The sequence below is a fragment of the Ammodytes marinus genome, assembly GCF_949987685.1.
Source record: "Ammodytes marinus genome assembly, chromosome: 1".
Classification (NCBI taxonomy): domain Eukaryota; kingdom Metazoa; phylum Chordata; class Actinopteri; order Uranoscopiformes; family Ammodytidae; genus Ammodytes; species Ammodytes marinus.
In genome coordinates, this window is record NC_137230.1 from 26,205,458 (window position 1) to 26,277,546 (window position 72,089).

General features: G+C 39.6%; 5 protein-coding genes across 5 annotated transcripts; 1 reads left to right on the forward strand and 4 right to left on the reverse strand.

Moving 5' to 3' along the window:
• Nucleotides 1-1,026: 1,026 nt before the first annotated feature.
• Nucleotides 1,027-4,279, forward strand: gtf2a2 (general transcription factor IIA, 2). Its single transcript, XM_080033351.1, has 4 exons — nt 1,027-1,181; nt 2,909-3,013; nt 3,511-3,672; nt 4,023-4,279. The coding sequence occupies exons 1-3, from the start codon at nt 1,110-1,112 to the stop codon at nt 3,667-3,669; spliced, it is 336 nt and encodes a 111-aa protein (XP_079889477.1). The 5' UTR covers nt 1,027-1,109; the 3' UTR covers nt 3,670-3,672; nt 4,023-4,279.
• Nucleotides 4,280-4,795: 516 nt separating this feature from the next.
• znf395a (zinc finger protein 395a) lies at nt 4,796-22,515 on the reverse strand. Its single transcript, XM_080034560.1, has 10 exons — nt 22,430-22,515; nt 15,341-15,554; nt 14,870-15,033; nt 14,664-14,773; nt 14,242-14,444; nt 14,047-14,147; nt 12,404-12,668; nt 9,603-9,692; nt 8,182-8,252; nt 4,796-7,780 (listed from the first exon to the last, which is right to left on the reverse strand). Exons 2-10 carry the CDS (start codon nt 15,515-15,517, stop codon nt 7,669-7,671), a joined length of 1,293 nt encoding a protein of 430 aa, XP_079890686.1. The 5' UTR covers nt 15,518-15,554; nt 22,430-22,515; the 3' UTR covers nt 4,796-7,668.
• A 12,961-nt stretch (nt 22,516-35,476) lies between these two features.
• Nucleotides 35,477-37,672, reverse strand: LOC307254336 (membrane progestin receptor beta-like; the record flags this gene model as incomplete). The annotated part of the gene is made up of 5 exons (XM_080032680.1): nt 35,477-35,788; nt 36,199-36,414; nt 36,483-36,639; nt 37,180-37,292; nt 37,388-37,672. 5 exons carry the CDS (start codon nt 37,670-37,672, stop codon nt 35,477-35,479), a joined length of 1,083 nt encoding a protein of 360 aa, XP_079888806.1.
• A 14,654-nt stretch (nt 37,673-52,326) lies between these two features.
• LOC307251353 (stathmin-4-like) lies at nt 52,327-55,854 on the reverse strand (the record flags this gene model as incomplete). The annotated part of the gene is made up of 8 exons (XM_080028701.1): nt 52,327-52,335; nt 52,903-52,920; nt 53,037-53,201; nt 53,586-53,794; nt 54,136-54,231; nt 54,430-54,494; nt 54,651-54,751; nt 55,768-55,854. 8 exons carry the CDS (start codon nt 55,852-55,854, stop codon nt 52,327-52,329), a joined length of 750 nt encoding a protein of 249 aa, XP_079884827.1.
• An 8,122-nt stretch (nt 55,855-63,976) lies between these two features.
• Nucleotides 63,977-71,136, reverse strand: gpn1 (GPN-loop GTPase 1). Its single transcript, XM_080040527.1, has 13 exons — nt 70,967-71,136; nt 70,295-70,388; nt 69,993-70,099; nt 68,748-68,785; nt 68,224-68,302; nt 68,039-68,133; nt 67,432-67,477; nt 67,163-67,309; nt 66,789-66,871; nt 65,934-65,973; nt 65,756-65,846; nt 64,729-64,833; nt 63,977-64,496 (listed from the first exon to the last, which is right to left on the reverse strand). Exons 1-13 carry the CDS (start codon nt 71,093-71,095, stop codon nt 64,390-64,392), a joined length of 1,161 nt encoding a protein of 386 aa, XP_079896653.1. The 5' UTR covers nt 71,096-71,136; the 3' UTR covers nt 63,977-64,389.
• Nucleotides 71,137-72,089: the final 953 nt, after the last annotated feature.

Here is a 72,089-nt window from a genome sequence, read left to right on the forward strand (position 1 = left end):
CCCAAATCCCACTTTCCATATCTGCGTGGCTATGAGAGTTTCACTGTTTGGTGTTTTGCTGCCACCTAGTGGACTATTTTTTCAAAAAGGCCACAGTCAGATTGTTACAGAGTCTGATCAGCTGCACTTTAAATAGAAGTTGATTGATTTAATAATCCAATAATGTAAAGGTTAATGTTAAACATCAGTATTGTCAATTAACAAAGACACATTTACCTTTTGTTTTCTATATCATTGAGTGCTTAGTTAATAAAAAACTAAGTTGTGTGATTCCAATAATGAAGATAGACAAGCTTTGACTGAAAAGGGAAATATTAATTAGAATACATCCTAACTATAAATGCACATCCATGATACATCCATGTAATGCAGCATACAGTAATGCAATAATAAAGTGAAAGAAACATTAGTTTGAAAATGCTTTGGACCTTCTCGCCCACCGTACACATCAATTAGCAAGGATTAAAACGGGAAAAGGGGACAGTCATTCTTCAGAATAAAATCAAATCACTTCTTGAGAAATGAGATTCTGTAAAATAAAATAAAATATTTTATGAACTTGGTTAAGAATGATTAGAATTAGTAAAAATACCTATCAGTGCGAAATGTATTAAATGTATGAGACATTTCACAATAAAGCTACAGCATAGTTTAAAGTTTGGGATATTTTTAGGAATCATGTCTCACTGCTCATGGCGCACCAGTGTTAACGAACATGACACTTTACATCGTTCCCGGTTAGAAGGATATATAAATATTTCAACCCTTGCACTGTTATGTTTACCTCTTCTGCAGAGAAGGCAGTTGTCTTTCAAACATTTTGAAGGGGACACATTACGGCTACCTCTTCTAAATATTGAGGTGGAAATATCCCCTGCACCCACTTGAGATAGTAGGCTAGTTGTATTAGTAGTAGGCCTTGACGCCATTGTAGTCATGAAAAGATTAATACATCTTATTTTGAAATGAAGAACAGGAATTCCTCTCCATGTTGTCAGCTTGTTGTTGCACAGTTTATTAGTTTTGGAGGAAAGCGGCTAGCTCAGTTAGCTTAGTGTGTGTAAGAAGGATAGTTTACGGTAGTTATTGTTCTTTAGGTAGTTTCCACCATGGCGTACCAGCTGTACAGGAACACCACTCTGGGAAACAGCCTACAGGAGAGCCTGGACGAGCTCATACAGGTGACATTAACCTCACACATGACGGATATTTGCTCAGAGCTAGTCCAAATTAGCAGGTTGCTAACTGGTTAGCTCCTAGCGGGCTAACTGCAGATTGCTAACTGCGGTTTGCCTCTGTTCTTATTTGATCCAATCGGAAGTTAATTTCATATATTTTCTTTACTAGTGTAAAACTACAGTTGTGTGTACTGCATGCATTATTAGTATCGACTTGAAAGTAAAGTAATACAAGTAAAAACGTGTTCGCAGTTTTAAAGTTTTTTTTAACTGATATTCGTGCATATTTAATTACTCAATGACTTAAAAAGCTTTAGATTAGTCCATCATTGATATGACTTCTTATATGACTTCTTTATTATGGAAAATATGTCTAACGATAATGTATTTTGTTGCATCTCCTAGCCATTGAGGTTCTTGAAGTTTAGTGTAAACACACACAAGAACTAGGATCAAAACTGTCTCAGGATTTAAAAAAGTTCCAGATTTAGGGACCCACAATCCACATTAGTCTAATTTTACATGAAACAAAATGTTATTGGCAGGCAGGAAAAGTTTCACCAGAAAGAAAATGTCAATGTTATGCAAAAGCTATGAAAGCTGGATAAACTTGATGTATTTTTAATACCTATCCATCACATTGCACAAATTAGATTTTTTATAGAGACTATAATAATCTTCAATAACATTATTGAAGCATTACTGGAAGTGGTCAGTCCAGGTTAGTCCAGCATGTGTTAATTTGTACACAGACATACATGTAAAAGCAGCTTGGTGTTATTATTATTATTATTCTTTCGGACAATTCCATACAATACACAATTTTCTCTTGCAAATATTCACACATCATACTTTGTGTTGTCCGAAGGGAGACGGAAGAAGCCAACGGCTATATATATATATATAAATATATATATATATATACACAAATTTTTTTTATTTTTTTTTAAGAATCTGCAGTCCAATACACAGTCAATTTTAATCTAATTGCTTCAGCTTTTAAGATCAGTTCAGCACAGTTCAGTTTTTCTGTGACAATGCCAAGTGTATAAAGTGTGAAGTGGCCTTGTATTTGGCCTGTTCCATTACTTAACTGGTAGTCTAAACACTTCTGCAAAAGTATTCAAAAACAAGTCTGTCTGCTGGCCTGTATTATTCGTTACAATATTGTTATGAAAGTGACATTGACATTGACATTGTGCTCAGGTTATGCGCCAAACCTGAAACCCTCACTGTGATGACTAAACGTAAGGAAGCTGCACCAACTGTTGTTCAACTATACAAAAAGAGTACCAGCATGTAATGCCAAACTGTGCTGTTTGCGTTGTCTGTTTACATTTAAAATTTTGTTATCTAGGTCCCAGCTTTCAAACTAGTTTCTCTTTTACTATTTCCTATATTATTTATTTTCTTGTATTATTTTTATTATCATTATCATTTAAGTATCAGCTTTTATACTGGTGTTTCTCTTTTACTTTTTCTTTATATTGCACGGTTGAAGGAGCCGAAGACTTAAGAATTTCATTGCCAGCGACTGCTCTGTAATTGTTGTGCATATGACAATAAAAAAAATCTTGAATCGTGCGTTATCAGATTAAACAATGATCTGTTAAGGAGTCAGTAGTTGGATTTTGGGATATGTTCTTGGTTTAGAAACATAAGACACACATGTCTGTGTGTTGAAGGCTGGTGCTGTGAGACGTTAAATGAATGGAATTGTGTGTTTTCAGACTCAGCAGATCACTCCTCAGCTGGCTCTTCAGGTCCTCCTTCAGTTTGATAAAGCAATCAACACAGCGCTCGCCAACCGTGTGCGCAACAGAGTCAACTTCAGGGTGAGACCACTTCTGGTGAACTTTGACATGAGACTGTTAAAAAATAACTAAAACTTTCAGAAAAACGTAATGTCTGTTTTGACAGTTAAAGACCCACTTCAGCGGTAGGAATATGAAGGTGTATTGAACTCCGAGATCCTATGTAGTACAAATGTGCAAACATTTTTGAAATCGGTTCATCCTAGCCTGAGAAAAGGCAAAAGAGTGTGTTATGGTCTCACTGTCTTAACCCTACATTTTACTAGTGTGACATCACACTGGTAAAAATTTAGGGTTAGAATTAACAGGACAGCTGGGCCAAGGGAAGACTGAGGAAAGACTGAGGGAAGAAAAACCTAATTTGTTATATTATAATAGCACATTTATTATGATATTATATGTATGTATGTATTGTATGCCTGTTCCGTATGGATGAAGTATTCCTTTAAGTCTTGATCTGTTCTGTGTGGAGTTTTGAGCGCCTGTCACTCAGTGGTTGTCCTGTGCCTGTCCTCCAGGGCTCTCTGAACACCTACAGGTTCTGTGACAACGTGTGGACATTTGTCCTGAACGACGTGGAGTTCAGGGAGGTGACGGACCTCGTGAAGGTCGACAAGGTCAAAATCGTGGCCTGTGACGGAAAGAGCGAGTCGACCCAAAACAAAACGGACAAATGAATGGTAAGAAAGAAATGACCGCAGTTCATATTTTACACTGGAGGACTTCACTGTTTGTTCTTTTGTGCCCGACAAGGTGGGCACATAGACTGTAAATGGGTGAGCAATGAGCATCATATACTCAACTGTCTTAGCGGAAGTTAATTTTTAATACCCATATTTTGATAACTCTTGAACTTCAATTCAGTGATACAATTATTTTCAGATATTCCGTTCTGGTTATTTATCAACCAGTTTGCAGAAAATGTGTATTTTCATATATCACTATCATAATAAAACAATTACATAGTCCATTATTGCAGTTCTCTACCTGTTTTGTGTTTCTTTGACACAAGTCTATTCTCTCTCTGCAGACTCCAAGGCTACAGAGTGATGACGTGTTGGTGTCAGATGGAGTCACAGATGGACCTGGACTGTACATATAATTTATAACAGCAGAGTCACAGCTGAGAAGTGTGTGAGTGAATGCGTGTGTGTGTGTGTGTCGGAGTGGACCAGTCACTGTACCTGCAGCATTTTTTTTTTTTAATAATCAGTTTACAGGAGGTTTGTGTTCAGTTTGCTGTTATATTGAGCTGGATCATCTTTAATAAAAAAAAACTTTATTTAATACATAGATTTTCTCTTCATTCTGAAACAATCAGGAGGGTATTTATTTATCAAGTTATTAAATTCATTGGATGAGGGTGTTTACAATGAATGTTGTTTTAATACAGAATCAAAATGATCATTCATGTTCCAGCTTCTCCAACCAACGCGAGGAATAATTGATCCGTTTCGTTAACAATATTTTAAGCTAAAGATAAAAAACAAAGTTGGTCTAGTTCTGACCTGTTAGACTTATAATTATGTGTAAAAATAATATTAAAGTGAACAAACCAATAATGAAAATAATTGCTACTGCATTTTGAAAAGGGTAGATTCTAGACTTCAGCCTATTAGTGAACTTAAATTGTGAGCGTGAAAGTTCGCTATAGTAGCATGATGTGACATCATCAGTAAAGACCAACCAAACCAAACACAAGCCAGAATCAGCCTTTTCACTTTATTAGAATACCCTCAGGAATTCACATGTATAAAAGAGTGCACATGGCAACAAAGATCAACATTTACTTTTTTTGCACGTAAACAAACAGGGAATATAAATAGAAGAATCTCCGTCTACCATCTGAAATATGACCATTTGAAAAGGCAGGAGGAATCTTTATTGGATATTTAACGTGTGTACATTTCTTTGTACGGGGAATAAGTAGATTATAGTAGAGTATATGTATTAGGGCTGTCAAATTAATGCGTTAATTTCGATTAATTAATCACAGAAAAATTTACGCGATTAAAAAAATGAACGCAGATTAATCGCACTTCTATAATGCCCTTTGACCCGGTGCAAAAGTGGTGCGGAGCTCGTGGGTTAAAGGGAGAAAGGTAAAGAGAGAAGCAGGGGAAAGGGGCCGACTCGAGGGCTCTATGGACGGTTTATGGGATGCATGAAGGTAGGAAGACATCTTACTTAATTCTCCGCAGTGTCCGTGCATTATTGATTTAGTGGGTGCAACAATGTAGGCTAGGTTCAAAACAGTAGGCCTATCTCTCAATCTTCCTCCAATTTTGTTTGCTAGCTGTGTAGCTGTGTGTGTGTCAATATTTTTGCCTATGAGTAGGCTACGAAATGGTGACAGTGCAGCGCTGTCTGCTGTGGGAGATGGAAAGTCGTAATTTTGTCTGCTTGTTTTTTTTGAGAAAATTCGGCGCTAGTTCATGTATAAAGCTGGCTGAGGGGAGGAGACAGAAGTTACGAGAGACGGAGAGCGAGCGCGCGCGAGAGAGAGAAACAAACTGTAGTAGGCTATACAGCTGTTTACAAACAGGTATAAAAGTGTCATATAAGTATGCGATTAATTTAGATTAATTAATCAGAGCCTGTAATTAATTAGATACATTTTTTTAATCGCTTGACAGCCCTAATATTTATATATATATGATATAGTGTGTAAAACTGTATTTAATTAAACATAGTTTGTGAGCAATACTACATATGGCTACCACAGAGGAGTGGAAATGGCTTCTGCTTCCCAACAGAACAACTGAAATGAAGCTTGCATGAAGATATGGCTGATCGGAAATGAAAACAGGAGTAAAGAGTGATGCTGATATTTACAGAGAAGTGTCTGACATCTGTTGTCTTAGTTGAGATGCTGACAGAAGATTTTGACACTTGACATGAAAAAATATCAAAGAAGAAAGTTCAGTGTCTGAAGAGCAATTGAGGAGCCCTGCCACACCAATACTGCCTTAAAAAAATGGGTGCCAAATCACTACTAGAAAAATCATGGCCAGATTCTTGGCGGTCCAATCAGTGAACAGAGGGAGTGGCTGAGAACAATGACGTTGAGGTTGTGCGCCAGTTTCAGTTGTAGTCAGAAGCCGGCATATGACATACGTCACGACCAAACGTTATGCGTTTGGTTGGCAGATCCAGAGTGGCACTAGGCAGATCCAATAGTTATAAACTTCAAAAGACACTCGCTTTAATGTGAGGTAACATTTGTCAATTGAGCGATTCCAGACCTTCTGTACAAATGAAATGAAGTACGATGGTCTGGTAGGACCAGGCTAACAGGTTACAGCAGTGATTCTACAAATTATTTTGAACATAGTTGTAGACAGCTAAAAATACATTTGTGTGCAGTATTTCTATGAAGGCATAGGCCTATCCTACATCTGCATTGATCTGATCGGTTTACAGCAGCATCCTACTGGGTGTCCACAGGTGTAGTTGACAAATATATCAAACACTTAAATCTGCTAATATTATTGTGTAATACACCATTTTCTACATGCTTAATTAAAGTTATATATAAATGTCAAACTGCAGCACTGAATGCCTTAAGAGGTTGAATGCAGAGGAAACCATTTCCACTAATCAACTTGTGTTCCAAAAAATTGGACACAGAATCAAAAAGACAGAAAAACTATTGCTGAAAATCCTGACTTTTAGTCCCCAGAATGGGTCAAACTCCAAAATACACCATTAAGTTGATCAGTACTTCATTTGTATTTCGCCAAAATATCTGATATTACGATACATTATAACCGCTCCTATTGAGAACAGCATATTAAAACCATTTCATGGTACTATTGAGGAAACAAACCAAAGGGTTTCACAGACTTTACAAGGGTGTCACTCTTGAGTCAGTTATTTATGTACAAACTGCAGATTAATCCAGGGGCCTGTATAGAAACAACACGACCCTAGATGACCTTTAGAAGAACTTGTTTCTGCCGTAACACCAACGGTATAAAAAACAAAAAAGTTAGTTCCTTTTTCTTTTTGGAGAGCAGCCACGAGCAGTCCACACATTTCTGATCCTATTCTATAGTAAGGTTTTCCTCCAAATGAGGGTCAAATTTGAAGAGAAAATCCAAGAGTTAGCTAAGTGCTTCTCAAATGATGGGGCGCGCCCCCCTGGGGGGCTGAGCTATAGTATGAGCAAAAAAATATTACAGGGCTGCACTGAGCTGGGAGAGATTTTCAAGTGCTCTCTGCTCTTTTAGGCCCGCCTCTTAAATTGGAATATCTTATAGTTTTCCTTGTTGGGATCCTGTTGTTAGAGATAGTGCCTGATATTCGACATATTAAATGTTGAAAATGGATGGGTTAATAAACTGTTGAGTAAACATCAATCCTGACACAGTTGGCCATTTTTTTGACGAACACCTGAGGAGAGTTGGCTGGACGCAAAAACTCACTAGGCTGCTTCCAGGGCAAAGGTCACTAATGTGTTTATCAAAAAGCTATGATGACAGGACACAAAAATCTACAAAATACATTCAAAAAAAGAGACACTGCTAACAAATATAGGGAGAGTATAAAAATGTACAGAGAAAATATTTTCGGCTTTCGATATAAGAAAGTATAAAACATCCACCAGCTAAGACTGAAATTTGCGGCCTGCCTCAGTCCTCTTTGAGTTCCTTTTCTTCTGTTTGTTCCTCTGTTCAGTCGAGGAAGCGCTGGCACGCTTTCTTCCAGCGGCATGCCGTACACCACTGGTCTCTGTGCTCGATGCCGTAAACTTTTCGACACTTCTTGGCTTCACCGCGAGTCCTCCTGACCGAGAGTGAGAAACATTGAGAACTACTAAGAACTGCATCATTGATTTCCCTGGTTTTCAGTCTTAAGTAGCAGCTTATATTGGACATGTGGAATATTCAGATCCTTTGGTTAAATAAAATGACTAATACCACACATGTATGTAACAGGAGCATTATGCTAAATGTATTAAAGCAGTAAAATGTCCCTAACATGTTGTGCTCATCCAAAGTCAAGGGATCAAGATGATCACAAACACATTAAAGTTACTCCCATTATTCAAAGGAAAAGCAGCCAATCTTCATGTGAGGAGCTGGACCCATCAAATGTTTTTCATGGAAAAGCTGAATTAACTGTTAGATGATTTATACAATATCACACAGTGACCTAGTGGGGACATGGTGTGTGTAAATACTGACCTACAGGGGGCACCCTGATGCTGGAGCCACTGCTCTCCTACACTGACTGAACGCACCCGGATCGCCAAACCCTAAGGAAGAAAGAGAGAGAGAAGAGGAGAGTCAGGGTGCTTCAGAGTCTGTGTTGTTTTTCTTGTTAGAGCCTTTTACTGTTTTCCTCTCTGTCCTTTCTTTGCTGCTTTATGCTATTTTATTTTGGGAACAGAAACAGAGGGATTTTCATCACTCTGTTTGCTGCCTGTCTCTGCAGTTGTGACTGTGCTTTGTGTGTCCTCTCTCTTCTGTCAAAACATTCTGCATTTGCCTTCATCAGCCTGCGGGTGGCAGCACTGCACCCCGGCAGATTGATGGAAAATGTGACCACAAACCATCCACGAGGGGACTTTCCTGCTGAATGAAAAGCAAGGAGGACTATGCCACACCCCCCTCCGGTTTAAAACCAGTTTTAACAGGCTCCTTCGGGCTGGTGGAGAAAATAAACAATGGACTGCTGCGAAGGATCCAGTCGCAGAGAATACAGAACTGAATTGAAGAAGTGTGTTTATGTACTGCACGGTGAAGCTGGCTTTACGGGCACGCACAATACATTTAAAATCTAACCTAAACTTCTCAGAGAAAGTCCAAAACAGTCAGATCTCTGTAGAAACTGAACAATAAAGTATCATAATTTTACAGAGAAGCTGCAGAGTTTCACTCCATGGATTACATGCTCAAATATTTGCAGCGTTTTACAGCAGTCTGCAGGGTTTGCTGCACACTGTTTTTTTTTGTTTTGCTTCATTGCACCAACACCACAAGCAGAATAACAGAACACTTTTCACCTCCTTCCACAAACTGGCAAGGTTGTTGGCTTTTTGTTATGATTTGTATTTTTATATGGCTATATTTTTCACTGTGTCAACAACTCACATGAAAAAGACCAAAGCTTGCTGTTTGAGCAGAACAGGTGGTGAATAGAGGGTTCTTCAAACAGCTGCTGCTAGAAACACTGAGACTGAATCAGACAGGAAGTTTGCCAGGAAACCAAAATTTGGAGCCAGGGTTGGGAAGTCATTCTGGTTCTGTTCTCATATAAATACATCAAGGTAAACATATTCCTTACAAGTAAAACTCAGAGTGAAATCGCAGTGAAAGTATACCGCAGTATTCTCAGCTTCTTGTAGTGAAGGCATTGCTTGTGCAGTAAAATGTCTCCTGACTGATATATCGAGCTGGATTCAACAACTTTATTCAATGTTAGCTTGTTTAGTCCAGTCCAGTAAATATTTCCCTCTGAATTGTAGTTGAGTAGAAGTATTAGTGAAAGAGAATATACAAGTACGGTAAGACCAGAGCAATGTAATGCTGCAGAGTTAGTGGTAATTCCCTGTGGGTAATCAAATGATCCATAGTAAATATACACATTGATTCTAGCCTCCTACCTGTCTGAGGCAACTGGTGGGTGGGGCTGTCCAACGACAGGGGGGCGTGTTTGAAGCGGCTGGTGACATCACATCACTCAGAGTTGGTGTCTTTACAAAAAAAAGGAATACAATATGTTACACAATATTTATACTTGCATATCATTATACGTCTGTGTCAGTGTTCATTTCGTTGACTAAGACTATGACTAAAAATATTAGTCAACGAACATTTTTCACAGGCGTAAACTAAATAAAAACAAAATAAAAAGGCAGATATGATGACGAAGACTGAGACGAATATAACTGACACTATCAACGAATAGGAACGACACGAAAATGTTAGGGCGGGACGAATGGAGAAGAGATCCAATCAGAACTACTCTTTTTGTGGAACAAGTTGGGAAGAAATCCAATCAGGGCAAAGCAGTGAATGCAACCCTGTGTCGGTGAAAATCGACGGGACACCGCGCCAGTGTGAGCGGGTGGAGTGAGCCGCCGTGCAGAAAAACTCTGCGGTTTGATGGACAAAATGATAGTCAGGGATATCCTGCCCGTTAACCTTGTCTAGGGGAACGGCTAAGTTCCGCGATCTGTTTGTAGTAGGCTATGTCTCGAGCTTGAATACACAGAGCCATGTCCCCAAACTGACTGCGCAACTATATAGGAAATGAACTGTGAAACTGCCGCCTCCCTCCGTTAGTTTCTGTTTTCACCCGAGTAAGTTACAATCAACAGTCTCCGACGCATGGACAGCGTTCAATTAAAACCTCTCATTTTATTATCAAAAAGGCTTTGATGCAATAGAAGTCCGAACACACACAGCGGCAGCAGTGTTGCTTAAAGGAAAGCGCAGTTGCTCACTTTTGTCAGCGCCTTAACTGCGTGCTGCTGCTGCTGCCCAGGGGCGGCCTTAGCGATCTCGGGGCCCGTTTCAAGACCTAGTGTGGGGCCCCCCAATTATTTTTTTATTTTCTTTATTTTTTATAAATAATGCTTGTGCATCCTCCCCGCAAAAAGAAAAATGATTGTGGAATTCAGTTGGTTCATAGACAGATCATGAGATAATGGGCCCCCGGGCACATGCTCTTAAAGCCCCCCCTCCCCCCATCCAGTCAGGTACACTGATTTTATGTGAGATTATTAGGATAGAATAGAACAGTGGCGGCTCGCCCATAGAGGGCGATAGGGCGCCGCCCTCCTTGAGCCATATCAGCAAAAAACGAAAATATAATAATGAATAATAATGATGTTTTTTTTTTTTTTTTTTTTGTATTAATAATCATAATTTATGATTTCAATACAGTTTTTACCTGCATCTAAGTCTGAATATCATTGTACAATCAGCGTCTGTGCTCTGTACCGTCACTCTGGGGCGATGTCGGGCTGGTTGAAAATCGCCCCAAGCGCTCTCATAGACATCAATGTAAAACTTTTTTTTTTCAAACTGCAAGCCTCGCAATGCAATCTCTATGGGTTCCGGGGGTGCGCGCCCTAACGTGTTGTCGTCATACGTACAGTAAACAATAAACCAATTACAGTGACTAATACAGTCATGTCCAGTATGCAGCCCAGAGCGGTCATATTCAAGACCAACACAACTTTATATCAACTCAGGCTAGGCTGGCAAGCTACTTACTTGATCGGACTCGGACTAGGTCTTTCCCAGACAAAATGTAACCATCAAGCAAGTATCTACCAAGATGGATTGGGGGATCTTATAAACGCGGATTTTCACGGGGCTCGTTTGAACGGCTAACGAGGCTAGCAGGATGCTAATGCGCTAACGCTCTGTCCTGCTGCCGCTGCATGATGATATGGACTGTATACTGGCTTTTTATCCATCCTGATGGCAGCACAGAGACCGCATGGATAACTTTGGGTGTCACCCCTATGCATCATCTCTCAGAAAAGGTAAAACAAACATTAAACATCAATCTGCATATACGAGCCAGCGCCGTTCAACAGCTGATCGGCTATTGAACGGCGATCAGCTGTTGATCGTCGTTTAGCTGACAGCTGCTTTCACCGTCCGACATAAACCCGCCTACCAAGTGCTGTAGACAGTAGTAACCCAAACCAATGTGATGATTAGCACTGTTAATGTTGCACATGCTATGCCAGCATCCATTTTTGTCTCCTAACTTTTAAAGGAAGCCTATCTGAGGAGCACACTGGTAGATGACACGTTATCTGTGATGGCCACAGCCGGATAATTAAATCATTTTAGAGCTAAAATAATTTTATTCAAGAAATTAACTAACTTAATTTCCAAAAATACTGTACAGTGCAATGCTTGTCTAATGTTGCCAGAGTGGTTATGCCAGATGAACAGGAAAAACAAACAGTTAAATGCAATATGACATTGTCATATGCTATCTGATTTAGGTTAATTTTGGGTCATATTTCCCATCATGGCAACAATTGCCCCCCCTGAGATTATTGTCAGGAGCCGCCACTGGAATAGAATACATGTTTTGTATTACAACCATTAAATCTGTGTCTGTATTGCATATTCAAACCTTAATACCATTCAATGAAGAAAGAAACACTTAGTCGACTAAGCCCGCTGTATATTTAGTCAACTAAATTATGCTTATATTTAAAAATAGACTAAGACTAAAATATTTTAGATGACTAGAATAGGACTAAGACTTAATGGTGTGATATTCAAAAGACTAAGACTAAATCAGAATATGCTGCCAAAATTAACACTGGTCTGTGTCAATAACAACATGAGAGAACAGCAACATTATTGCCATTATTTATAATGTCTGTTTATGTATTTATGGGTAAGGGTTGATGGATAAGCCCCGCCTTACCTGGTAGGAGTGCTCTGATTTGACCTGCCATAAGCTGCCAGAGGAGGAAGGGGCAGAGCTACTCAAAGCGCTGCAGACTGGAGCAGGGGGAGAGGGAGGGGAGGGAGGGGGAGGGCTGGGAGGTGAAGAGGGGGAGGAAGGGGCGTGGCCACAGAGGAGGGGAAGGGGAGGAGACTGCCGCTGCTGCGGATGGTCCCACTGGTTTATCTCAGTGTAGTAGAAATCCTCCTCGCTGCGGGAACAACGCTCGTGTTCGCCACCGTGGCTGTCGTGGGTCAGAAAATCAATAATTATGAGAAAATATATTTATAAAATATATAGAAAAATAATAATTGATTACATCAGGATAGTAGTTCTGGTAGTTAAAAAAAAATACTCATGGTAAGTCAAAATGACGAGACAGTCACCATAACCAAACAATACAGTTTGTTATTATTGATTAGCCGGCCTATGTTCCGTTTCAATGGAGGAATGGGAAATTGGTAAATAATTTTTTAATATCCCATGACGATACACAGTGATCTACCTTAAATAACATGACCCTACATCTAAACCACATGTGTTAAACTCAAGGCCCTGGCCCGCGACACGTTTCGATCTGGCCCGCGAATCAATTCGGCCGATTTGAATCAATTCTGAAGAAAAAAAAATATATTTAATTTTTTTTTTCTTCATGGAGCCTGTGCCATATCCGCACGTCACATTCGCTCCCAACTGTTAGGAAACTTACGTGGCTTACAGCTAGGAATGTCTGCTGAAAGTTCCACAGCTCAGGATTTTAAGCCATGAATTGATGAACTTGCATCTAAGAAGAGCTGTCAGTTTTCTGAGGGCTGTAAATAGGCCAATATATGTGGCCAAATAGCATGCTAATATTGATGATTGATTTTGTCTAAGGATTAATGTCAAAATGATCTGGTTTCTAACTTTTGCTTTAAATTACAATATAGCCAACTAGCTAACGTTAGCTAGCTGCTGATAGCCCACCCCTTTCGTTTCCAATGGTGTCTTGGCATTTCATTACCAATGTAAAGTGTCATAGCTAACACTGGTGCTGCGTCATGATTCCTAAAAAAACAAAACATGTGATATGTTTTGAATGTGCAGAAAGTTTTGAAAAATCCAGGAGAATAAATATTGTGGCTCAATCCAGAATGCCTGAGAGCCTTACTGCATTATAATCCTTTATAATTGTTTCACCAGGAACCTGAATGTTGTCTTTTCCTTTACAAAAATGAAGACATTTCCAACATAAATTGATGCCGAAAAGGCACAGATTTGTGGATAAAAATTCACCAGAATGCAGGAAATTAAGTGTTTGACATTAAAAAATTTCGGGGGGAGCACCCCAATACACCCCACCTATCATTTGTCCCCCGAGAATGTTGAAGCGAAAACTAGCCATTGTACGCAGTTTATATACTTACTTAGATATGTTCTTTTTATTTTTCGATTATAAAGAGGGTATGTCAGTCTGGCCCTTGGTGTGATTATCATATCGTAGAGTGGCCCTTTGTGAAAATTAGTTTGACACCCCTGATCTAAACTATCTGACGTTTCCGTTTTTCTCTCATTTGGGGTCAAGCTTCCATATAAAAACACAAAGTTCAAATCCTTGAAGAGAAAGAAGCTCTAGGGCTCACCACAGGTGTGTTGTCCGGATGTGACGTTTCATTCCCACCACTGATGTCAGCACCTTCCCACAGCTCGGCCACAGACACCTGTAGGCCACCTTCACTGAGTTCTGCCAGAGAAAAAAAAAACACACCGTCAACCCTCGCTGTCTGCAGTGTCGGGGGGGTTAAAGATGTGAAATGACAACCGTGGAAAACACTCACCCTGCGTTTCCGTGGCGCCGGCTCATCGAACAACACCTGCTCAAGCTCCATGTCCAGTCCTTCGTCAGATGGTCGAGTCGGGCAGACAGCAGCCTCTACCACCGGTGGAGAGGGGGTGGGGCTTCCGTTGCCGTGGCCGATGCTCCAGTAGCCGCTGCTGCCGCTGTCAGAGTGCTCGCTGCCGCCACAGTCCATCGGAGTGGCTGAAGCATTGGGATTGATTACAAACCTTTACTTATATATTTGTTTGTTTTTTTAAAGAAAAAGTGACCAAGACAGAGTGGGACATTAATACATGCCTTCTTTTGTATGGATCAAGCTCTAGAAACTACAGCTTATATTACTACTGCTGCTTCTACTGTAGCTCCAAGTATTTTTTGTTGTTGTCATTTGTTATTTTGTGTTATAGTTGTTTGTTGTACCTGTTGTGTCTGGCTGGGCGGGGCTATGCAGTAGAGGGCTGCAGGACAAACTGCTGAGGACCAACGCTGCCATCAGCTCATCCATGTCCACCTCTTCTGGATTCCTCTGACTGCAGGCCGGGGACAGGGTACAATTGACTATATGTATTGGAAGATATGCAGAAACTAATGCAGAGAGGTGCACAGAGGTAGAGAGAACATCTCACCTTCTGGGGACGTCGATACAAGAGGAGACACTTCTGCCGCAGGACGGAGGCACAGAGGACGAGGACGGATGAGACGAAGTCCAGACATGAACGTCACTCTGCAAGAGGTCCAGCTGATCCACCACACCTGAACATTCACCTCCTCCTCCGCACTGGAAATACATCTGAGAGAGAGAGAGAGAGAGAGAGAGAGAACACAACCACTGTCAGTAGCTGGAACATCATGGCAAGATATTTCTTACTCCTTACCTTTGACGTGGATCCCCACAGTGTTTTTTTTTCTTTCATTTCCCTCTCTGAAGAACTGAATCAGGCAACTGGAATTTTTTGTCTTCAGTCTAAAATAAATGTCTATCTACTGCCGGGCTGGACAGAAAAATGTGAACACCTTGTTTTTTTTAAGAATACAACCCGGAAGAAGTTTTGACAGCAGGAGTGTGGGGAGACGCTGACAAAATGATGTCGTCTCACCTTCAGCCCAGGATGGCCTTTGACTCTGCTGATGGTCTGATTTGCTGCTCCAGCTGTTGCCATGGTGACGCCAGTCTCACCTATCTCCTGGACTGTTTTTGCTCCTACTGTTGGGCAGGTGGAGCTCACTAGCGTCCCTAGAGGAGATCGCTTCCCCAGACGAGTCTTTGGTAACATGTCTGTCTGTCTATCTGTCTGACTGAAGAGTTGGAATCTGAAACACAGAAATAAAAGGACTTCCTGTTCAGTCAGTCCAATCAGTAGATCTGAATGTGATGCTGCCAAAGCCAAAAAATCTCTGTTTGAACGCTAATAAAACTGAAACTAAATATTGAATACTCTGAAAAACACAAAATGTAAGCTTATTTTTCCTTGGAATAGAGAGAGATCAATATAGTTTTTTTTGTAACATGGATGTGCATTAGGGGTCAGGGTTGTGTTAAACAATAATTTGAAGGGGGTCTTCGTAGACTTTTTGTTTGAAATTAAATTACAAAAATGCTATTTTGTATTTGTAAGCTCTTCAGTTGATTCGTGTATCACTGACTTATGATGACAGAGGGTCAGAAACATGCAGTGTAAACACCTCATAACAAACACACAAGTAATCCACTTTAAGGTAAATGGCTTTGCACCTGGAAAAGCAATTGGACTAAGGAAGCAACACAAAAGATGGGAGACTCCCTAATCCCTCAACTTTCTTCAGATGTTAATTAACACTCTAATTGTGAATAGTCACTATAAAGCTAAAACGTTAGAGCAGTAGAAGATACAATATGAACAACTTAAAAAATTTAAGTTACACTGTGGACATCAGGCGATAAGTACCAAAGAAAAGGCTACCGGGAAACCTTCAGCTCTGAATTAACTGCAAATCCTTTCTATGTTTCACAGATCTGAGTGAACTCGCAGGCTGTAGTGTAATTTGCAGCTAGCTTGGTTTGTGTTTGTGTGTGTGTGTGTGTGTGTGTATGTGTGTATTAGGGCTGGGCGATATGACGATATCATATCGTGGACGATATAAAAGTGTCTACCGGGAGAGATTTGGCCATACCGTTTATATCGCAGAGATACAAAGTTGATGTGGTGGGAGCATATATGGAGCGGGAGGCAGCTGTCCCTCCGTGTCCCTATAATTACACTGCAGTTACACCGCCTCGCCACACGGGGGCTCTGCTGCAGAGTTCTGGGCTGCAATACAGCTTCTCTACCCGCAACAGAAGAAGCCTCATCTGTTGCTCTAGCTGTCTAGCTCATGGTCTAGCTTCGGTGCGCCGTCACTAAAGTTAACAAACCAACTCCGTGTCACGGTGGCAGAGCTGCTGGTTTTAACGGTCAAAAATGTCATCGGGCAAAGGAAACTTGCTTGCTGCTTCAGCGTGCTGTTGCCGTGACGCAGAGTTGGCTTGTTTTAAGCCGCAAACTACATGGGTTAGCTCTCGTGAGCTAGCTGGCTAATAATGACATCTTTAGCCTACTCGGGGCTTCACCCCCGTGCTGTTATTGTTGGAGACCAGGGCTGGACTGGCCATCGGGCGTACCGGGCAATGCCCGGTGGGCCGGCAGGCATTTTGGGCCGGGCCGGGTCCCAAAAAAAAAAAAAAAAAAAATTAAAAATATATAGGCCTATATATATATATATTTTTTTTAATGGACCGAGGTACCTTCCCTCTCGGGAGTGCCGTGGACATATAAATGTGCGTGCAGGCTGTACACACACACAGCAGAGGGCCGCCCATTCAGAGGCTGCATTGAATTGTATTAGGCCTATCACGAATTTACTACTCTGTAATTATGAGCATCTGACGATGGTCAGTTACGTTCAGGGCCGTCGGACGGCGGATAGGCTTGGGGGGCCCAAGGCAGAGGGGGGCTGCACTCAAAAAGTAAATACTTTTTTTTTATTATTTTTTTTTTTACTGGCTCAATATAGGCCCCTGATCTTTGAAGGCCCCGACAAATGTTATTTAGGGGAGAAAAAAAAACAGATATCAGGGGCCTTTCATTCGTCAGTAAATTTGTTATTTTTTAATTAACATTGTTCAGGGCTACGAAGATCAGGGGCCTATATTGGGCCATTAAAAAATACAAACGAAGGTCAAAAAAATCCCGAAGCTGACTGGATTTTTTAAACATGTACATTTCTTCTTTCTGCTTTTTGGTCATTCTGTGTCTATAAATTATTCCAGAAAATAGTACTAAATAGCTATAGGAAATAGTTGATTTAGCCTTAGTTTTCTCCTCAAAGTGCACCAGATTGATGAATTTTACTTTAACATTTAAAAAAAAATCTTCCGGGGGAGCATTCCCCCGGACCCCCTTAGAAGGTCCAGGGTCCACGACACAGTCTCCCAAATTCCTGTGAGAAACACTGTGCGTGTGCATGTTTACTAAGAGTTAGTAGACCAGGGGTTGTGTTCAAGTACGCGTAATGATTTGGTCATTCATCAATAGAAACATTGTGTTGTTATCTGGCTCAGAGAGGGACCAGTCACTCACACACGTTTTGGACTATAGACAAACATAGCTTTTACATGTTTGTGTTGTAAGACCGCCTCTCAGAGGGCCCATCAGGACTTCCTGTATAGGGGCCCAGAATTTGGTGCAACGCTCCTGCCTCCGCATATCGTATAAATAATCATGGTGGGCTGCCATGGCCAAAAATGCCAGGGCCGATTTTTTGTCCCAGTCCAGCCCTGTTGGAGACAGCCAGCAAGGCTGGTTTTATGTAACTTTAAAACATGTCAAACTTGAAAATATTATTTGTGTTGAAGCTGGAGTTAAAGTATTTGCTCATTAGTTAATTTTGACAGCTTTTTTAAATGAAGATGAGCAAATACTGCAGTAAAATTCAAGTCTTTCATTATTTTGATATAGGCTACTATCAATTGGAAAATGTAGGCTCTTTGGTTGATGCTGTCATTTTTATTTTGCACTGACTGACTAAAGCCAGACTGGTGTGGTATTTTGCACCAGTTTCTCTTTTGTATGGAAATTTAAGTTCCAAGCAAAAGATGAAAATAATCTTACGTGATTAAAGTTCAGTACGGTTATTGTAATCCATTGAATTTTAAGGAAAAATACTATATCGTGATATATATCCATATCGTGATATAAAATTACCTATATCGTGATATAAGATTTGGTCCATATCGCCCAGCCCTAGTGTGTATCATTAATTAGCATCCGGATAACAGTAAAGAGCTGAGCAGAGGAATTAAGCAAATGGAACAGATGGGCTAAACTGTTAATTGATTTTTTTTATTTTGTAGGCCTATGTGACATCTACTGTACTGACACTGATGGTTATTATAACACCTTCATTACTAATCTGTCGTCACGGCAACATGATGAAACATGATTCCCCCCGCCCCCATTCAAGTTCGAGTTTTCCAGTAAATCAGTGACTCACAGACACCAGTAAACCAGTCTAGTTTCAACACATACAAATAAAACAATACAAACTAACATACCTGTATACACTTTAGTACAAGGCCAAAAGTATGTGACACCATGGCCATAAATGTGCTGCTCGACCTGCCTCCACTGATCTATCTATCTCTAATCTTTCCTCCACATGTTGAACCCACTGCAGGGATATGTTCCCATTCACCAGACTAGAGCATCAGGGACATCCAACACCCATGTTGGTATTATTGGTTAATTATTAGTTTTCTCTGTGTTTCTTTTTATGTTATATGACAAAGGTAAGCATACAATCTAGGGCTGCAACTAACGATTATTTTGATAATCGATTAATCTGTCGATTATTTTCTCGATTAATCAATTATTAATCGATTAGTGTTTTGGTCCATAAAATGTCAGAAAATGGTGAAAAATGTTGAGAAATTTTCCAAAGCCCATGTTGACGTCCTCAAATGTATTGTTATGTCCAAAACACACAGACATTTCAGTTTACTGTCATAATAGGATTAAAGAAACCAGAAAATATTCACATTTGAGAAGCTGAAATCAGACAATTTGGAATTTATTTATTAAAAAATTACTCCAAACGATTAATCGATTATCAAAATAGTTGGCGATTATTTTAATAATCGATTTGTCAATTAATCGTTGCAGCTCTAAATAATCCTTGCATTAGAGAAGCTGAACAGAAAATGTTTGGCATTTTTGGTTCAAATATTACCTTGAAAAAGATTGGTTATTATAACAATATATTATGATTGATCATTTCAGCTCTATTTTCAGTTCATCCCACAAAGTGTTGGTTAGGAGTTGAAATCGGGTTCAATCACATGAAACCGGGAACAGCATTTATTTATGGAGCTAGTTTGTGGAAACAAGAAAGAAGACAGTCTGTGGAACACTGCTGTCTGAAATGTCATTATAGGCTGCAGCATTCACCTTCACTGGAGCCCAACAAAAAGATTAAAAGTACATGTCTTTCACACCAAAAAGAACCATGAGCCAGTTCCGGGCTGGTGCTTATCCCAGTTATGAACCGGTTGGTTTCACAACGACCAGAGCCAGCCATGGAGCCGGCAAGAGAGCAACGTCATGACGTCACTGTAAACGTGTGTTTACGTCGCCCGACGCCGCTGCTCTTGTGGCTAACACTAAAGCTACCACTAGCTTTAAGCACAACAACAGCGGCGAATACGTCTTATTTGTACACGTGTTGGCTCTCACTTTGTCTCTGTGTGTGTGTGTGTGTGTGTGTGTGTGTGTGTGTGTGTGTGTGTGTGTGTGTGTGTGTGTGTGTCTGTGTCTTCGTTTATCTGTGTCGCGCTGCTCGGCTCAGTGGGCTCTGTGAAGGTGCTGTCTGCGGCTGCTTCAGCGTTTACTTTCCTGTTACTTCAAAATAAAAGCCAACTCATGTTTGTCCAGTGAAATGCTACTGTGAAGCCAGTGAAATGCTTTTAATGTGAAGCTGCAGCCTTAATGCTCTATTTGTTTAACAGTAACTTAACTGCTGCGCACTGATCTTAAGATAGTGTTTTTTAATATAGAAAGCCGTGTCTCTGGCATTACCGGTGGTGACACAAGTTTATTTTGCTAAAAAAAAAACGGCACATTGTCCAGAAATGTTCCCGCACAAGCGTAGTCTTTGTCCCACATCTGGTGAATTGGGATCTGGTCACCCTACTTTGCTAACAGGACCCATACAGCGTATTTTCGCCGGTCAATTTGATTGCTACGTTCGGTAATTATGTTATGTTTACGTCCCGTAGTAGTGGTGTTTTTAAATACGGCGGGCATGAGGTTTCAGTTGGTCTGGTTGTCAGGATAATCCCTCCCCCGGCCGCTGGCGCAGGCAGTCCTACCTCAAACCTAGCTCAATCCTGGGGTTGGAGTTGAACCGGTTTTTACAGGCCGGAGCCGGTTCTCTGGCGTTGTGAAACCAAAACACTGGCTCTAGCTCCGAACTAGCCCGGAACCGGCTCCGATTTTGCTGCGGTGTCCACATACTTTTGGTCATGTAGTTCTTGTATAATTTTATACTTTACTTCTATGCGTTTACTAAACATTTGGTAACACTTTACAATAAGGTACACAAAATTGTAGTAGCTACTACATACCTACTACATAGATATGTGTTACCTACTACATAGGTTTTTTTTTTGTGCTACCTAACAGGTTTTTTTTGTGCTACCTAACACATATGGGTTTTTTTTTGTGTTACCTACTACATAGGGGTTTTTTTTTGTGTTACCTACTACATAGTTTTTTTTTGTGCTATCTAACACAGGTTTTTTTTTGTGCTACCTAACACATACGGTTTTTTTTTGTGTTACCTACTACATAGGTTTTTTTTGTGCTACCTAACACATAGGTAGCACAAAAAAAACCCTATGTGTTAGGTAGCACAAAAAAAACCCTATGTAGTAGGTAACACAAAAAAAACCCTATGTGTTAGGTAGCACAAAAAAAACCTGTGTTAGGTAGCACAAAAAAAACCCTATGTAGTAGGTAACACAAAAAAAACCCTATGTGTTAGGTAGCACAAAAAAAACCTGTAGTAGGTAACACAAACAAAACCCTATGTGTTAGGTAGCACAAAAAAACCCTATGTAGTAGGTAACACAAAAAAAACCCTATGTGTTAGGTAGCACAAAAAAAACCTGTAGTAGGTAACACAAAAAAAACCCTGTGTTAGGTAGCACAAAAAAAACCCTGTGTAGTAGGTAACACAAAAAAAACCTGTGTTAGGTAGCACAAAAAAAAAATCTATGTAGTAGGTAACACATATCTATGTAGTAGGTATGTAGTAGCTACTACAATTGTGTGTGTACCTTATTGTAAAGTGTTACCAAACATTTTAGTTTTACAAGTATAGGCTGTGTTTATACATTGCATTATTTGTACTTTATGTAAGTAAATGATCTGAATACTTCGTCCACCATTATTGTTTTCACTCAGCCACCTAACAATAAGATGAATTTGTCTTGGGTTTTTCACCTTTTTCAGTCCTTATTTGTTAGCATACTAATTAGGGTATTGTATCCATGTTCACATAACTGTGTACTAAAATTACATCCATGAAAGTTTTATAGTCAAACATGAGCTTGTTGGGTCTAGCACAGGGTCAAAATACAAAATTATCAAAAAAAAATCCCAAAATAATATACTGTGCAACACACCCCCTGCCTGTCTGCAGCTCTGAACCAATCAAATTCCTTCAGTGCCGTGTTCACACCATGGTTCACACCCTCCACAATAAGAGCTCACGATGAACAGCAAAAACAGTTAAGAAAACGAGTTCCATTAGGCATGCTTGCGCAGTGTAAAGCTACTTCCCTATCTTTGGTTTCAAAGACTTCAAACTTTTATTTCGTCCGAACGAACAACACAATATTCATGTTACAGGCACACAAAAACAACAAAGTTTTACTGCACAATTGGCCAAAAGTGATTCCTCCATTAACAGAAGGTAGGCTAATGCTAATAAGTGGGCAACACAGAGGTGAACGCAAGACTGTAAAGTTAAGTCAGCACATTGTCTTTGTAAACTTTAGCAGCAGCTAACTGATAATTCACTGCACACTGTATAGACCAATTAAGTCAGTAAACACTCTGCACTAAAAAAGCAATACAACTGTGATTAGAGCAGCATCAGCTGTCACATACCTGAGGAGGGAGAAGCTCCAGTACTAAAACAACAACCACGACACTTCCAGAAGGGCTGAGTGTGTGTCCACTGTTGTTCAATGAGAATTGAGAGTGTGCTGCTGCAGGCTGAAGCCAGTTTGAACAACGTGGTGGAGGGGAGGGGCGAGCAACACAACACATGGACTGGATTATATGCACTGGATGGAGATTTATTTTTCCTCAAAACTGGATCAACACAGACTAATTTTTTTCCACATTCTTTTCACTTATAGAAAATGTGTGCTACATTCTCCAGACATCATGACTGCAATGCATTTATGTTTTACTGGATACACATAAGCCTACCAGTGTCTGATTGGCTGCAATGTACACATGGTAATGATGTACATGTTTACACAAAGTGAATAGATTAACTTGTATATTCATATTTGTTGTTGAACTTAAGTGAGTTTCTGTGTGCAGTTGGCTATAAGGAGTTATGCTACATTTTGTTGTACACTGTGCAATGATATTCCAACGTTTATGTTCTATTCTAGTGTAGAGGGAACGACAACTATGCTACATGCAATGGTGCAATCCTTTGCATAATGAGCTTAGTCGGTCAAACTCCAGAAACAGTGAATACTACAAACTGGATACAGTTCTTTATTGGGTGCATCTGGTAAACCGACACATATTTAAAACCCTGTAGGATATATTTCTATCAAATAAACAGAACAAAAGATTAAAAAAAATATTAATGATGCCATTTCTTAGTTATTCCAATATCAACATGCTCACGTAATTTATGAGTTGATTTATTGATATAATAAATATCTCCCTGCAGTGACTCCTATGGTCCGACCAGATGATCCGCTCCGGGGTTTCATAGCAGTCCCCGCGGTAGCTCTGCAGCCTCGTAGTAAACAAGAGAACCACGTGGGTAGGAGCTGGACGCTGATTGGCGGAGCTCAGCAACCCACCCGACTGAGGTCTGTTGTTTACTTACTTTTCTGCACTCTGTCAGTGGTTACTGTACAGTAATACTACTACATGAATATAATAACAAATCTAGATATATAATAAAGCAGATCTTCTCTGGCTTGTGCACATTCTTTCTGCAGTGCTAAACAAACAACTTTTACAAACACTAGGCTACTACATAGGCCTTCCTACAGCATAACAGTAGGCTTACAGTATTGCACACCTGCACGTTTGAGCACATTCCTTTCTCTCATAGTAGGCTATTTCTGTAGTGTTTTCATAATAGGTGTATCCCCAAAGTTGCACCTTGCCATGTTGCTTTCTGTAGGCTAAATTACAATATGTTCTAGTTGCTGCACAACTCTGATCACTTATGTTTCACTTTAATACATATTCATATTACACTTATTTTTTAATATCAATGCACAGGAATGCAGCAACATGCAGAACTACAGAGCTGTCTGATGGTGCATGTCAGACAGAATTAGTTATGGTGATATTATAGGCTAGAATTACTTGGACGTAGGCTACCATATGCTACTATATATTTTTTTCATGTAGCCTACCAATTTTAGGTCGTACAACAATCATGTTTTGCAGTTTACATCTGTATGACGTTCTACTGGAGGCCTACCACTGCATGTAGTGTCACTGTGAGCGCTGCAGTACTGTGTAGTTGTACTGTGGGCATTAACAGTGTGTGATAACAAAGACCAGCCTGTGGGCGGAGATCAGTGCTTCACTCCAGTGCCTCCAACCTCTACCCTATTTCCCTCTTCGTATCCTCAGAGTGTGTGTGTGTGTGTGTGTGTGTGTGTGTGTGTGTGTGTGTGTGTGTGTGTGTGTGTGTGTGTGTGTGTGTGTGCGTGTGTGTGTGTGTGTGCGCGTGTGTGTGTGTGTGTGTGTGTGTGTGTGTGTGAGCTGCACGTAAAATGCAATCCTTGCACTCGTGAGCTACGTGCTGATAGTGACGAGCCCCTTTTTTAAAGGAACATCATGCCGTTTAATTTTGGAGTTTGACCCACTTCCAGCACTAAGGGTATTACAAGTAGGGCTATTTACAGCGTTACTTTGACCAATCAAAATAGTAAAAGCAATATAAAGCAACACCAACAGCATTATTATTACTAGGTTTTTAATAAATAATAATAATAAACAGAATCATGACCTAGTTCAGTGTGTGTTGACTGTTTAGTGTTTGATCTTACAAATATAAATATCAGGCAGACACAATCCAAAGTTTTTTTTATCACTTTCCCACACTGTTGTTTAATCCTGATAAGGGAATAATGAGCCTGTGAAGTGTGAAGCTTCATAGCAACTGTGTGAGCATTAACTGCTGTTTATCCATATGGAGAGAAGTAGCATACCAGTGATTCTTGAGAAGTGGGACAAAACAGGGTGCAATGTTGAAAAAATACAAATCCTAAGTTTCGGCAAATTAAATAACATGTATCCAACATCTACTAAGCTACTGAGCTAAGCTTTGACACAACCTCCCAGCTTTTCTTTTTTTTTTACCGTCATTGGCCTATCACCACAGTCACATTTCCTGTCTGGCGGTGTTGACATATTTAACGTTTCTTAAACATAACAAATGAAATGTATCTAGTAGCCATTTGGTTTTTCTGTTGATGTTAGGTGCTAGTATGAACTACTTCAGGAAAATAAAATTATCAAAATATTTCGAATAACTTCTTCAGAAATTGTAAATCGGTGTTGACATATCATGGTTGTGACACAGGACTTTCAAGATTCGGAATGTAAAATATTCTAAAACTACAACACCTATCAGAGCCTGTCTGACTCTCATGTACTCTACAGAGGTAGAATTTGACAAGAGGTCCTTCAAAGTGACAGCTGCCCCTTATTTCGCCTGATTTTATTACATTTTAATGAAATGTCTGACGGTGTTGACTTACAGTAAAGTGGTCCCACCACTTAGAATCCTTATAAAACATTAATGTGTTGTAGAAATACCGTTTTTATTGATATTTGACATAATAATGATAAAATTAAATTTAAGGGGATAATTGTGCTCCAGACATTCTATTCTTAATCCCTAATAACATCTACAATTTTAAATATTTTCATAACAGCAGTTACATAGGTTCTCAAGAATCACTGATACCTCTATTCCTCTCTGATGTCAAAAAAGATTTGACCAAGATTTGGTTCCTCTGTTTCCCATAATCCATTGCATGCTACTTTGAAGTCTCCATCATGTCATGTTGGAGTAGGCATTATAACCATATTATTGTTAATGTAATATCAAAGTTCTAATACTGTTTCATGTCAGTTTGTGTTTGCATAAAATAAATCAACTGTACTTTAGCGATTTATACTATCAGGAAATTATGAAGTACTTGTTCTGACAGACATCATCAAACTGAACTTTGTTGTGTCACTACCAGTTAAACTTGACAAAGAGGAAACTCAATATTTTCATAAAGTTTTTTTTGTTTTTAAAGATCGATATGGAGCTGTTTCACACCATCCACAATTCATATGAAGGTTTTTATACATAAGCAGCTCCTGTGAATTGCACTGTAATAGTAATAATAATAATATGTCCGTCAGTAGCGCATTAATCCTCTTTAGGTTTGTTTTTAGTATTCTTTGATACTTTATTGTGTCTCTACAGGGACTCACAGCCAGCTTAGAATGGCCGTGTATCGTGAGACGCAGCTCATGTGTATCTCTCTGTCTTTGAGTTGTGCATTGACTCTGTGATCAAATCACCCACAATGCATTTCATTGCTGGATGATTAGCTGATGATTACATCACATGAACATGTTTGACTGTATTTAGCAGCGATCAACTCAAAGCCCAGTGTTTATTGATTTGAGTTAAATCAATACTAAACTAGTTCTGACGTAGTTGTTCTATATATTACCTTGCTGCCAGTCATAACTGTAGCCTGTGTAACTAACTTAACCAGCTGACAATGCTTACGTTAGAATGCTAATAGCCTATGAGCTGTTTATAGAGTGAAGAGTAAAGAATAGGATTGACCTCAACCCCATCAACACCTGTGGGACGAAGATCTTACTGACAGCTGTGTGTGTGTGTGTGTGTGTGTGTGTGTGTGTGTGTGTGTGTGTGTGTGTGTGTGTGTGTGTGTGTGTGTGTGTGTGTGTGTGTGTGGTGTGTGTGTGTGTGTGTGTGTGTGTGTGTGTGTGTGTGTGTGTGTGTGTGTGTGTGTGTGTGAGTGAGCTGCTGTTATCTGTTGGTGTGCACGTAGGCCTACAAGAAACTTTCAACTGTTTTAACAGTCTGCTGGTCGACTTGGTAGAATAGCATTTCATTCATCCACCGTCTGTTCAACTGTGACTCAGTTAATCACAGCAGGATGTTACCAACACACACACACACACACACACACACACACACACACACCAGCATCAGCTGACTCACACTGACATTCTACATGCTGCAACTTTATTCCAAACTTGCATCGACCTATCATGATCGGGATGACACAATATCACATGAAATGAAGGAATGATCTACTGTAACGCTGCATGATCCCTGTCCCCTTTCAAATGTATTGGTTTTTATTATTTTTAGAGAAAAGTAAACAACATTATATATAGACTCAAATATTTTGACATTCAAAAGAGTGAAAAAGTGGAGAGGAAAGGGAAAAAATCTACCTGCCAGAAATGCTGCTGCTGACTGAAAATTGTCACATTTTGCTGTAATTTCAATTATTGCAGTTAAATCTAAGGCTTAAATATAACGATTTCACATGTATCATTGGTTAGCTCACCAACGACCCTGTGTCCGCAAATTGTAAAACCAGATATTTCACAGACACGCAGATTAATGTCGGTGATGCTTCATGGTGTGACCAGGTCTCCACAAGTGAATCCATTTGACATTCACAAAAGAAAATTCATGCTCCCCAGAGGATCAACACATTTGTTGCTTACACTTTGGAGATGTAGAGGTCATGTCATCAGTTTGTGTCACATGACCTTAACTCAAGCAGAAATCGTAAATTATCGTTTATATTTACCTTTAGTGTTTCACAAACACAACATAAAAAGCACAACAACTATAAAATGTATAGGCTTTGACGGAATACTCCCTGCAGAGAATTGATTATAATAGAAATGGATTGAAACCAACAGCTGCCCCGAATGAAGGAAATCAATCTAAACATTGATGGATGATTGGAAACCGATGAATAATGATTTGCTATACAATGCTATCAAAAAAAACATTACCGACTAATGTAGAGAAATACCTCTCTTGTTCGTCCCATCATCTACTTCTTCATGTTTTATGTTGTAGGTTGTTCTTTTCTTTTTGTTCGTCTTATTTCTTCTTTACTCTCGTCTTCACCTGTTATCCTTTATCTTTTATCCTTCATGTTTTGCCCCTCATTTCTGTCCTTTAATACTTTGTCTCATGTCCTTCATCATCATCCCCTCATCAGTCCAGCTGTGCATTCCTGTCAGGCAGTGGAGGGGAGAACTTATCCTCCTCTACCTCCACTTCCTCAGGTGTGTGAACTGAGGAGGTGGTTGCTCTTGTCTTCTTGCTGACTCGTGCATACATTAAATCCCTCTGGCTCAAATCCACTGAAGCTGTGGAGATAGCGCTGCGTTCATCCCCTGGCTTGTGGTTGGTCGATGGAGATGAGACATCGGTCTGAATGCTTTGCCCTTCCCCGATGGTGTCGTAGATGTGTTTGGAGTCAGAATTGTTTGAGGTGTTCATATCTGTATACAGAGACATATTATATAACAGCAAGTTGACTAATCATTGATGTTATAAGATGTACGTGTATTTGTTCTCTTTACTCCCCCCCTTTTTTTTCTGGTTTTCTTCCACTGTACCTACAGTACATTTAAACAGCAGGAGGAGGAACAAAGTATTTCATTGGTACCTGATTCACACAAGAAATTATACACATTCTGTATTGTGAGGAATTATTTATAAATAACACATAATAATTGATAATCAAAATAGTTAATCTCTTATCACAGAAACGTCACATCCTTTGGACCATTCACCCACATGCAATTTATAATGCAAGTTGTTTCATAAATGTTAAATAGTAGACCCCTTTTCACAAAAAAATTAAAAGACAGACCGTGGCTCTGTGGTGCACCCAGGTGGCTTCTCCATGGAGTGAATGGGACGGAATCTTCCTCTGCAGGGTTTGACACACATGCACATGCACGCACACACACACAGCAGTCAAGAAATGTAGTAACTAGGTTTCTTATATGTTTTGGTATTTAGTAGGCCAATCAAAAGTTGACACAAAGAGATTTTTTTATTATTCACTCAGCTCAACAGGTTAAAAAATAAAAATACCTCCAGCTGTTTCAGAAGCACTTGCCCTATTGATCACCGCCATACTGCCATTGGTGTGTTCATCTGAGGAGACACACACTATATAAATTGTCATAACTTCTGTTGGTGTGTGTGTGTTCCCTCAATTAATTATACTCCCAAACACACAAGTTCATGTTGGATTTCCAGACTGAACTTGGGTGTTCTGTGGCGCCATCATGTGGCACCTCCATGGAGTGAAGGAGACAGTTTTATACTCTAAACACATGCAAATGAAAGAAAACTTACTTTTAAGAGAATCCAGAATGAAACTGTCTGATTTTTGATGGTTGATGGATTACAAATGCTCAATTCTTGAATGTATACTTTTTTTGTTTGTTGAAGAAATGCCTTTCCACGTGAAATATGTATATGCATGTGTGTGTATTTATGATAAAGACCGAAACGTAAGTGGATAAATAATATGCATTCTGATCTGAGTGTATTGGTAAATAACTGAACAGTTTAACTTTATTATTATATTGTCTAAGCTTCTTCATCTTTACCCAGCAAAGTATGTTGCAGTTTAGAAGTTCCCTCACCTTTTTCGTCATTTTGGATCTCGTTGATCATTGGATTCTCTCTCGCCACCATTGCTTCTTCCAGTTTCACCTGTCAGTCAACAGGATGTTAACAATGTATTCTGTTCTCTCTGAGGTTTTTTGTTTGAAACAAACAGATGGAAATCTCGGTGGGGACATTCACCATCTCATAGAACAAAGTTCTCTTACCACTCTGATCAGAGTTGAAGGATTTCTGTCGACAGTATCATGAAGCTCAAATGATCGCCTAAAAAAAAGAAAGAAAGACAATTCAGGTCAACCTTCTTTTTTAAAACCTAAAAGACAGTCAGTCATCTGATTTTAATCATTAATTTAATCATAGACATTCATTCATTATTAAATCTAAACAATGTATCGTTATTTACATTTTAATTTACTTTTTTTTTGTTAATTGAAAGACTTGAATAAATGATACACACCATTTCTTCAATTGGTTTGATTTTCTTAATTAATGCGTTTGAAATGTAGCCGATTAAACCACAGCAGTAGGCCTACAGTTGTATTTAATGATGCTTTAATGCAAAAAATATTTTGTTATTTAAATTATTTATTTTATGTGTACGAGGGAACTGAGTTAAACAAAACTATGCCCTGTGTGTGTTCATGGTGAAGGCTTTAGACTGTTGGTTTCAGTCTAAACTCACATGGGATTTGTAAAGAAATACAGAATATAACCAGACTTCAACTTATCTATGAGACATGTAATAAACAGAACCAACTGACCTGCCGCAGTCCATGCAGAAAGCTGTGAGGAAGATGGAGAGGAGGAGGAGGATGATGAAGAAACTGACGACTCCTGACGACAGGAAGCACAACCCGGTGACCTCTGCTCCGACTGCCGCCATGTTTCGATCTCTGTCCCTGTTGACAGAGATCAAATAAAATGATGGTGCCTTGAGGAAGATAAAAAATAAAGGCTTTTGAGGTTTGTCGAGAGAGAACATCAGGTGAGTCATGTATAGGTTGACCTCTGTGTGACCTTTTTGTGAGTCTGTGACAGGAATGCGAGACTAAATTTACTTATGGTGTGGCTGACTGCCTCAACTGTGAACGAAAAGCAGCCCCGGATCTGTAAAGATGTGTATCAAATGTGTTTCAGATGTTTTTTTTCCCCGCGCAGGATGAACTTGTTACAACTTTGTTGATCTTCCTTTGGTGATCTGTTTTAGCTCTACGTCATGTTTAGTTATTTAGTTGAGCACATTTTAGCACACAACATGCACAAATAAGATGGTTAATAAGGTAAAACTAACACCTGGTTTATACATGTTAGCATTATAATAGTGACACATTTTAACATTTTGGTGTTAGAATTACCCTAAAAGCTGTAACTCAGTACAGACCTAGCGCTGCTAGCATGACTGGAGACTCTTAAGTCTTGTCTACAGTTTGACAATGTGCAGTATTTTTTTTAAATTGTATATAGTGTTACCTGTTTTAACAAGAATAAGCATTAGACGACCATAAAATACCTGTAGGCATATGTGTCATTTGAAACGGTGGTTACAAACAACATTTATCTTCTTTTTATATGGATCATCAAATTGTGTTGATTCATTTTAAGAAAGGAGCTTCAGGTTCAGTTTCACACAAACATCAGACGGTCAACGGAAATGTGCTGCAGGCTGTTTGGTTTCAGTTTGGGTCAACATGCCAATACAAACGGAGGATCTTTCAGGAAACGGGGAGGGGCAGTTACAGTCACGCATGGACAATATTTAAACAGCTTTTATTACTGAAGACCTATAGGCCTATATGGAAAAAACAAACAAACACAAGTCTGACATGCAGACATTATGAGAACCTACACTGACTATTTGTGGTTTATATAGAAACCTATTGACTGTTACATGTATAAAAAGAAAATCAACAAAGAAACAAAACAGTTTGTCTTTACATTGATACGATTAATGATAGGTGGAAGGTCAAAGGTTGGAGAATGTATTTCCCCTTTGTGTCTATCAAATACACGCGACTTCACTGCATATTTCTTTAAGAAATCTTGATCTTTGAAGAAAATTATTCTACAACTCTAGTTTATTAAAATATTATGTTTAAGCGTTTACCTCTGCTGAGCTGCTCAGTTGCCAAAAAAAAAAATTTTTTTTATTAAACTATTCATGACAGAAGAATGTGTGTTAACATAACTGCTACATGAGAACATAGTAGTGTTTAACACCATTAAAACCAACGGTGCTTGTTGTCTGATGTCAGTGTACCTCGTTCTCTCAGTTCCAGCTCAACGAGACTCGAAGCAGCAGCAGCTTAATCATCCTGATTGAGTCCTGTCAATAAAAACACAAGAAGCAACTTAAAGGTGCTCTGAGGAACTTTCAGTTTGTGTTCATTCTGGACAAAAGCGGTAGTGTTTTTACAACGCCAGCTGTTGTTCCTGGCTGAGCGTACCCATGACAAAGGCATCAAGAAAAACTATATAAAAATAGCATTATTTGCACTTGGTCTCGTTTGCTGTTACGTGTTATTTATGATCATTAGAGTAAACATTTCAGAAATATCAAAAAGTTCCGCACTTGAACTGAAGCTCATCCCACAGTTGCTAACATGGAAACCTGTACAATGTGCAGAGGGATTCCCTGAACTAATGATTTTTTTTCAGGTGTCTTTTAAAGGAAAAGTAAATTTTTTGGGAAATACATGCTGAATGACATTCACAGCAAAGAGTTAGATGACAAGATTGATACCACCCTCACACCTGCCAATTAAAAATAAGGCTGCAGTCACCAGCTGGTTAGCTTAGCTATAGCTTGAATACTTGAAAGAGGGTGAAATAGCTAGTTTAATTAATTTTGTGCCAGACTTTTTCTAGGTTCTAACCATTATAGGTTAATCAACGGTCCAATGCAGAATTGCTATATCTTTTTTATTTTATTATTATTATTTGTTTTTACATTTGGACAAAGCCAGGCTAGCTGTTCCCTTAATTTACAGTCTGTATGCTCTAATAGACTGCATGTAGCTTCATATGTCTCTTACTTTCAGCAAGAAAGGGAAAACCAAAATGCAGAATTAAATCCTTTAAATTAGGAGTCACAAGAAGAAAATATTGAGAACCCTGCTGTAAATATCTTGCACAGAGTGAAGCACTAAATCTGAAAGTGCTGCTAGAACTTTTCACTGATGATTAATGACTGTGTTATCGAGACGGAAGTAGGTGAATCACCCTGTAGTGGGTCAAAAGTTCACAATAAATAAAAAACGACAACCAATAAATATGTTGAACAAACATCAAATAAAGACAAACATACAGTATACACTAAATGTACTTCTACTGGAGTTAAAATGCATATTTTCACTTGAAGATACTTAATAGGTTTAAATGTTATAAGCAACAATAGCATATGAGCTTGCTCAGTGTGTTAAGATGCTAAGTGTGAGAGTCCAGCTGAATCTGAGTCAAATCGTCAACCCAATATGACGTTGGAAGCTTAGTCCTGCCAAAGTTTACTGTTCAGACTACAAATCAATTACATGAATTATTCTTTAAAGAACAAAAAACGGATTTGTGAAGGATATGTTTTCACAAATGTCCAATATCACATATTGATAAACCATATGTGCCTGTACACACACACTTTAACATGATATTGATGTTATCTTACGTGTAGCGACGTTTTCTTAAAAAAAAGCATGTGCCTCTAATATGTTCTATTGTGTGATCTCTCACTATTCATGTGATGTATCTCATGTGAAAGCATGTTCCAAATGTATCTACGAAGTTCACAGGAGCAATGGGACCTCCCTCTTCATAGGAAAACAAATACTGACACTTGACTGTGGCTCTATATTCTATATTTCTGTGGTATCATTAAAATTATTTTAGGAACACAACAGTCGTCCTGAAAAATGTATTTGAATAATGTCTTAGATTATTTGTATCACTCATATACATTTTTAAATACCTTCAGAGAGCTTAAGTAGGAGAACACCTACTGAACCGTTTAACATTGCAATCTGTGTAACATTAATATAAAGACAAGATATCCACCATGTTGACACGTTTTTAACTTTATTTTAACTAGTTATTAAAAGTCAATCTGTAAATAAACCTACCTTTGTCCATGGTGCAAACAGCTGCGTGAGTTCAGGATTAGATATTGTGAGGAGTTCTTCCTCCTCTAGGTTTACTCATTGACAGGCTGAACAAACAGTGAGCTGCTTAAAGACACACATACACTAAATACACTGTGCATATGAGAGACTGATGGACGGAGACCCACCTCTGTCCGCCTGTTCTCTGTCTCTCTCCAGAGTGAGTCAAGTAAGAAGATAGATATCAGTTTCATCTTAGTGCGTCCAGGTCAGAGGGTGGACTTGTTTAGCCTTGCTCTTACAAGCTAGTTACCAATCTGTCTTGTAGTAAACTGGGGTTTGTTAACCAGAGCTCACAGGAGCAAACTTGATATATTTTTCTTAAAATGTTTAAGCCGTCAGAACTATTATTAAATATGTAGGCAATATATTTGTTTTTATATTTGTAGGTACAACTCTTTTCCAGAACATTTTGTTGTATTGTTAAGCCTAAATCCACCTTAATTTGACAAATAAAATTTGAACTTGAACCAGCAACAAAATAGCTCACTTGCTAACAGGTAATCTCACTCACTCACTAGCTGGCTATACATGTTGATTTGATTAGCTTGCCATGGTTGCCCTATGCTTTAACAAAGGACTTTGCACTGCTCAAAAGTCCAATATAAATAAAGTCACACTGACAAAAGTCATGACCACGTTCCAACTCAGAGGAATAACTCAACATTTCCTCTAGCACCACCTTAATGAATAACTTAACATTTTGAGTTTCACTGGTGAGACTCTAAAGAATAATGAAATCATCAGGATTTTGTTTGTTCTTTCCAACACTTTCACACTGTATTGTAGCTGTAATGGATACGGCAGCTTTCTATGGATTGCAGACTATTGCATATTGTTTTTCAATTTTGTGTCTTGTGTTCTTTTTCTCTACTAAACAAATAATTTAGCACAAGTAGCAGTCTATCAAATAGTGAGCATAATTTTTACCTTCCTCTGTCATGGCATAGAACAAAGTACAGAGGGAGTGTTCATAGTATTTTATGGCAGTTACTCTTACACATGCAGCTGGGAGGGATAAGCTCATTTAGGCTTAAATCAAACTGATACTGGAACATTATCAGCAGCTCCACCCAAACACTGTAACTGACACTTAATGCTTGACTGGTAGAGCGAAACATGCAGTGATCTGTGAGAGAGATAACAACATCTACTGTGCAGTTTAAAGGTAGTTTAAAAAAATAATTTTGTTTTCCCCCTGCTTCCTGGGCATATTGGTAGATTAAGTTTGTGTGTGTGCAGGTGTTTTGAGGTATCTGCTGCCTGCACCCAACCATAGTTGAGGTGAATGGGATTCTTTCCCCTGTGTTTGTGTTCACATGATTTCAAAGTTACATTTCAAAATTGAACAGCAACATGGCTGGTCTACCAATGCAAACTGATCATTTCAACATGTGAATTTGTTAGGAAAAAGGTGACTAGGATTTTAAACTACTTGGCATAGTCCATCGATACAGTAAGATGAAATTCCACTGAAAATTTAAATTAACTTTTGCTGTCACATCTCTATATTCCTCTAGAATTGTTTTGGTTTACTTATTTAGTGTACATTATGTAATAAGCAAGATAGCAAAAAAAAAACATATTCTAATGCCCAATTCCAGCTGTATAACAGGCAACTTCGAACACACTGAAATCAGTTGTTGCTTACATTTTTATTGCACGTACTACTTGTGCTGTAAGATTTCCTGTGTGGTTGTAGAAATCACAATGTCACTTCCTGTTTGTGTGCTTTCTGAAAAAAAAATTCAAATAGCATAGTATTTATAAAAGGTTTAATGTAAGTGTAAAAGTATTTTTATCATAATTTGTATTTCCTTAAACAAAAACCGAGGAAAATTCAGATCTCAGTTGCATTTTAAAGTAGAATGGTCAGAGGATTTTATCGAATTTCAGTCAAACCTTTGACTTTCTCTGTCAGAAACAAGAAAAACTGTAAGAACTGTGCTGGACAGTGATGAAGGTCGTCTGCCCTGGAAGACCTGACTGCAAACACACTTATAAAAAGCTCATGTGCTTCGAATGCAAAGTAAATTCCTGGGGGGTCTGTGTATGAAGTCACAGCTTCCTTTTCTTCTCCTATCTTTGCTCTTTCATCAGCTGAGCTTGAGCTTGCCTCCTCACGGCTAGCGCAGTCAGCGTGCAGCAGAGCATCAGGCAGGGGAAGGAGGCGCAGGCCAAAAGGAGGCGCTCCTCTCCAAACTCCCTGAGCATCCCCGGTCGACGCCACAGAAAATCCTGTAACAGCGCCTCCTGCTGGGCTAGCGTGCAGAGGGACAGCAGGATGTGGAAGAGCTGGTGGCCGTGGCCCACGATGTCAAAGCGGCCGGGGGAGAAGCACTCAGGTACAGGGCAAGAGAAGAAGAAGGCTGACAGCAGAAACAGCACCACCTGGTTGAAGACATGATAGAAGATAGTTTAAGTCCACCTCACTCTTTTAGAGAAAACTTTTTGTCAGCATTCTTACATGTGTTTGAGTAACAGCCAACTTTCTTCATCTTATGCTACATCTTTCCCATGGGGACCATTCAGATTTCCTTACTATGCATACAGGTAATTGACCTAATCACTAAGTAAGTATGTAGGATGAAGACTTCACACAGGAATATATTTCTGTGACAGGTTGAAAAGAGAGGAGAGAAAATACCTAAAACACATATATAAGGAGTTTTTGATACGATAAAAAGACCAATCATGAGTTTTTATTTACACTCTGGCTTCTAATATTTCTGATAACTTGATGAAGTGTATGTTAATGTACTCGAAGATAATGTCAATCATTTGATAGTGAGAAGCACGACCTGCAGAATGTGCAGGGGGAGTGCAGAGTTGCTTGCCCAGCTGTGGGTGGCGAGGCGGTGTACAACAGGACTGATGACCAGCGGGTAGGCCAAGCCCATGGGCACCACCTGGCAGAGCTTCCTGTGGAGCGGGTATGGTCGCCGGAAACAAAGCTTTGCATAACAGCAGGCGGTGCAGGACAACCAGGCGAGGATGGCGGCTGCCGGGAGGAAGATCTGCGAGAAATAACTTCATCAGTACATATAAACACATTCACTGGGGATGGATGTAGCACACAACATACCTGTCCCAGCATGCTTTGTGTCCAGGTGGTGTCAGCGCTGTACAAGCCCAGAGCCAGAGCGCAACCGTACTGGTAGACGGCCACACCCACGTAGTCCAGGAAGAACAGTGAGTAATGCGCCTGCTCCGAGTGGGACTGCAACAAGCGAGCCGCAACACTGCAACATGTAACTTAGTTCATGAGTTGGAGCTGCGTTTATCACTTGGTACACATCAACAAAGGGGGTCGCTTTAGTTAACGTGACCACAAGGAACTTCCAGTTTTTGTTTATTCTAGCAGCACCTTTGGACAAAAGCAGTAGTGTTTTTACAACAACTGCGCCTGTCTGGCGGCACCTGCATTTGTTTTGAAAGAGAGTGAAAGAGAGACCGCAGGATGCATCGCGATGAGGTAATGCATTTATATGTGACTATACTGTATAAGATTAATGATGATGGAGAATCAAAGTTAACTTTGACCTAGTACCCTACTGGAAACTGAGGTTTTTCCGATACGCTTGTCGTACATCGTTTACTCTGAGTTGGCAGGGATTTGAACCCCGAACAAAGGCATAAATAACTATAGAAAAAGAGCATTCTTTACATCCAATAATTGTTGAGATATTTCAGGACCAAAGTTTTGGACAAAGCCATGCTCCTTTTACATTTATGTTGTTACTTAACAAGTTAAATATGTACAGCTTTTATTGTTGGCTCACCTGCAGGTCAGGTATGTGACAGCAGAGAATTCATAGAGCACCAGAGGCAGTGAGCAGACATCCACAGAAAGGCCCTGACCTTCAGGACCCTGCAGCCGAAAACCGAGGATCCCCTGTGGACGTCAAAGGTCAGACAGCAATAGGTCAAACACAAAGCTTTCACACAGCAATAGGTCAAACAAACTACAGGACTGCAACAATGTAGTACCCCTCCCTGAAGCACGGTGAACATCATGAACCTTATCACCACGCAGATGGCGGCCAGCAGGTGGCTCCACACATTTACAGTCTCGTTGTGGATCTGGAAGAGGCTGAGGACATAACAACGCCAGGGCAGACCGACAGGTCGGTACCCAGACAGGATGAACCGCTCCCGAAACAGCGGGGGGATGTCCACGTCTAGAACGGTAGGAGGGATGGAAGGGAGGAGGCGGCCTAGCACAGGGAGGAAGGTGATATACAACGAGGGAGGGGCCAACGACACACGAGGCATGATGGGACAGGATCCTTTGTTCTCTACGAAGCTGAAATAAGAAAAATAATACTTAAAACTTCTGCTCCCGGCCAAATTGACTGGAAAGCAAGTAGAGTATGGCTCAGCTAAACTCAGATAAGTATTACATTCTAGGCCAAACAAATAAAGACAGCTCAGTCAGACGTGAGACATCTCAAATAAGAAGCTCAGTCAGACGCGAGACATCTCAAATAAGAAACCCATAGCCTAGGCTATATTTAAATTTATAAAGCATATTCAAAACACATTTCAGTGTGTCCTACATGCCAAAATTGTTCCCCACATAGCTAGCATAACTTTTGCAACCATATGTGCCAAATAACGAATGCTTTTAGTTTAAAAAAAATTTAAAATCTGCTAGCTCAATGGAAAACGCCATTGACGTGCTAACAAGTTAGCATTTAGCCCGCGGTTATATTAAACTATACTTTAACAATAAACCATGGACGTATTAAGAGCTTTTAATGGCAAACGAGGTCAGCTCTTTTAAACTGCATCATCTCAGGGCAGTGTTTTTTTTAAATTCAGGTTTTTAGTAGGCTAACATTTGAAGTAGCCTAAATTCAGTGGTCAAGTACACACATCAGCACCAGAGGGCAGCACATCATCAGTTTAATACACACCCACAACAGGGTAGGCCTGCTGTGATGGGAAAACAAACCCCTTTCCGCGTTGGGCTAACGAGCCGCGTGCACTGCACCGAGCCAGCACATGTAATGGAAAAACGCAACAGATGATCGAACCACCTCAACTGGCTAGACAAAAGTAGCTTAATAAATTAATGGAAATAAGGTCACAAGACAGTAAACAAAATGTGATTTTTTTTTTGAAAAACATATACATAATGTTTTTGTCCATGCAACATACAATTAATATAAAGAGCTAGAGTTACAGTTGAATATCTGTTTTATGACTCTACATACACACAAACGTGATAGGATCAGGAAAATCTTCCAGAAGAGAAAGAGAAAATAGGTCAGATGTCACACCACCCAACGGACAGCAGATATTAAAATATATATATTAAAAAGCTGTTCAGTGCACTGTGTCATGGTCACTGACCTGCTCGCGGTTGAGTCCTGCAGACTGTCCAGTTTCACATGCATGGTGGTGACACACACACACACACACACACAGACACACACACACACACACACACACACACACACACACACACACACACACACACACACACACACACACACACACAAATCTCCACAACGTGTACTTGTTTTCAGCTAATTCGAGCTGATCTCAGCCTGAATGAGTTTTTCTCTGCAGAGGAATTCAGACGTCATGAGACTCAATACACTGCTGACACACACACACACACACACACACACACACACACACACACACACACACACACACACACAGATTTGACCATACCGATGTTTTTTGCCCCAGTAGTGGTAAGGATCTTAGGAGAGTAACAGCCAGTTTCAACCATTTATTTATACTTTTAAGTGTTTTTTTTATCAGTACAATGACATCACTCAGGCTTTGGTTCAGTTTGAATGGTTTTGGCCCAGACACAGGTGCAGCCCACAGCCACAGAGTGATACGATGTGCTGTAGCAGCGTCCTCCATACTGACGTTTTAGGACCAGGATGCTCTGGTAGATAGGGACTGAGTTCATGTTGTGAACGTCTGTGTGTCCGGGGTTGGGACTGGAACAGAAGCTGCTGCTGCACTCGGCCTCCCACAGGGTGGAGGGGATTCGGTTCTTCACTGTGGACGACCTGAACAAACAGAACATGATTGCATTATTGCTTTAAAAGTCCAGAACAGAGTTGCTGCTGTATATTTACTACATGGCACTGATAAATCCTGTGTTCTGATTGGTCAGTCACAGCATTCTACAGGTCTGTCATTTGCAGCTAGAATGACGAATCCATATTAAATATATACACAGTGGTGTTTCATATTATTTAATTGAACAATCACTTATAAAATCTGCGTTTGACATTTACTTATTCCTTTTTAAGCTTGTGTAATTCTTGATTCAGTTTTACATTCGCTCTCTTTTTTTACTGGTAAACTGAAACGAAGAAAGAAAAGATTAAAAAATTATGTTTGAATCTCAAATCAGAGCAATAGCCAATATGCTGATATTAAGAGGCCAAAAGTTATTGCTTGTATGTCCCTTTACTCATTGACCAATTAATTCATACAGTCACTGGTAACACTTTACATTCTGTGTTACCTACTACATGGGTTTTTTTTTGTGCTACCTAACACATACGTTTTTTTTTTTTTGGTGTGTTACCTACTACATAAGTTTTTTTTTGTGCTACCTAACACATAGGTTTTTTTTGTGTTACCTAACACATAGCGTTTTTTTTGTTGTTGTGTCAGGTTTTTTGTGTGCTACCTAACATAAGTGTGTTAGTGTGTTAGGTAGCACGAAAAAAAACTTATGTAGTAGGTAACACACCAAAAAAAACCCTATGTGTTAGGTAGCACAAAAAAAAAACCTATGTGTTAGGTAGCACACTAAAAAAACCCTATGTAGTAGGTAACACAAAAAAAACCTATGTGTTAGGTAGCACAACAAAAAAATACTTATGTTGTAGGTGTAACACACCAAAAAAAAACCCTGTGTTAGGTAGCACAAAAAAAACTTATATAGTAGGTAACACACCAAAAAAAACCCAATGTGTTAGGTAGCACAAAAAAAAACTTATGTAGTAGGTAACACACCAAAAAAAACCCTGTCTTAGGTAGCACACAAAAAAAACCCTATGTAGTAGGTAACACAAAAAAACCTATGTAGTAGGTAACACATATCTATGTAGTAGGTACTACAATTTTGTGTACCTTATTGTAAAGTGTTACCCAGTCACTTGACAAAGTCATGCCACTGACAGACTTTCCTGTCAGTCAGTGGCGTGTCAGACTGACCTCCAGCTCCATGGAGACAGGGATCTGCTGTGGATGTTCCCGTTTCCTTCAGACAAGGAAAGCACATCTGAAGAGAACAGCAAGGTGGAGTCACAACCTGGAGGAGCAGGGGAGCCATGAGGAGGTTTAACCCGGGAGGAGGAAGAGACAACCCACAGTACACTGCAACACACCTGAGGAGAGGAGAGATTATTACTATATATAAAGTTATTTTGCACATCAGATCACAAAAGATCAGATCTGCATGTTGGTCACGTCTGTTGAGTCTTTGGGGTCCAGACTTTCACCTAGCTGGTGTGTTCTGTTTTAAATGTAGGCAAAAATACATTTGAATTAGATTTTAATAAGAGTTGGTAGGCAGTCAGGGAAGATACTCTTGATCGAAGGTGATGTTTCGACAACAACAACAACAAAAAATATCACCCTAAATATGTTTTCAACTTTTTATAAATGTAGAAGAGTACATATACACTAATCTACACATACGTACATCTACAGTGCAAAAGGAAAGTATTCACAGCGCTTCACTTTTTCCACATTTTGTTATGTTACAGCCTGGAACAACGCTGGATTAAATAGATTTTCCTTAAACATTCTACACATAATACCCCATAATGACAACTAAAAAAAGTTGTTTGAGATTTTTGTATATGTATTAAAAAAAATAAAGAAAAAAAAGAAATCACTTGTACATAAGTATCCACAGCCTTTGCGATCAAGCTCTAAAGTTAGCTCAGGTCTATTCTGTTTCCACTGATCATCCTTGAGATGTTTCTACAGCCTGATTGGAGACCACCTGTGGTAAATTCAGTTGTTTGGACATGATTTGGAAAGGCACACACCTGTCTAAGGTCCCACAGTTAACAGTGAATGTCAGACCACAAAACAAGCATGAAGTCGAAGGAATTGTCTCTAGACTTCCGAAACAGTATTGTCTCGAGGCACAGAAAAATAAAAAATAAATCCAGCGTTATTCCAGGCTGTAACACAACGAAATGTGGAAAAAGTGAAGCGCTGTAAAAAACTTTCCATATGCACTGTACCAGAGATGTACACTATGTGTTTGAACAAAACTGCAGGCATCCAGCGTGAGATAAAGTCATTGGAGTGTTCACTAGTGGTTCAACTGTGCCATATGTCATTTTGCATAACTGATCTTGTACTTTAGTTCCGTCTTAAAAAGAAGCATTTGTCTGTGGAATTGGCTGCAGATAACCAGACTGAATTGTCATTTTGTTACTTTTTTCCCTTGGTAGTCCATGTCCTCACGGATCAGTTTGTCATCATCACTTCATATTGCTATAGGGTTAGAGTAAGTAAGTTGATGCTCACCAGCATACTGCAGACGCTGTGTCTCCGCTTCATGTTGTCGGCTTGGTTGTGTCCAGCTTCTGTGTGTCGCTGCTCTGAGTTCAGGTTTATGTACAGCATGATGATCTGTGACCCTTAGATGTCAGATCTGATTACAGCAGATTTTTGAGCTGATAACAAGACGGTGAAATGAGACGGGAGATTCCTGTTATCTCTTATCGACAGTTTGTGAGATGAAAATGACACCTTTCAGATAAAATCTCTGGCAGACAGATTGTACAAAAACTGAAACTATAGGACAACAGTTCTTCTGATTAACAAACGTTTTATTTCCAAAAATGCTATATACAGTGCATACGGAAAGTATTCAAAGCGCTTCACTTTTTCCACATTTCTTTATGTTACAGCCTTGAATAACGCTGGATTGAATTTTTTTTTTCTAAAACATTCTGCACAATCAAGTTTGTTGCAAATTTATTAAAAATAAAATATAATATGTACATAAGTATTCACAGCCTTTGCTCAATACTTTGTTGTGATAACTTTGGCAGCAATCGCAGCCTCAAGTCTTTTGAAATATAAAGCCACAAGCTTGGCACACCTATCTTTCGCCAGTTTTGCCCATCCGTCTTTACAGAACCTCTCGAGCTCCATCAGGTTGGATGGGGAGCGTCGGTGCACAGCCATTTTCAGATCCTTCCAGAGATGTTCAATGGGTTTAAAGTCTGGGCTCATGTTGGGCCACTCTACGACATTCACAGAGTTGTCCTGAAGCCACTCATACCGGATCCATTACAAACTCCTGGTCCTCGCCTACAAAGCCCTCCATCATCTGGCCCCCCCATATCTCACTGACCTCCTCTCCCCCTATCAACTCCCCCGGGCCCTCAGATCCTCCTCAGCCAGAATTATATTTGCCCTATTTTATAATATTGTTAATTCAGAAAGACAGGGCAATTATTATTTTCTAAATGTGTGAATGCATTACGCTTCTGTTTAAAATGTGTTCAAGGGAAAAAGCTTAAAAGTGTATGTACACATTTACAGATTGTTTACCACATTTCCACATCTGATAACGCACACAAAGATTGATATACACATTTGTAAATAGTTTTGCTAAAGTGTTTTTATGAGTGAAAAATATACATCTGATAAACAAATAATTTGCAGTAGTAAGTCATTTAAATGAGAAAACCGGAACCCAAACACACACAGCAGCAGGTGTGAGTCTTGCTGTCAACATCCGACTTCCTGCTTCCATATATGGAGCTCAGAGAGCAGCATGTCTCCTGTCTGTGGCCCCGCCCCTTGCTGTGACATCACAGTGTGAGTGTACCTGTGATGTGGTCGACTTCGAGGTTTGAAGTGAGAGGGTTTCTAAGAGAGCAGTCAGCAACTTCAATCTGACCTCGTTTAACTGAGCTATAGGAAACCAGAGTCAACAAGGATTCATTTTTTAGAGCTTGTTACCGAAAGTGATGTGAGCAGTTTTCACACAGACCACCAAATGTCATGTACCCGAGGCTGTACAATAAAGCTCCTTAGCCTCAGCCACGCCACCAGGAGGCTGACATTGTCTGTAAAGACTAGAAAACTAAACCAATGGACCAAAATTGGATGAGCTGTACTGTGTTGATGTAATGCATACTTTTCTTTTGTTTAGCTGTGTAATTGTACAAAGAGCAGGCAAAACAGACGGCTTAGGGAAACATTGGGCCCTTCTCCTGTGTACACAGTACTCTCCCAAACTGTGAAACTAGGTCGTCTTCATTTGAACAAGAATTAACAGTTTATATTAACTTTACTTGAAGTTAATAAACATGTAGTACATAATACACTGTGTATTAAACATTAGAATCAGATTAGATTGTACTGAGACAACAAATTGCAATTGTAGACAATGCAGTTATGTTTGTGTGTATGTGAATATGTGTATGATTTATTTAAACTATTGTGGATCTTGCATATTAGTCCTTGAGAAACAGCCTTTCATCCCTATATACAAGGTATGAAAAATAAACAACTTTAAAACTTGATAATGCAGTTCAAATCAAATATTAGGACTTAGTGGCTATTATGACAGTCACATACTCACTGTCCAAGTACAAGTGCAGTGAAACACTTTATACGTTAACAATAAGCTCAATATAGAGAACAGATTTAAAGTGAAAGGAGAACATTATATTAACCCTCCAAATTAACATAACGTTCATTTGTCAGGAACAGCAATAGTGTTCCCGGGTCAATTTGACCCGGTGCATGTTTAATCATCCAAAAGATGTCCGAAACCGAAAAAATCCTAACAAGTAGTGTGAACATTTCATTACTAACTCCATTACTAACTATTCTATCAATATTTAGTGCAATGTGGTGTTCCTTACCTCTAACAAGGAATGGTTCAATTAGGATAATTCACTAGTTTTTCATAAAAAAATAAAAAATTTAAATGTTTTTAATGTTTCACCACTTCATTACTTTTGAAAGACCAACATTACTCTATAACCGAGGCCCTAATATCACGGTGTATGAAATGCTGGTGGCATTCAGAGGTCGCTGCCCATTAAGGCAATACATACATTCCAAACCAGCTAAATATGGGATAAAAATCTGGGCAGCATGTGATGCAAACATCAGCTATGCATTGAACATGCAGGTTTACACTGAAAAGCCAGTTGGAGGAGCCCCAGAGAAGAATAATAATGCATAATGTGCCTGGGTTATAGAGTAGTGGAAGTTGCTCTACCCACTTGTCCCACACTGTCCCAACAGCTGCCAGCTTGTCTCTCTCCCATACCAGCCCTTGTCTCTCTTATCAAATCTGATTACTCTCGACAAAATGTGAAAAGTTTCAAGAGACATTGTGGCTTGAAATATAGCCCTGCCTGTCTCTGCATCCCACAGACGCTGTCGATTCATCCTTTGACTTATAGACCCCAGCCAGGATGAGGAGCCCCAAATACACATCTAAATGTGTTTCGTCCAGCTCCTTCCACTTCTCCCCCAAAGCAGACCTCCCTTCTAGAATAATCATTTCCAGAATGATTTTCTGTATTGAATCTGGCATGACCAGCTTTAAAAGCTGACTTGATATCAGTCACACGAGGCACTGCCATCCTAGTGGGCCCTGGCACTGTCTTTATTATGTTTTCTGCAGACAGTTTTGCCTGATTGGGGATGAAGGCCACTGTATTTCACCATTGTTTGACATGAATGTCTTGCTAGGAGGAATAGGAATAGCAATTCCCTCATCTGGTTCAAAATCAGAATCATTAGAATCAGAATTTAGCTTAAGATGCATCCTCCTCCATTTCACTGTCATGATCAATGATGACTTCCAGAGCCTCCTGGACTGTGATCCTTTTGCTTCTGCTTCTCATTTTGTAAAGGTCTGCCTGACAGAGTGTAATGTTGGTAGGACTCCCAGGCAGATACTCTTTTATATGGTTTGCCCCTTCCCTGTTGAGTGTCCACTGAATGTGTCGCGAGAACGTAATGGTTCCCGCCAAAAGTCATAACACTTGCACCTGTGTCTGTGTGTGTGTGTGTGTGTGTGTGTGCGCGCGCGTGTGCGTGTGTGTGTGTGTGTGTGTGTGTGTGTGATTTAGGTGAAATATGTCTCACAGTTGTAAAGAAAGAAATAGTCTGACATTTCTGACACCCTTTTACCTCCAGTTTTACTGCTGGGTCAAATTGACCCGAACAGTATCTATGTGATATAAACATGCAGGGGGTGGTTGCAAATATGTGAGATGAATTATTTTCATATTATATGTTGATTACACTAATTAAGGCAAGCAGAAGAAATTTCATACTGAAAAAGTAATTTTAACAATTTTTCCTAGATCTTCAAACTTCAAAAAGGGTCAAGTTGACCCGGAAAATAACAGGAGGGTTAAGATGTATTATGAATTATAATTAGAAAATGCATGAATAAATAGTTTCAGAATCAATAGATTGTGTGTTTCTGTAAAAAGCAGCATCTGCAGAGTATCCAACAGTTTAAACATTACAGCCTCCAAATGTTTGTAAATATGACATTATGGAAAGTGACTACATGCATCTACTCAAGCAAGTATATCTTCAAGTGAAAGATATTTGCACAACACTAATAAAACAATTCTTAAATTGGATGTTTCGTTTTACATTAAACTCCCCAAAAGTTTATACAAGTATATGAAAAGATCTTTTGATCAATTAGTCAATTGACAAACATGAATGAGCAAATGTTCTGATAATGGTAGAAGTTATTTTAATGTAGAGAAATTTCAGGGTTCCAGCTTCTCACATGTGAAGATTAGCTGCTTCTCCTTTGAATGCAGGGCCGGAATTTGGGAACCCTACAAGCAGGATTTGGTTTGTTTGTTGCCACTTCAAAAGACATTGTGTGTATTGTAAATATAAGTTTAAGCACATATTTTGCCCAGTCTTTGCTACAAATAAGCATGTAAAGACCTGGCAACATTTCAGAGAATAGCTTGTGAAGATACTTATCCCATAGAGTTAAACTTCATTCTTGTCATGTTGCTATAACAACGTATCATATCTGATACAACAGCAAACTGTGATTTTGTTTTCCTTTATTTTACCTCAATATCATGGGGGTGCTTGCTGGCACAAAATGCTGTCAATCTTTGTAGAGGAAGATACATTTGTATGTAATTATTGTCCCAAAAAAAAAAGCATTTAAAGTGTGGTATTTTAGTACTTTCAACTTGGTAAAGGGTCTCGGGGTAACTACCTACAATGTCAGTCAATGACTCTGTGGTTGACACAGACCACAACAGAGAATCAGGTTGGTTCAGAAACCCCCTGCTGCACTTTGTGAAGGTTTCCCGTCACCACCACATAAGCAGTCCTAGAAAGACAAACCCCTCCCTGACGAAACACACCACACCTCATTGTGCAGATGACACACGTTCCTCGTGTGAACCGCCACAAGCTGCCTCCTCTGATCTTTTTGGAAATTCTTTTGATTTGAAATGTTTCTGTCAGATGGAGGGTGTGGGGTTTTTTACTTCATCTTTCCTTTGTTAAGTTTTTGGTATTTTTTTATTCTACATTTGCAGAAATTATATGAATGGAGTTTCAAACTTTTGTTTTTACTTTGTTTATTTATATATATTTTACTCATACTGCCAATTACCTCTATTAATATAATTAATAATAATTAGTTTTATTTGTAAAGTGTTTCTTACTGTAAGAAACTCAAAGACACTTAACATAGACAGCCCATAACATTTTACACATGAAACATATCAGGTTACAACATTCATGAAAATTACGTAACAAATACACTTTCCTGCAGTTTTTTATAATAATAATAATAATAATAATAATAGTAATAATAATAATACTAATAATAATAATAATACTAGTAATAATTATTATTATTATTATTATTATTATTATTATTATTATTATTATTATTATTATTATTATTATTATTATTATAGTAATAATACCCACTGCGCCACAAGCGTCCCCGTATAATGCTTTTAAAAAATATAAATATTATTATCATTATAATTATTTTAATTATACGAAGCTACAGAGGGTTTGCAATTAATGCAGGTCTGCTTTAGTTGACATTGCACATAAGGGCGTTAAATCTTTCCCAATGCATGATTGTGTTATGTGATTTGTTGTGTAGTTTTGTGATATTCATATTTATCTTGTAACGTTTAGTTTGTGTTGACTGTCTCATTTTGCTTGTCTGCAGTTCAGTGAGGTTTGTAATGCTTAAAAAGGAAGAGAAAGATGCCCCAGTATTTCGGGAAGAACAGATACATATCAGCATGGTGATGAAACTCATGGTGGGATGTTAGAAGTCTGTTAACCCACGCTGGAAGCAGTATATCGTCTCAGATCACTGATAAGCATTGATCAGTCAATCCAATCAGGTCAGAAGCGATGTGGCAGCGTGGGATGGAAAATACACACAACCTACCCAATGGTGTAAGGCTGCAGTCCGGACCGAACTGAGTCAAAACGGGACTGTAAACCAGGTCAGACGCTGCAACGCGCTCACATCCTGCATGACACGACAAGGCAGAGGCAACTCAGCATATCTTAAAAACCTTAGCAGAGGTGAAGAAAGAGGGGGTAACGGAGTGATCACGGGCCCCTGAGCAACACTAAAATATTGTTTTGTTTAGAAGTGTCTCCTGTTGCATCAGACGTACAACATTAAAGCTTTTGTGATGAAGGTGACATTACGTGAGGTCATGATGTAACTCAGACCTGCATCCATCATTCACCCCCTGAAATAGTAAAACAAGTCAAATCAAATCAAACAAAGCACAAATTAACAGACTAGAACGAGCATTAGTTAACGTGCCAAGCTAAAATAGTTAATTTTTGTTTTAATAAGACTGTGAATCTATGTAACAATGGATCATATTTTAATGCTACAAAACACATATCTGGGAAAGTTTTTTTTTACAATTATTTACTTTAATCCTGAAATAATGGATTCTTGTGTCAACTGGTGCTCAGCAGAAACATGTTAAAAACAATTCTTCACAATTGAGAAGTTGGAACTTTGAAATGTTCGGTATTTCGCTCCAAATGTGGACATAAATGTTTAGCTGATACAAAAACATTACAAATAAATGTACTGCTGATACAATAATCCATTAATCGACTAATCTTTTCTGCTCTAGTTCCAGTTCATCCCAACGTTGTTGGATGGGGTTGATGTTAGGGGTTAGGGTTATTGCAGGTTGTTGCATTTCTTAATCTGATCAAAAGTACACAACACTGTAGCTGAGATGCCCAACTTTCCTGGTGAAGATGTTTGTAAGCTGCACAATAGACTTAATGCACATTCATATAACATTGTCTATTAAGATGCAGACTCTGTGTTGTGTCGGAGATGAGATGACCTAAAAAATCTGTTGCAACTTTGGTGTGCAGAGTAATTCAACCTTGACATTGACTGTGAAAGTGGGTCGACCCATTAGGCCTCGTCATGCAGTGTTGTCCGTGTGGTTTAGGGAGGATGATCAAAGAAACACAGAGACAGAAAGAAAGGAAGACAGTGACATCATCAGAGGAAGTCCGGCAGCAGCGCTGACTCTGACGGATCTGATGCTGATCAGGATAAATGCCAGAGCTTAACCCAACATCCAGCAGAACACCAACGAAGAAGAAGAAGAAGAAGGACACCTGCTACTCCACAAACACCAGCAGAAGACATAACATCAGCATCATCATCCAACACTTCATTAGACCTCCATTTTACAGCTTCTGACCTGAACCTGCAGCAAAGCCTGAGGACCCTGAAGAGGACTAAGTCAAGTCTGAAGGTTTTGTGAAAAGACTAAACTCCAAGTCTGAATAAGAACCAGAAGGACAACGAAGACACTGAAATCATACGAGTTCAACGTGTCAGCATGTTTTCAACATCAAACTCCTCTAAAGTGATGGTAAGAGGAGCTGAATTCCTTACATGCAAGCATCGATTTCTAGAAGTCTCGGTGTTGTCTTCATATAATGAGAATGTATAGTGTTAAAACTTAAATAAAAAACATTGACATTCTGAAATAGATGATTTCATTAATATTTCATATGTATTGAGTAACACTTTTTTGGATTTATAATGAACTTTTATTGTATACATAATCCTTCTGAGAATGTGTTGTGTGCTGCGACTTCAACATGTGTACTCTGTTAATCTTTTTAGTAATTTCATTAATAAAGGCAAAACTTTTTGTAGTATTGTCAATTACATTTTTTTCTTAAAAAAAGCAAATTTGAAAATCAAATTTTCACATGTTGATGTTTTACATTAACATTTAAACATGAAAGTACAAAAAAATGCTTTGTTGTGAATGTGTCACATGCATGGGAAAAGCTGATGTGTTTTTAATGATTTTAATGTGTGATGTATCAAACAACATCTGCCTTTTTGTTAATTTGTAGAATGTTATTCACATGTGAAGTGCACTTTGCATTTTTAATTTCAGCATATATTATTTTTTGAGCACCTTAACCTCTGCATCGCTTGACTTATTGTCTTTGTCTGTTGATGAAAGCTACCCTAAGAGTGTCATATAATAAGGAGAAAAAAGCAAAGAATGTGAGTAACATAAACAACAAGTCTAAAGGTTCATTTCTTCTCTTCTTACTCAGGCCTGTGTGGCGATGATGATGACGATGATGGTAATGACGGAGGCAGCAGCCATGTCGAAACTCTCAGCTAAGACACACAAGAAGTCCACTCATGGTGCAGTGGGAGAAACAGTGTCCCTGCAGCTTGACCCTAATGCTTTGGCTCTTACAAGAAACATCAGGCCACTGCACAACGACTCCATCTCCCCATGGACCTACAAGTATGGAAACACACAAACACACACACACACTCTTAGGAAACCGTGGTGTTGACTGTGAAGGCTTCATGAGCTATAAATAAGAAAACAGTTGCATGGCCCTTCAATTAAAAAAGTGATATTTATATTTTTTATCCCTTCTCTTCCCCATCCTCAGTGTCTCCAACGATGACTCTCTGTTCCCTCCGATGCTGGCGGAAGCTCGTTGTTTGCTGCAAGGCTGTCTGGATTCTGAGGGCAAAGAGGACCTGAACCTGGAGTCCAGACCCATAATGCACCAGGTGCTGGTGCTGCGCCGGGTCAGGTCAGGAGACAACTACCACTTCCGTCTGGAGTCCCGCCTCATGGCTGTGGGCTGCACCTGCGTTAGACCCAATGTTCGACACCAAAAGTGATTAGTCTGACACAAACAGAAGCATTTGTAGGGAAGACCAGTACTACCAGAAATAATTTTTATTTTTTTAATTAAGAATGTAAAAATCCAGAGTGAATATATGATTGAATAATGTATGACAATAACTTATGTGGTTATCAGGAGGATGACATTGTTGGAATCGATGGATGAGGTAGATGTGGGAGTCTTCAAAGAAACGGAACCTCATGTCATGCCTTTTAATATTAAACCTGAACTTGAGTTGTGGCTGGATAACACTTGCAACTTAATAACTAATCGGCTAATCATGACCAAATCATCAAAAGTCACAGTGAGTTAGATAACTAAGTCAACATATCACATAAAGACTTTCCATCTCATCACTTAGTAAGTTGGAATAATGATACATTGGGAGTTAGAATTAGTAGTGTCTTTGAGACTTATTGTCACTTATTATTTAACAAGTGACATTTGTTTTGAACCTTATTGTATTGTATGTTGTCTACATGCTACTCTGTGGTCCACTGGATGTCTAATTAATCTGTCTTTTCTTTTAACTTACAATAATATTTATTTTTGTATTGTTTATATTGTTAATTTATCTTAAAACACAACTACTCTCTGGACCTAAAGTTGAAAAGCATACATAGTATCATTATCAAATGTTTTTCAAATATTTTATTCTATTTATAGTTTAAGTTTATTTAAATCAAATGTATTTAAATGTAATGATTTTGGATGTCATATTAATGTTAATATATTTATAGTTCAGAGGCTGGATGTGGTGTTGACTCAATAAAAAAAACTGAACATATAAGCAAAGTGTAATTTATTTAATTCTTGACCTCAAAATATAATGTGATTTCTGTACATTGTCATAATCATCTTCATCAACTCACCATGACACCTTTATTTTGAGGTTGCCAGGGAAACAGAGTGACATACAAACACACCACTGCAGCTTTAAACACGGTGTACACAATCTATCGGTATCTCATCAGTAAGATGCATTTATTCATATCAGCAAGCCATAATGGTCTTGACACTAGGGTGTATCCAAACAAAATAATCTGAAAAAGCAGATGAAGCTGTTTAACTCTGATAAGCTTTATATCCAGGTAGCATAGACTCCTCCATATACAGTACAACCCTCTTGGCAGGTAGAGGCAGTCCAGCCTGTGTTTTTCTGAGGGATCATTTTGATGTAGAAGTAGAAGAGGTCCAATACAAACACCAGTGCAATTTTCTAGACTCAGTTCCTTTTTTTTTTAGTAACATCTCCTTTATATTCGGGGTTGGGTTCCATTCAGGTTTGATTCAGTTTGATGGGGCCCAACTTTTCAGACTTGGGAAGACATAACATCTTTGAATATGTCCACAATCACACACACACACCCGGAAACATTGGCACTGTTGGCATGGCAACAAAGCACAGTAAAACCTCATGTGAACCATCTGATGATCTGCAGCACTTTTCAGTTTCAGATTTGATCTGGTTAAGAAGGCTCCTGCCTGTGAAGGGGAGGTCGAGCAGTCGGATTTGCCTTCATTCCCTTCCTCCTCTTTTTCATTTTCTCCCATTTTTTTCAGAGTCTCTTCCTGTCAGTCTCCCAGTTGGAGCAGCGCCAGGTTGCCGGCACATCAGTCGTCGGCTCATCAGCCCTCCAAAATGGCTTCTAAATACATCTTGTGTAGCTTGTGTTGTGATCAGGCCCTCAAGACACCTGGAGGCAGAGGAAAGAGGAATTTGAGTTTTTAAAATTGAGATTTGCTGTGAAAAACTTGTGGCCCATGCTGAAATGGTTGACCCTACAGCACAAATGTTGCACTTGAAATTAAATTACAGTTTAGTTATTAATATCAAACTAGCAATGCCAATACATAGGCCTACTTATTTACTAAATGGAAAGAGAACAGGCTGTAATAGCAGCACATTCATGATAATGTCCTAGTACACACATCCTCAACCATTGGGGTTGCCTACTTTTGGTCATTGTAGTGTACTACAGTATAATCGTTTATTAATAGTGTACTTTGATGTTCACTATAGATTATAGCTACTCTCATATTATTGGAGGAGAGCAAGTTTAATATTTGTTTTATGTATTTATAGCAGCATTTGAATAATATAATGCAGATCTTATACCGCAAGTTCAAATGAGATCTTTGAATTTAAAAAGGAGAGTTTGACACTTTGGGAAATGTGCTTATTCGCACTAAGCATTAGTTTTGTTCACCCCTCTGTACATGTGTAATCAAACCACTGTCTTCATATTTGATCCCATCCTCACCTCCACACTGTGCTTGTCCTGAAAGACACAAACATCACACACTCTCATTAGTGATTCATTCCACAAAACCAAGTCTGAACACTATACAGTATACATGAGAATGAAAGCTATTACTATAAACCCTTCATCCTCACCTCCTCCTGCAGCTGCTCCTGCGTGGTGTTGAGGTGCATCTGCCGCTGCTCCTTGTCAGCATCAGCGCGGTGCTCCTGGCGCTCTTTGGTCAGAGCTTTCTGAGCAACTTCACGCTCATGCTCCCTTCTTTCAGCCAGGTGTTTCAGCAGCTCTGCCTCATGACACTAGAGGGAGACAGAGGGATTATCTACAGTGAGCTTTAACTCGTGTGCATGTTTTAAGTTCAACTTTGCCAACAGAATCCTGGATATTTTTGTCAGATTTTACAGACATAGACATATATATATAATATAAACTACTAAGCATGCTAACACGCTGAACTTCCATCAGAAGATCAACATTTTCATGTTGTCATTGTGAGCATGTGAGCATGTTAACTTTTGTCTCAAAGCACCATTGTAAAACCTCACAGAGGTGCTTGCATGTATAATAAAGAAGATGTCTCACATGTAAGAAACACAAAGTGTAACCTTACAAAAACGATTTAAAAAAATCTGTTTACTGCTGCCACCCTTATTTTCTTGAACACATCCCCATTGCTCACACACCTTCCGCCTCTCCTGAGCTGCATCCAGTTTCTTCTGGATCTCTTCCAGTGAGGGTTTCTGTCGGGGTGGTGTGGTAGCCCTCAGCTCTGGGCCACCGTCAAAGCTGGGCGGCTTTAGGATGACCTCAAAGGCCTGGCCGCTTGTGCGTTTGCTGAGCTCGATCACCTCCATGTCCCGGATGTTGCACAAGTTCAGATCCACCACGCCTGCTGCAAGAAGAGCACAGGATAATGTAAGTGGACTAATCCAAACCCTGGCCAGAGTCATTAAAGGCTTTCCTATTGTTTTGACAGTACACCTGACAAGCTTTGACTGACATGTTTGATCAATGACCGTTTTACTTCTCCTCCCTTTCAAAACACTATCTTGCACTCCATGTCAGGTACGTCTCTGGCTGAATCCTGCCAACTTAATTCATGATCATCCTTATCATTTCCCAAATGATTGAGATTGTTTTTTGTTTCTTTGTTGTGTTTGTGATAATGACAGGAATCACATCTTCACACGTATCTGCTTTGCAGCACTAACATAATTAAAAACATTCCCTGACCTTCCATCTTGTCGGCTGTGGTGTCTCTGGGTCTGGGGAGGATGCAGGAGCAGAAGAGAGACACCAGGGGGAGCTCTCGCATCTTCTCTCTGTATGCTGGAATATTGACAGAGAGAAGAGAGAGAGAGAGAGAGAGAGAGAGAGAGAGAGAGAGAGAGAGAGAGAGAGAGAGAGAGAGAGAGAAGAGAAAAACCACAGTTGAGCCAAATAAACAAAACAAAACATAACCAAGAAATAATATTGATAAATGTCACCAATAATCAGTCGGGGAATGAATAATCACTGAAGTTTTACCTGATAAAGTCATTCTGCTGCTGTTGTACTCTGTCAAGGACACTGTGGTGAGGTAGAGTCTGTTCCTGAGGAGAGACAGAGGAGTAGAAATAAATTCAATCCAAATACGTCAATAGAATTACTCTCTGGTGTCAGAGGAATCACTGAGCTAAAACCTCAGTTTTTAGGAATACTTTTGCCCTGCGTATAGCCTCTCAGACAACAACACACTTATTCCCTACATGAGCTTGAGCAGTGTATGCAGGGAGCTGTAGAAGCTCAAACAAGTGTCCCAAAATACTAAGTCAGCTTCTTTATAAGTCAGTTTAGAAAACCAAAGAAACTGGAAAAAGGAAAAACATTTAGCAAAAGAAAAAGGTTGTAAGACAAATGAGAGAGCTGCCCCTTAACTATGAGATCCTAACCTTCTGGAGTTTACAGTAATGTCCCTTTGCAAAATAAGTGATCCATGATATGAAACAAACACAGAGACACGACGCGCTGCAAAATATTGAACTCAGAGCATCATCAGCTTCATAGTCCTCCTGATTTTAATTTTACAGCAGCAGCTTTTTCCTCACGGTTTCCTCATTATGAATGTTCAGTTTACAAAATCGTTCAGATCCATCAGATTATAGGAATTCACCGAAACATTAACAGAAAATCAAACAAATGTATATTGATGTTCACATTATAAAGCTGCAGCTCACCATCATTTTCAATTATCTATTCTGTTTCTATTAATCACTTATCGAGCCAGTTTTACATGTTTAATTTGCAATGTCCAAAAATAAGCCAAATATAGATGCTTAGAGTTATACAACAAACACAAAGACCAACACAAAAAGCTTAGCTTTTGGAAAAACAGAAACAAAAAACCATTCACCAGTTTGTTGTCAAATCCATTAACAATAGGTTAATAGAATATCCTTAAAGGTCTAAGGAAACGATTAAAACTATGTGCATGCCTTCTTGTGTTTGCGTGTGTGTGTGTGCTGGGACTAAGCGATGATGTCATTGTTGCCAGTAAGCGCATCAGCTTCTGCAGGGAAGTCTGAGTCGAGCAAGCAGCTCAAACACTAAAGTAAACATTAAAAAAAGATGCAGTCAACCAAAGAAGGAGAGATGGGAAGAAAGAAAAGATCCAACTAAAAAAAAACAGTAATTTCAGATGGATTGGATGAATGAAGAAGAAAATAGAACAAGATAAATGAAGCCTGCTTTGATCTGTACTAATTTCTATTTGGAGGTAGAGGCTGCACTTTCAGCTGGAAATGTGCAGAAAGCTTAACAAATAACATCAAATAAATACAAACACATTAGAAGATGTAACTAGAATTGTGTGCAGTGTCTACTCACCCTGCAGTGATGCTCGGTCTCTCTGTTCAGACTGGAGATCTGCAGCTCAGCAGCATCAGCACCAAACAGCAGCCTGCTGCATGACATCACCAAGATGACATCTGATTGGCTGGCAGGGATACTGGGCTGTGATTGGTTCAGCAGGGCAGATAGAGGAGGAGGACGTGGAGGAGGAGAGAAGGAGAAGGAGAAGAAGGAGGGGTTGAGAGCAGTGGAGGAATCCTTTTGATCACCGACACAGTCACAATGATTTCACTGGACAATTCTGCTTGCAAGATTAAGAGAAATTTGACTGTTGCTTACATTGGAGATCAATAGTTTTACACAGCGCCGATAAATGTATTAGTTACTGTTCAGCATATCTATAAAATCTGACTGAAAAACATGAGCTCATTGAAAACACATCAAGCTGAGGAGTATTATTAAGGCTAAACATGTTTTAAAAATTAAACATGTTTTATAAAACATCACATAAAAAAGGAAAAAGCAGCATCTGTTCACCAAAACCGAATTGTATTGCTTTCGTCAATAAACCAAAATGTATCTTTGTTTCGACATGACAGCGTACTACATGTTTTACCAAGATACACTGTTCTGTATGTATATACAGTATAGAAACAGCACTGAAAAATCTAATCAAAAAAACACATAAAATGTTTTGTCGATTGAAGACACACTTCACTGTATGTTGCACTATACATTTACCCTCCACCATGTTATTTGAGGTTCTGCAGACTGAATGTAACCCTGTTTTCCAAATCATTTAAAAGAAACACTACAAACTGCAGCTGTCCATAAAGAGTCAATAGTTTCACATTGAACTTGACAGGTTTTGTTATAAATCCATTGCATTGCTGGTTGTTCTCACTTGGAGGCACAGTTTATGTGATGTAACTTTCAATGTGCAAATGAGTGTTGGTCAGAACAGGTAAAAAAACTGCTGGTCTACACACTGAACAAAACTGGGAAATCCTAAGTCTTTTTTTTTACATACTAAATAGCAGGGAAGTATGGGTCATGGAATACAGAAGCGCCATCCGCTTTTAAAATAAATTAAAGGAATGAAAACAGTAAAACTTCTGAAACATGAACTGGATCTAGCTGGATCCAGCAGATCTGGTTTGGTCTGGTGTGTTGGGTTGGTGTGCTTCTGGGGAAATGTCATCGCTAAATTTGAAGGCTGACAATGAACTGTTACTCATCACGATTCATCACAAACACACACACACACACACACACACACACACACACAGATCCGTGTGTGTGTGTTAACGCCTCCATCTGTTGCTCTGTTTGACAGCCAAACTCGACTGTCTGTCGCTTTTCATTCAAACAGGGAGAGCTCACAAAGGCTTTTCACACAAATACATTGTGTTAATTATAGTTAAGAATAAAGATTGTGGAATGATTCGAAAAGCCACATGTTGCTCATATTTGTGCTGATCAGGTTTTAGATCAGCTAGAATCAATATTTGAATCAATTCTCTGCAATCTGTTGTGTATGGGAAAATAACAATAATTTTCATAATTTTATCAATGAGGTAATAAGCATGCAGATGTGTGGGAAAATGATCAAGGATTTTTTTTAAAGGGTCAGAAAAATAATATGTTTCCCTATCTGTAAACTGAAGGTCTGAGGTCACACAGTCATCTGCTGCAACCGGAAGCTGATTGGCTGCAGGATAGGGTAAGGGTAAGCTTTGTTAGTCTCTGGCTCCACCTTCACAGAACCCAAACGCTGTGTAGAACATGACTGACAGAAGACTACAGTTTCCATCATGCACCAGAGTAGAACACCGTGTTCTCCCCTGCTCTGTAACCAGATGATGTAATGCAGCTGCAGTGTGTGTGTGTGTGTGTGTGTGTGTGTGTGTGTGTGTGTGTGTGTGTGTGTGTGTGTGTGTGTGTGTGTGTGTGTGTGTGTGTGTGTGTGTGTGAGGCTGCAGTAGCAAGGAATGAGAGAAACCCCCACATCCAAACATATGATGTCACCTGCAGCCAATCAGCTGCGAGCTCTCAGAACCACATTGTCAGTGCGTGTTTCTGAGTGAATGTGTGTGGCTTTGAGGTCGCATTGAAGATTCAGCAGAAACAGCAACACATCTGCAGAATAATGTTTTTTTAAGAGCTGCATGCAGAGTTGTCGGAGAGGAGCACAAGAGAGCAGAACCACAAGAGACAGTGGAGATAACACAGGGGGCGGGGCTCTGCAGGCAGCCTTCTAGGACAAACAGCAGCAGACTAACTGGAAGCAATGACATCATCTTTGAGTTGGTACAATGATGTCACTAACAATGAAGTCACTGCACTTAGCTTGAAAAGCACTGATGTCATGGCAAAATGACCGAAAACATTTTTCAAGGGGTAGTTTATTCTACAGCGAGTGGAGGTTTACACTCCTTTATTTATCATATGCACAACAAATACAGGTGCAGTCTTTGGCAATGAAATTCTTATGTCTCCTGCTCATCCAACCATGTTAAAAATATATTGAGAAGAAAGCACAAGTGGAAGGAAATGTAATAGATTAAAAAAGAAATTAATAGTGCAAACCATGCACCATGTGTGTGTTTAATGAAACAATGCAACTATGAACAAATGTACATAATGGTAATGGAAAATGCATCATATTTAGTGTCCGTTCCACATATCAGAGATTGTTCACATGGCTTATTTATATAGCTCTCTGAAAGAGCTCAACTGTCCAATATTCTACCAAAAAAGGAAAAGAGTTTAGTCAAAGATAAATGTATATATCAGAGTTCTTTATTTTTTGTCTACTTCCCTCTCCCATCAACCATCTTGGTGAGTTTTTGGAGTGGCCCGGCCCCCAGAGATAGCCACTAGTTTACATCAGTTCGATTATAACTATTTTAAAGATGGAGTCAGCGAGAATGAATTTCAAAATCACATTTTGTCAAAATCCTTGGTGAATCATGTTGTTATCCTTACAGTGGGGCCCCTTTGCTTGGATACCCATTTACAGAGCCTAGGCTGTGTATTAACACCAGATTACTTTTTCAGCGCACACAAAGAACAGATATGAAATGTTGTGAGGAGATATTCACAGATTTTGACTAAAAGTGATTTGACAACAAGCATTCTCGAGAATCATTGGCTCACCTTTAAAGGTGAAGGAAGTGGTTTATGTATGTTAATATAAGTGTTAAATCGCTCTTTATTCATACAGCGATCACTTACATAATGTGCATGTTTCATAAAGCCGATCTCTCGGTCAGCTGCTCTGCATGTAATCGGCAAATAAACTTATTGGAGGATCCAGAAATTTTTATCCAATCACAAGAGAGAACGCTACAAACCGACACCCGTCTCACTCATGGTCTTACTGCCGGTGCACGCCAGAGCAACAGATGGGTGAATGTTTATGCGCCTACAATGGCGGAGCAGGTAAAAATCCTTCCCAATGTCTGTTTTTAATGGTTTTTATCACACTTATGGATCTGAGATGATGCTAGATAACTCACTGCTTGAAGACCGCAGTGCATTAATGTGGTGAGGTAGGGACGAGCGAGGGGACTGCAAACTGCGGTAACTGACAGGAAGTTAGCTAAAAGAACCATTCCGCTTACAGCACCTTTAAGTACAGTTTAATGCTTGTTCGTCAGTAGAAGTTTGAATAAAGGACTTTTTCCTCACAAATTTGTGCTTTTAATAAACAAAATGATCTGTGTTTATCTTATATCATTATTTTTGGTAGAGATGCACCAATAGGTCAAGCTCAGCTTCCTACATAAATACAGTTTCAGTGTCATAAATTGAATAGTCATGACAGCACACCAAAGCATTTGTGTGTCCTTTTAATTAAAAAGCATGAGCTTTACACATTTTAATTATGGTAGAAGAAAGAACTGGTATCAGATTTGGAATTGGTGTTGTCCCTACTCATAACCAATGAATACAAGGGCCCCTGAGCAACACCAGTGTGAACATGGCACTCTTCACTCCTGTGAAAATTATCTGGTTAAACAGAGACAAGCAGCAGAGACAAATCTGAACTAGAAGATCCATGTAGCCGTCTGCCTTTTTAAACCAGTGGAAACCAGTTTAGCAGTGTGTGTGCCTTGTATGAATAAGCAGACTGACTCTCAGCCAACAGTCGTGTTTTATTTGAGTCGGCGAGGCGTCGTGACTCCCAGCATCTCTGTTTCTGCTCGTGTCTGCAGCCCACTGAGGAGCGGAGAGGTGGGGGGGGGGGGGGGGGGGAGGTTACTTCACCACTACGTGTGCTTTTATTTTTTTACATTTGATACTTACAATTTCTATTGATATATTGTTAAACTTTTCTTTATTTTTCCTAAACAAACATTGATTACCTACAGTATAACATAGACCTCTGATACACACATGCACAAAACCCCCTTTATCTTCTCAATGTTCTATTTTTATTGAATTGTAGTATCATTGACACTTTGGCAATATTGCTCACATGAAGAACAAACCAATAGAGCATATTGATCGAAAATGTAGAATTTAGAGATGGAGGAGGGAGAGAGAGATGAGTGAAAGAGAAGAGGGAGGGGGGCGAGCGAGCTACAGGCAGAGGAGGAGAAAGAGAGAGAACAGACAGCAGTGTGGGCTGAATGTCAGCGGAGGTGAGTCACAGCTACTGCAGGCTTCCAGAAACCCACCTTACATACGGACATAGAGCCAGGCTCCCAGACAGACCGCTGCACCTGGATGCAAAACCAAGTCTTTATTCATCTTCTAGCACTTTGCAATTGATGTTTCAGGGAAAAATAAACTTATCATCAGAAAAGTAAACGGATACGAGGAAGGATTGATTTGCGAGATACTACAGTGTTAATCCAGCCTCTTGCAAATGAAACTTAGCCTACAGTAATATCACTACTTAAAGGCAAACTATAGGTAATTCTTGAGAATGTTGGTTGACAAATCACTTTTTAATCAAAATCGAATATCTCATCTGCTACCTACTGTGTCACACTGAAAAAAATCTTGTTTTAATACACAGCCTAGGCTTAACAAAGGTAATGTAAAATATGTGGGCCCACTTTTAAACTCATACTTTTGTGTACAGAGTACAACATTGTATGAAAAGTTTTGCACACTGAAACTCTGTTCTGAGAACTTACAATTGGAAGAGATGCTTCGTGCACAAAGACAAAGTCATGTAGAAAAACTGTTGTAATAAAAGTATTTAATGAAAAAAATCATACACTTGTTACACTATTATATTATGTTGATTATTAGGATTTCTTTAATTCAGATGTACTTGCATGAATTGTCTAGTAGGTAAATGTTTCTGTAAACCTCATGTGTTTCTGTAAACCTCTAGTTAACTGCAGTAGAAGTGGCAGGGTAGAAAATAAGTATATCAAGTGTACTTAAGTAGAGGACCTATGTAAAATATATGTGGTGTTTTTTTTAGATAAACAAGTAGAAAGTGACTCAGCTGCTCTTCAGTGTGTCCACGCTGCCGGATTATAGCGAGCGTGTGGGCAAGTGAGCAGAGCGCGTTGGCAGATGAGAGTTCTGGCAGATGGAAGGCAGGCAGAGAATCTGAATCCATTCACAGTGCTCATTCACATGAATGAAGACAAAGAGGACGCTGCTCAAACAAAGCCACATCTTCAGTCAGGAGGAGAGACGAATCAACACCATCAAAACTGTCAAGTGAACAAATGCTGAGGCCCTTTTGATCAAAATGTGGCACATTTAATGAAGTGAACAGTGTGTGGGTGTTCATTTTCTTTTCAATTCAAAGAGCTGTTCCTGTCATTTAGCTTACCCTCGTTGATATAAAGAAATGGACAAAATAACCAATGCATACTTAATTCTCTAAATATTTGCCTTGTAATTTATATACTGGACACTGAATGTGTAGTTCACACATCATGGCTGTTGAGTTTTATATAGCATTTTTCAATGTGTCAACTCTAATTGCTTGAATTTCTTAGCATATTATTTTTTTCAAGCAGTTAAAAATAAAGCAAGGTGAAAACTCCCTTCACGGTTCACAGTGGAGCAAATACTCTGACAGCGATGTGCACCAGCATCATTAAAACACCACATGAAGGAATCTTTTTGAAGTGTGCAATTTTCAACACACAAATGCCTCAGCTAACTAAGGAATGCATTTTCTGCAGTGAATGGACAGGATAGCTGATAGTTGAAGGAATATGAAGTATGAATACAGTATTTATGAACAAGATTGAAATTCAAAAGAATTTGAATGAAATCATAGTTTGCATATGTTTTATGTTTTATTTTAGCTAAATGTTATTATAAATGTTCCAGCCCGACGTCATTATTAAATAACAGATATCAGATATATTGAGCGTACTCCGTATCAAATCTTTTACTCCAAACGGCTTAGATATTAGCTGACATTGCTAACATTAGCTATTTCAGTTGGTTCAGTTAGCTACATCACAATTAAACCTGCAGTTTATGGCTGTACATACAGTATCTCACAAAAGTGAGTACACTCCTAACATTTCTTCAAATATTTCATTATATCTTTCCGTGCGACAACACTGAATAAATGACACTTTGATACAATGTCAAGTAGTCAGTGTACAGCTTGTATAACAGTGTAAATTTACTGTCCCCTCAAAATAACTCGACACACAGCCATTAATGTCTAAACTGTTGGCAACAAAAGTGAGTACACCCCTTAGAAAAAATGTCCAAATTGGGCCCAAAGTGTCAATATTTTGTTTTGCCATCATTATTTTCTATCACTGCCTTAACCCTCTTGGGCATGTAGTTCACTAGAGCTTCACAGGTTGCCACTGGAACCCTCTTCCACCCATTCATGACGACATCAAGGAGCTGGTGGATATTAGAGTCCTTGCGCTCCTCCATCTCCCGTTTGAGGATGCCCCAAAGATGCTCAATAGGGTTTAAGACTGGAGACATGCTTGGCCAGTCCATAACCTTTACCCTCAGCTTCTTTAGCAAGCCAGTGGTCGTTCGGAGGTGTGTTTGGGGTCGTTATCATGTTGCAGTACTGCCCTGCGGCCCAGTTTATGAAGGGAGGGGATCATGCTCTGCTTCAGTATGTCACAGTACATGTTAGAATTCAATGAACTGTAGATCCCCAGTGACCATGACACTCCAACCACCATGCTTGACTCTAGGCAAGACACACTTGTCTTTGTACTCCTCACCTGGTTGCCGCTCCACACTCTTAACACCATCTGAACCAAATAAATGTATTTTGGTCTCATCAGACCACAGGACATGGTTGCAGTAATCCATGTCCGTAGTCTGTTTGTCTTCAGCAAACTTTTTGTGGGGTTTCTTGTGCATCATCTTCAGAATAGGCTTCCTTCTGGGATGACAGCCATGCAGACCAGTATGATGCAGAGTGCGGCGTATGGTCTGAGCACTGACAGGTTGACCCCCCACCCCTTCAAGCCCTTCAGCAATGCTGGCAGCACTCATACGTCTATTTTCCAAAGCCAACCTCTGTGTACGACGCTGACCACGTGCACTCAACCTTCGTAAACTGGGCCGCAGGGTGGTATTGCAACATGATAACGACCCCAAACACACCTCCAAGACGACCAGTGGCTTGCTAAAAAAGCTGAGGGTAAAGGTTATGGCCTGGCCAAGCATGTCTCCAGACCTAAACCCTATTGAGCATCTTTGGGGCATCCTCAAACAGAAGGTGGAGGAGCGCAAGGTCTTTAATATCCACCAGCTCTGTGATGCTGTCATAAATGGGTGGAAGAGGGTTCCAGTTGCAACCTGTGAAGCTCTAGTGAACTACATGCCCAAGAGGGTTAAGGCAGTGCTGGAAAATAATGGTGGCCACACAAAATATTTACACTTTGGGCCCGATTTGTACATTTTTTCTAAGGGATGTACTCACTTTTGTTGCCAGCAGTTTAGACATTAATGGCTGTGTGTCGAGTTATTTTGAGGGGACAGTAAATTTACACTGTTATACAAGCTGTACACTGACTACTTTACATTGTATCAAAGTGTAATTTCTTCAGTGTTGTCCCATGGAAAGATATAAAGAAAAATGTGAAGAAATGTGAGGGGTGTACTCACTTTTGTGAGATACTGTATACTGTATTGTAACAATGGATCTCAACTTAACTACTCAGGAATGATAAAACTCCAAATTATTACACAAATTAAGTCTAAACTACAGAACAGCTGCTGCAGCCAACTGCAGGTGTCTCGTGGTGGAAACGTTCACAAATAGTCTTAGTGAAAACCACTTTTGAACTAAAAGCTCAACTTTATTTTGCAGATTATAAATCCTTTTCAGTGCTTTCACAAACAAAAAAGGCAAAAATAATGAAAAACACAAAAAAAGGAAAATAGAAGAGTCTTTCCTGATAAAAAAATATAACTTTTCTTTTTAGGGAAGGAGCATCGACACGGGAGGAGCGGCCAATAAGCTTCAGTGACTGAGTGAGGTCACAGGGTCAGAGGCCACCTGATCGGACAGGGAGTGGAACATCACTGATAGAAGGGTCTACTTTGCCTCAACAGCATCTGTTCCAGGCGATCACACAGAGGGGAAACCTTTAGGAGGCTTTTTATTTCCCCTCACCTACATTCTGTCACTGTCTTTTCCTCTTGGCAGAACAAGGATGTCAGGTCGCAGATTTCAAGAGGTCAGGGTCCTTCAGGCATTTCACACCTTCTGTTTCGGACCTGAACAACTTCCTTCCTCTCCTGTATGAAGTTTCCAAAGGCGTCACCCTCTTTGCTCTCCTCCGTTGCTAGAGAAAAAAAAAAAGGAACATTTGATTTTATTATTTTTACACACACACACACACACACACACACACACACACACACACACACACACACACACACACACACACACACACACACACACACACACACACACACACACACACACACACACACACACACACACACACACACACACACACACACACACACACACACACACACACACACACACACGTTTTCAGTTTCTTTTCTCACCGGTGTGGTCGATGTCGTCTGTGTCGCTGTCCTCATCTTCCTCCTCATCGTCAGGGTTACCACGTGACATGATGAGGTCACTGGAACCGGCTATGTTAGATTCCTCTGTGGACAGGAAGTCAATTATAAAAACACAACAATAAAATCAAGTACAACAGACTTTGCCTCCACTGGAGCTTTTACAAACATAAGCATCATGTTCCCATTATACACCTTCTCACAAACCCTTCTCCCCCATGAGGGATTGGGAGGAAACACTGCAGAATGTAAACCACTTTTACTGTTCTACAGCTGTATCAGAGCTGGATTAAGTTAGTTTATTTTAAATAACATTAAGTGGGACTCAAATACAAACATGAGGAGCAATGAAACTATGATGAGTCAAAAATACTATTTAATTGGTGTTTAACCCAAGTAACCATGTTCATTGTTTCATTTCCCCGTGAAATATTTATTAAAAAAATAAAATAATAATAATAATAATAATAAATAAATAAATAAATAAATAACAACAAATTCAAATGACTTATGTAAGAAAATAAATTAAACTGTTAAAAAAGTTTTTCAGTACAGATCCGTTATGTTATAAATGTAAATTGTGATAAGTCTGAAATAGTTCAAATAACAAAGACGTGGATTATGGGGCACTCAACAGTACATTATTTGGTCTTAGAACTGAACTGCTGGTGTAAAAATAAAGGAAACACTTTATTGTATATCATTTCGGAATAATCTCGAGTCATTTGTTACTCATTCAGGGAAAAAAACTGTACATTGTAATACCTTCTACTTAATTCTAGAGTGACAGTATAGAGGCACTATATAATCAGTAGACTAGTAAAACCTAAAGAGGATTTGAGCAAAAGCAGCTCAACATGTAAAATGTGTCTACAGGACTCATAAGATTAAACATTTATGAATAATAATCTTTGGAGCAGCTATTTCTGATTAAAAAACTATTTTCACAGTAATAGTTCATTGCATGAAATTATGAGATTACAAAAAGCTATTTTTCTGTCAGCTCTACCTGTAGAAGGTGTGCTGGTGATGTCCACAGCTCCCAGGTCTTTCCTGAGCCGCTCCAGCTGCTCCTGCTGCTTCTTACCCTGAGCCTCGGACTGACGGACAGAACAAAGAGACATGTCAGGACAGAGTTAAAAACTGGAGGGAAAAAAAAACGAGAGAAAACACACAAACTCACTCACCAGCTGTTTGCGGAGTCTTTCATATTCGGGTCGATAGTCCCTGAGGAAGGAGGAGATTGAGTTCAGTTTATCACTTTTATGAGAACAGAATGGATAACATAACCTTTATGTAATCAGCTAATCTCTTTAGGATCAAGATCTCCTTGATCAAAACAAGACCTGAGTACAGCAGAGGTAAAGACAGTGGGATGAGACGACCTCTGAAACACTTTTATAGCCATTTGCACAGTTGTGCAAAAGCAAAAGATTGGCTGAGCCTGAACTTTCTCCATTAAATATGAATAATTATGCCAACACGACCAACATTAAATTGTATTTCTGTTGCTGGTCTTCCTCGTGTAGCAGCCCCCAGCTACATTCCTCCTACATTTGAGTCATTTTGTTTCCCGACTTACGACTGCACACACAATTTTACTGCCCTTAAACTGTACTGTGGGTGGAACAGAAAGCCTCAATTTATTAAATAAGCCCACATAGCAAACTACTTGTGTTGTAATTTTCTGCATTTGTTGTAGTACTTTCAGGTGCAATGTAGGGGCATGTGACAACCTGCAATGAAGGGTTACATTTAGCAACATTAATTAAATTAGTTCCGTTAGGGCCAGATTCACCGACATGTATTAAGCCGTTAAGTCCTGGACTAAGTGGAATTTTGAAGGGAGATTGTCCATTGAAAGTACAATATAGTCCAGGACTACGCTGTATCCATGTCTGTGAAACTGGCCCATTGTGTCATAACTTCTTGATTCATCGCTCAGTACTAATATTATCCGACATCAACTCTTCTATTCGACAAAATAAACCATCTGAAGTGATGAATGAGTGTGGAACAGATTGGAATACAGTGGTTCTAACCTCTCATACTCATCCGCGGCATCTTCCACCTGAACAAACAGCTCGTCCAATCCCTTTCCTGTCACTGCAGATACGCCCACCACCTGCAGACACAGAGACTCTATAAGTCCATTCAGTTCACTGTCAGGAGGAGTCCGCCTTTAATACTGGGTTACAGTGATTACTGAACATACTCATGACTTCTCATTGTAATGTTAATTTTTACATTTTGTCTGATCAGTTGGGAATAAAAAAAAAGCATTAATTTATTTAATGGACAAAGAAGCTAGGGCCGAGTAATTAATTCAACATTTGTGATCAAAGAAATATGTTCATTTAATTGAGTTAATACCACATTGATATGACCAACCAGTGAACTTCTCTGGTCCTCTTACCCTCAGGTTGGTGTAGAACTCGTCCAGCACCAGACTCATGGAGCGCGTCAGGTTGCTGACATAAGAGGTTTCCTGGTTTAGAGCGTCCTGGAAAACCTCAAAGTCCTGCATCCACTCCACTGCAAAACTGTGGTCGATAATGTCCGTCTTAACAAAACAACAAAGACAAAAACTTGAAAAGCCAGCAAGAGAGAAATAACTCAACAACAACACGACGGACGATTTAAACAGTTCAGCAAAACAGCACTTTAGATGGGAAGTGACCTTACCTTGTTCATGACCACGATGAAGGGCAGCTTGGTCTTGTAGAGAATACTGAAGGAGAGACAAAGAGAATGTGCTGTTTCTATTATCCATGAATGTAATGCAGAAGGGAAATGGAGGATACAAATTGTAGATGGATACATTGAATGATGTCAATATTGACTTGAATTGATTTGACCGAATTTGACTGTGAAAACCCTACACTATGAACAATCTGTACCTAAAATATACTGTTTGCTGTTAAAATGAAGGATGAAGTACACATCATCGTAGCTCTTATCTGTTAAATGAGCCCCCCCTGTTGGAAAACGAAAGCCACTGCTGTCAAACACAGTAACAGTTAAATCATCATTGGTAATCTGTTGATTCACATCTTTGTGTGATTGTTTTTTAATGGCGTATTGAAACAAATAGTGGTGAAATTGTAGTTTTAGGTTTTAGGAACAGATCATATTCAAATGTATTTCGAACGAGTGAAAAGGGTATAGTCTAGTACAACATGGGCCATCAAGTTCATATATGATATCTGCAACATCTCTAAAGTAAGACGTGGAGGTTTGTTCCCTGGGGGTCAATCTAACTCTTTTTTGATTTGCATGGTGGGTGATGTACCTGCAGGCATACAGCATGTTAGACATGAATGTGACGGGGCTGACGCTGCGGGATGTGTCCATCACGTAGATCACGACACAGGGGAAAGACGAAGCCTGAAACACACACACACACACACGGAACATAAACCGGCTGACTTCTTACCAATGAAAGCAAAAGAAAAAAACCCCAATGTGCAAACCTACCAGAGTCTCTGTGATGATGGTTCCAGACGCAGACCAGGTGAAGACTTCAATTTGCCCCGGGGTGTCAATCAGCACGTACCTGCACAGGTCAAAGGTCATCAGACACAACACACAGGTGACAGGAGGAACTAGCTTAGTGTAAACACAGTTAAGGTTCATGGACACAGAAATGTTTTTAAACCATATGAGAAGCATGTTCAGGTGGCGAGAGGCAGGTGGGTGTGCATGCTGCTGCCTTCAAGTTTACAATGTCAAATGTGACTTAGTGTACTCAAACTGTTTTTCTACTGCTGCAGTGAAAGACCAATGGGCTGCTAGCCTGCCACACTGATCAATCTTACAACCACACAGCCAACTGTTGCTGGTAAGACAAGGATGAGGATGGAAACTTCCAGATGGGCAATGGTAGTAGATGTGATCAGGTTCCCAGTGTGCCGACTCGCTGCATCATAACACACTCAGCTCCAAAGACACAACACAGAGACAAAAGTAAACACACAACAAACACGCAGGCTGATACTGACCGGTGATTCTGCTGCTTCTTCTCGATAAAATGCATCACCTGAAGAACACAAACACACACTATTTTAGAATCTAAAAATATGTTGTTTTCTGTGTTTAGATGACGAAAATATCCACCTCACTCACTATCTTTGCCTCACTCTCCTTAAACAGTTCTGAGATTAAATGTGAGCAGCCAGAGGTTTAATAGAAAAAAATGTAAATTGTGCTGTAGGTGTTGTAGTTGTAGTTTAATCAATTCAGAACTTTAGTTTAGTTAAACAGTCCAGAGTGTCCGTTTAGAGAGTCTGGATCTTTGATTTGGTTTAGTTCATGCAGCACTTAAAGCCACTACGAGTAACATGGCACGTTGGCATCCCCTTTGGACAAAAGCGGTAGTATTTTTACGACGCCAGCTGTCGTGAAGCTGTTTTCTAGCTTGTGCTGGGCGTGCGAGATTCAAATGATCAGGTTGAAAGTGTGAGGGCACCGGACTCTTTTCGGCTCCGTGAGAGTGGTTAGTGACACAGCATCAACTAATGCCAGTCAGTGCTACACACACACCTGATTGCAATGAGTTGATGCAGTGTCAACTCTCACGGAGCTGAAAGATTACGTGTCCTCACAGAAAGCGAATGAACGAGAGACGGCAGTTAGTATGGATCACGAAGAGGTAATGTGTTTATGTTGTTGTAAATAATGACTATTTCAGATGAATAATGGTCATCTGATGATGCTGGTGAGGCAAAGTAAACTTTGTTTTAGTAGGCTACCGCTCATTCATTTAGGAGTAAACACTGCAGTCCCGTGAAATTGTGTATACGTTGCTTGGCAACGCCCTCCCGCCCGCCTATCACTCTCCCTTTTAGCTTTTCTTCATTGCATTTTATTTTTTTTCCTTTGATGGTTCAGCCCCGTTATCAGTCATTATGACGACAAATAACTGTCTCAAACAAGGCTCCCGCTCCCCTTCCCTCACCTGGAGGGATAGGCTTCTCAAATCGCGTTGCTGCGATACACTGACATCTGCAACCAATACGAATATGTGACCATAGAGCCTGCACGAGCGAACCGAAAATCGGACTGGGTGTGCGACCAGACCAAATGCAGTAATGAAAACTATATAAAAACGTATTTCTTTGCACTGATGGTCTCGTTTGCTGTTAAAGGTAATTTATGATTATGAGAGGAAACATGAGGCTGTTTAAAATATATCTAAATGTTACTCGGAGCTGCTTTAATAATCATACATAAACAGCTCAGTTCACCTGGTCAAAGCGTGTAGCAAACAGGTTGAGTGATGTGACGATGCCTCCGTTTGGTCCCAGGCCGTATTGCTTCATAACTTCCTTGTAGTTGACAGTGTCCCGGATGTCTAGAGGACAGAAGACAGACAGACTTAAGGCTACAGAGAGCAGGAGGGACAAAAACCTCAACAATGTCCATCTGCACTGACTTTTGTAACTCTGCATAAAACCTCAAAATCTACAATTAGGAACAGCCTGTGATTAGGGTAACTGTATGAGCCACTGTTCACTTCCTGTCAAACCGGATAACACATGATCCTCACCGATGTTTGCAGGGAAGGGGACTTCATGGACGGCAGGGTCCAGGTTAATGACATATGGAGGAGCTTGAAGAGAGTGAAGGTGAGCCGTCAGCCTCTGGAGAAAACAGAAACACTGAGATCAACACTGAGAGCTTCTTTAGGCATCATAACAGGGACAAAAAAACCACTGTCAACTTGTTTACATGTGCAACACTTATGCCAACAAGCGAACTGTTTTGATGACCGTGGTGATTTATGGGATACCATTGCCAGTTAATATTAGGGCTGGTGATGCTATTCTATAGTTTCCCCCTTGTCCGTGTCGGAAGTGGGACACCTGCTCACTAGCATATTGGTTGGAACGCGCATTTAAGTGCTCGTGACCGCAGGGACTTTACTTCCAGCTACAAATGGCTAGCAAAAACTCTAAACTGCGAGGTTTGAGAAAGTTAACCTAGCTGTTGACCATATCGGCGTTAACTCTGTTTGCTTGAGCGACTGTGGCTAATGTTAGCCTACAATTAGTCACTTGTAGGCTATTGGTTAGCAAAGGAACATATTACTATTATCATAACAACTTATGGCTATCACGAAGTCACAGCACAGCGGGTTTTTAGCAACGTCAATACTTCACTTTCTTATCTGAAGCTAAGTCACGCACTTAGCTACCGTTAGCCGCACTCGCCAATTTACCTGAACGAAGGTGGTCTTCCCTGATCCCGCCATTCCCAGCACGATCAGACACACAGGCTTGTCCCGAGCAGCAGTTGCCGCCGGTGTCCCGCTGTCTGTCCCCGCAGCAGAAGTCCCCTGATTTTCCATTAAAACCTCCTCTGTACCGGGGCACTGCGCAGCTTCTGCCATGCTTTTAGATGTTGTGGGAGCCGGCTGTCGTAAAGACGCTGGTACTGTCGTAAAATGAGATGCTGGATCTCTTTATCATTGCTCCAGGCAGCCACAAGATGGCGTCTCAACACAGAGCTTTCACTTCACAACACCTGATGTAACAGCTTTGGATCATCCCTTGAAAGGTGAATATTTGATCAAGTATTTTACAGAGAGTTAAAAAAAAAAAAACATATTAAAACACACGCACACGCACACCCACATACAGGTGAAACTCATATTATTAGAATATCGTGAAAAATTAATTGGAATTGAGGCAAGAATTCATGCAAAAGGGGCCCAAACCAAGGCTACTACTAGCCTACAGGTTATGCATGATTATACTTTATGAGGGCCGACGTTTCTGTAGGCTATTTAAAATCCTTTTTTTTATTGATTTCATGTAGGCCTAGGCCTAGCCTAATCATTTCCAGCTGGGTCGAGATTGTTAGGATCAATGAAGTAGGCCTATATGTTGAATTATGAACCTTTTTTCAGACCCGTGTGAAGAGCATGCAAACTAGGCTACAACGTTATGTAAATTATCACAATATCATCATTAATCCCCATCCTCTCATGAATTATATTCCATGCTGTGATCAGTAACATTGGAGAAATTACAATTTGTCGTCAACATGACTTTATCTCCCATCAGTTGAAAATACAAGTTACATTTTGTTAAATTTTGATCACTAAATTGGTGGAAAATAAGTGCAGATGTTGCCACTGTAACTCAGCTGTCCAATAGCCTTACTTACTGCAATGTTGTTGCTGTGTTGGACTGAAGTTATATCTGTTAAGATTATTTCAAGTTTGCGTCTCTACCTAATCAGCGACTTAACAAGGCTGACGTTGGTGACAAATGCATATGAAGCCAAATATAAAACACATACTACAACACTCATACAAATGTTGAATGAAAACAACATTA

Bases quoted from the DNA above. Each gene is read 5' to 3' on its own strand.
- gtf2a2 (XM_080033351.1), top strand. From the start codon at position 1,110: ATGGCGTACCAGCTGTACAGGAACACCACTCTGGGAAACAGCCTACAG. The intron at 1,182-2,908 runs GTGACATTAACC...GTGTGTTTTCAG, and splicing joins GCCTGGACGAGCTCATACAG to ACTCAGCAGATCACTCCTCA. The intron at 3,014-3,510 runs GTGAGACCACTT...CCTGTCCTCCAG, and splicing joins GCAACAGAGTCAACTTCAGG to GGCTCTCTGAACACCTACAG.
- znf395a (XM_080034560.1), bottom strand. From the start codon at position 15,517: ATGTTACCAAAGACTCGTCTGGGGAAGCGATCTCCTCTAGGGACGCTA. The intron at 15,034-15,340 runs GTGAGACGACAT...TCTCTCTCTCAG, and splicing joins AAGGCCATCCTGGGCTGAAG to ATGTATTTCCAGTGCGGAGG. The intron at 14,445-14,663 runs GTACAACAAACA...CCAATGCTTCAG, and splicing joins CGCCCAGCCAGACACAACAG to CCACTCCGATGGACTGTGGC.
- gpn1 (XM_080040527.1), bottom strand. From the start codon at position 71,095: ATGGAAAATCAGGGGACTTCTGCTGCGGGGACAGACAGCGGGACACCG. The intron at 68,134-68,223 runs GTAGGTTTGCAC...TGTGTGTTTCAG, and splicing joins CCATCATCACAGAGACTCTG to GCTTCGTCTTTCCCCTGTGT. The intron at 64,834-65,755 runs GTAGAGCTGACA...TCCTGTCCACAG, and splicing joins CACCAGCACACCTTCTACAG to AGGAATCTAACATAGCCGGT.